The sequence below is a fragment of the Silene latifolia genome, chromosome 4, assembly GCF_048544455.1.
Source record: "Silene latifolia isolate original U9 population chromosome 4, ASM4854445v1, whole genome shotgun sequence".
NCBI lineage: Eukaryota > Viridiplantae > Streptophyta > Magnoliopsida > Caryophyllales > Caryophyllaceae > Silene > Silene latifolia.
The window spans coordinates 73,694,867-73,766,955 of record NC_133529.1 but is presented as its reverse complement, the minus strand read 5'-3'; the positions used below and the strand labels follow the sequence as shown (position 1 = coordinate 73,766,955).

Below are 72,089 nucleotides of genomic sequence, written 5' to 3'. Positions count from 1 at the left end.
TTTCGTTTTCTCTTCTTTTTTTTCGTTTTTTTCTTTTTTTGACACCTGCTTTTTGGTAAGTTTGGCTTATGGAGCGTCTTTGATTGATCGAGCCCCCAGTTAATGTTCCTGTCTATCATGCTCGCTCAATTGCTATGAGGACTAGGCTCTACATGGTGGACTTCACTCGAGTCTGCAATTATTGGGAAAATAAATTGAAGAGCAATGATGGTCCCTTGATTAGATGGATCGTACCATGGTGGCATCTCAAATATGTCACTGGAGTATCTTCCTTGGATCCTACCCGATCTGTGCGCATTCCTGGTTTGGAATTCATGGTATGCATCTTCCCAGAGAGGTTGATGAGACAGTTTGGACTAAAGCAGACAATCCCGAAGCTTGACACCGTCCCGCAGACTGCTGTGGCGCTTACTACTGAGGGTCGAAGGGAGTGGGCCATTAAATGGGCTCAAAGAAATATATGGTTCTTGAACTCTTCTGTTAGTGCTTTATGGGTGTCGGACTCCTATCTGCGGTGGAGGAAAGCTACTACTCCGGAGGAGCGTGAGAGATTGAGGAAGCGCGAGCCTGTTGACTACAAGGTGCGCGAGGTGGAAAAGGAGAAAGAGAAGCATCTGACTGAGAGAGAGGAAGAAGCCGGGTTTCGAGTTGTTCATCCTTCGAAGAAACCGAAGACCTCTTCTGCCGTGGACAAAATGATCGGCAAGAATGGGAAGGTTAGACCACGAGAAAGACCGTTGGTGATTAGGTCCGAAGTGGCGCAAGAGCGTCCGGCTCGAGGTCGTGACAAGAAATATGACAAAAATGACAAGGGCAAAGGGAAAATGGAGGAATAGCCCAAGTCTTTATTATTATTTATTATTATTATTGTAATAAGAAGGTGGAGTTTTTAGAATCCTAGCCTATTTTATTTTTTTGTTTTTTGCATTGTTATTATGTAACGTACTATTATTATTATTAGAAAATGAATGAAATAAAGGAGGTTAATTGGTTATGAAACCGTTGTGATTTTCTATTTATTATTCTTGTCGAATTCCAAATACAAATGCAAATGACCTTCTATTTATATTTTGAAATTAATGGGTTGTATCCTGCGAAGGATTGTCTACGTATTCATTAAAAAATGAAATCAAACCCTTGCGCGTAGTTCGAGTAAATGTAAAAGAATAATTGTTCTAAGCAAGAGCTTGTAATGAACTTAGAAAATAAGCATGAGCTTTTTACTTACTCTTAAGGTGCAATTTAGTTTATTTGATGATATGAGGATGACAAATTGTCAAAATGCAAGAGCATGGTGACATTAGCTTATTTCAGCTTGACCAGGGGCCGTTTATTTAGTGCCATAAGAGCGACAAGTGAGGTTAGGCGAGGCGTGTTTTTGTTCCTATTCTAGGCATAATACTGCTTTAGTTGGTCAAGGTTCGTCGGGTTGGCAAATTCATTCCCATCTAGGTCTGTCGCACCCCCTGGAAGTATGGACTTGACTAGAAATGGCCCAGCCCAATTAGGTTTGAATTTTCCTCGTGGGTCGACAGGTAGAAGAGCTCTAATCGACTTGAGTACTAAGTCTCCTTCCTTGATGTTCCTTAGCTTGACCCTTTTGTTGAAGGCTCGTTTGATACGTGCTTGATGTGTTTGTACATTATGTAATGCGCGTAGCCTACGTTCATCCAGGAGGATGAGTTCTTCATATCTGTCCCTCTTCCAATCGGCTTATGGGATTTGACTTTCGAGTAAGATACGCAATGATGGTATTTCTAACTCGACTGGATGTACAGCTTCCATGCCGTAGGTCAAATAGAAAGGGGTGGCCCCAGTGGGCGTCCTAACAGATGTACGATATCCCCACAAAGCAAAGGGTATCTTGTTTGGCCAATCTTGATAGTTGTCAATCATTTTCTTGAGAATTGTGACAACGTTCTTGTTTGCCGCCTCTACCGCGCCATTAGTGTGTGGTCTATATGGCGAAGAGTGGTGATGCCTAATTTTGTACTTGGCTAGCAATTGCTCAGTCTCAGCTTAGAAATGTGATCCAGTATCACTAATGATCTCATGTGGGCAACCGTATCGACAGATGATGTTGTTTTGTATGAACTTTGCTACATTTTTAGCCGTGAGACTAGTGTAGGAAGCCGCTTCTACCCATTTGGTGAAATAGTCAATTGCCACTAGGATGAAACAGTGACCTCCTGTTCCGGATGGAGTTATCTTCCCGATTATATCAATTCCCAGTGCGAAAATGGCCAAGGAGATGTCATCGTATAGAGCAATGAAGGAGGGACATGTTGTACATTCCCGAAGATTTGGCAGTTGTGGCAATGTCTTACGTATTTGATGCAATCGGATTCCATTGTGGTCCAATAATACCCCAAACGTGTGATTTTATTTGCCATCATGGGCCCACTCATGTGAGGACAGCATTCTCCATTATGGACTTCTTCCATCACTTTCCGCGCCTGTGAATGATCAAGGCAACGTAGGATTACACCAAGAGGTGTTCTTTTGTATAACTCTCCTTGCATGAGAACGTATTGGGAAGCTAGTAGGCGTATAGCACGTTGTCCCCTTTTGTCCATATCTGGTGGATAGGTACCATTGAGCTTGAAGTTTAGGATTGCTTGGAATGGTGGATAGGTACTGTTGTCCCCTTTTGTCCATATTAAATCACCGATGCATAAAGGCATTTCCACCATGTCATCTGGCATATTAATCAAAGATGCAAGTTTTGCAAGAGCATCTGCAAATTGATTTTCTTCCCGAGGTAGGTGTAGATAGGTCACGTGATCAAAGAATTGGGCAACTTGGTCTATTCTGGCTTGATAAGGCGCTCTTTCGCTTCGGATTTTCCAAGATCCCGTAACGTGATTGATGATCAGGGACGAATCCCCATGCACTCGGAGGTTTTTAATGCTTAAGCTCACTGCCGCTTGTAGTCCAATGAGATAAGATTCGTATTCTGCAGCATTGTTTGTCGCCTCGAAGTCGAGTTTGACAGAGATCCGTGTATGCTCGCCTTCAGGAGAAATGAGCAACACTCATATTCCAAATCCTCTTAAGTTTGATGCTCCATCAAAGTAAAGGTCCCAGGAATCTACATCGGCTTGGAGTATATCCTCGTCTGGAAATAACCAAGTATCTATTGTTTGTGCATCATTGATGGGATTTTCTGCAAAGAATTCAGCAAAGGCGCGCCCTTTTATGACTTTCAGAGGCACGTATTTGAGATCTAACTCTGAGAGCATCAAGGTCCATCTTGCTAGGCGTCTGTTGAGGACGGGTTTCTCGAAGAGGTATTTGACAGGATCCATTTTGGAGTATATTTTGACGGAGTAGCTAAGCATGTAATGACGTAGCTTCTTTGTTGCCCACACGAGAGCGAGGCATGTCTTTTCGAGTTCTGAATATTTGCACTCGTATTCTAGGAACTTCTTACTAAGGTAGTAGATAGCTCTTTCTTCCTTTCCTATGGTTTGAGCTAGCATGGCGCCCATGGCTGTTTCGGTTACTGTGAGATATAAACCAAGAGGTTGACTCGTTGAGGTGGCATGAGCACTGGTGGTTTAGCTAATATCTCCTTGATTCGGTCGAATGCCTTTTGACAGTCATCATCCCACATGGTGTGATCTGATTTCTTGAGCTTTTTGAAGATAGGTTCACAGATCATGGTGAGTTTCGATATGAATCGACTTATATATTGCACGTTTCCCAGGAATCCTCTGACTTCTTTTTCCGTTTGAGGTTGTGGCATTTCGATCAGAGCTTTGATCTTGGAAGGGTATATTTCTATACCTCGTTGGCTAACGACGTATCCCAGGAGTTTGCCAGATGTTACTCCGAATGCGCACTTCTGAGGATTGAGCCTCGTATTGTACTTTCGTAGCCTTGAGAATAATTTGCGAAGGTTCGCAATATGCCCCTCTCTATCCTTGGACTTGAAAATCATGTCGTCTACGTATACCTCAACTTATTTATGCATCATGTCATGTAGGAGTGTAGTTGCGGTGCGTTGATATGTAGCTCCGACGTTGATTAACCCAAACGGCATGACCGTATAGCAATAGGTTCCCCACTGAGTGACAAAGGCGGTCTTATGCATGTCTTCTATGGCCATCTTGATTTGGTTGTATCCCGCGTACCCATCCATGAAGGATAGTAACGCGTGATCTGCGGTATTGTCCACCAATATGTCGATATGTGGTAGAGGAAAGTCATCTTTAGGACTTGCTTTGTTTAAGTCTCTAAAATCAACACAAACACGGATTCTCCCATCCTTTTTGGGTGCGGGTACTATGTTGGCTACCCAGCCAGCTTTGAATTGCTTATCGACTTCTTCCTTAATCTTGAGAGCCCATTCTGTCCTCATTCGACGAAGCTTCTGTTTCACGGGCTTGAAACCTGGCTTAATTGGGATTCTATGTTCGGCGATATCCATGTCGATCCCTGGCATGTCTTTCTAGGACCAAGCGAAAACGTCTTTGAATTCGTTTAGGAGGTCTATGAAACTGGCCCTTTCGGCAGAGCTCAAGGTAGTCCCTATCCTAAGTTCTTGGGGTTCTAGTTCGGTTCCTACATTGATGGGTTTGGTGTTTTCTATTACTGGTCTCCCTTCCCCCTCTTGTAGTATTTCCTTGGCTATGTAGGGAGGTATCTCAATTGAGTCTGGGTTTGGGTCATCCTCAGTATCATCGTAAACAGAATTGCATTCAAGATAATACAAAGAGTAAGAAGAACCTGATTTATTCATATTAAATTTTGAGAAAAGTTGAAACAAGGATGCCATCTGATATGTGGTCAGCGGCGGTAAAGGGGCAGTTGTTGGGACATTTCCTGAACTAATGTTACTATTTGAGGCTAAGCTAAGAGAAACAAAGGGAGTGGGGACGACGACAGGAGGAGACTTCCTAGTAACTTCTCTAGACTCCGACTCTGACTCTGACTGACTCTGACTCGAATTCATCGTCTTATGGTTCTCCCTTGAACATCTCTCCTTCTCCAGTGGTGAGCTTGAAGAGTCTTCCTTGATTGTTGGTCCACTTGTTTCTGCTGGTTCGCGTTTGTTTCTGTGATTAACGCGGTAGGGTCGAATTGATCGTCTTGAAGTATCATGGTAATGATCTCATCCTGCGCGGCTCTAACAAATCGATCTTCTGCAAATATTAGACTAACAGCTTGTTTGTCTAAGCAAGGTGCTTGACGAGCCTTGACGGTAGGAACCGTTTCTGGAGGAATGAAGTAGCAATCGTGAAAGATCTCGATTCCGGCTAGCTTCCTTCCGAGATAGTGCTAAGGTTCTGAAAATCCGTGAAAGAGTTCTTGACTTCCTTCCCTAACGAAGTATCCATTTAGGGTAGGGATATATGGTCGCATTTGGACTCCTACGTGCTTACGGCTTTGAACTTGAGCGAGCATCTCGAGAACTTCCTCTTTAGTGGGTTTGTATCCTAGTCCAAGTGGTATTCTTTTTTAGTTGCCTTCCTTGTAGGGTGAAAAGGTGTTTCTTCGGGCAGGGTTCAAAGGCATTCCCGGGAAGTATCCCTGGGATTTGAGTATGTGTTTGACCACCAAATTGGAGTAGGGATCGTAGTATAGGGGCGCCAACTGACTTTCTATGACATTTATGCTTTGAAAGCCCCCAAGTTCATATACTGGATCCGCAAGGACTTGATATTTTGACTTCTTTTCGATTATTGCTTTGATGGGCGAAGTGATCGTCACCACTTTGCCATTTAGTGGAGTTTTGATCTTTTGGTGAAGGGTGGATGTTACTGCTTTGGAAGCGTGAATCCAAGGTCTTCCCAGAAGTATGTTGAAGGAAGCTTCAATGTCCACTATTTGGAAGTTAACCTTTCGTCGTGTACCATCATATGCGCGAACACCTTGATTGGTAGGGGTCCAATCCGACTCTTTCATGCCTAGTTTGTATGCTGTTTTCAAAGGTATGACGTTGATCATGGAGCCATCATCCACCAAGGTCATTGGCACATTCTTCTTTAAGCAAACGACAGTGATGTAAAGAGCCAAGTTGTGACTAGCGCCAAAGGGTGGCAAATCTTCATCTGAGAAAGTAATAGGATTACTTAGCTTCGATGATTCTTGGAAGACCAAGTTGACTACATCGTCGGGTGTGGAGTTATGTGCTACGTTTAGTTTGGCCAAAGCTTGCAGTAAAGCTTGGCGATGTGGGAATGAGCTTGCTACTAGTTGCCAGACTGAACGATCAGCCTTTGTCTTTTGTAATTGCTTTAGCAAATGGTCAGTAGAGTCATCTTCATTATCATTTGGTGTGATAACGTTGCTTGGACCATTTTGAGTAGTACTTTGATATGGACGCCCCGAACGAGTTAGGTGGTCCATATCTTGGTCTTCACCATTTTGGATTATTTCCTTGACTAGGGAGTGTTCAATGAGATACTCGTCCTTCATCGGCCCATACTCCATTGACTGTAGCTAGTTCCCTCATTCTCATGATCTCGTCCTCTAATTGTGTAATTTGGTCGATTAGTTTATCAACCACGGCGACTACTTCTTGCATAGTAGCATTTTGGGAGAAAATTAGTGGCGCATGTTCTTTAGGTGTTGTATTGGGGTCATGTAAGGTTGTCACCACATTTTCCAATTCCGAAACTTGCTTATCCACACTCCTTGCCCATGCGATGAAGTCGGTAATGGTAGGGGAAATGGTAGAGTAGAACCCTTTATTCTCGATCGCGTGGATCTCATCTTCGACTGGAGAAATGAGGTGTGAACAATCTAAGGTAGCTTCTTCACTTGTGATCACTAGAATTCCAAGAGGATTCTGAGTGTTGTTGAGCTTACCTCCCGGCGGTATTGGTAGTCGACCATCCTCAATCATGTCTTGAAGCACATTTTTCAATTTGTAGCATTTTTCTGTGTCATGTCCCTTACCCCTATGATATTCGCAGTATGAATTCTCGTCCCAGAACTTGGATTTCTTTTCTGGTTCGGGCGTAGGGCCTATGGGTTGGAGTTTGCCTTGTTTCATCAACCTTTTTAGAGCATTGGAGTAAGTGTCCCCAAGATTTGTAAATTTCCTCGGTGGGGTACTCTTCTTGGATAGCTCGAGGAGGTTAACTTCATCGGTCTTGCTAGTGGAGCCGTAAGAACGACTTGTTGAGCCTTGATATCCTCGGTCTATCGTTTTGGACAAGATCCCTTTACGGATGTCATCTTCAATCCTTGTCCCTAGTACGGTTAAATCTTTGAAAGTGTAATACTATGTATTTATGAGTCTTGGGGTACTCTATCGAGTAGGCCTTACTCTGTCGAGTAAGGGCGAGTTGTAAATTAAAATAGTTTCTGACCTATTGGGTACTCGATCGAGTAACATGGGTACTCGATCGAGTAACATGGGTACTCGATCGAGTAAGAGGGCACTCGATCGAGTACCTTAGCTACTCGATCGAGTAGCCGGTTTACGGGGGATGATTTCTCGGGTTTTGTTAATAATGCAATTAGAGTATATAATACTTCCGTCATTGTTCTTAAAACACTTTTCAAAACCTAATTACTGTCAAGAGAGAAAACAAAGTACGTTCTTCGCTTTAATCGCATTGTTGGCAAATCCCGGAGCTTGGAAGGTCGGATTTCACCTTTCTTTATACCGTTGTGATCCTTGCGTCGAGGGTAAGACCTATATACCGTTTTTATAATGTTTCTTTAAAGTTGGTTAAACCCTAATTTGGGGAATTGGGGGTTTTGTAGTATGTTATGCTTGGTAGTGATTATATGTTTGTATGTTAGGAGGAGGATTCGTAGAGGAAGCTTTTTGATATCAGCTGTGAGACCGTCTGATTGTTGTGCTTTCCAGGTAGGGTTTCCCTACTCAGTAGTATTTACATAATGTGTGGTGATTGTGCTGTAGTTAGTGATTGTTGATTGATTCAGACGGATGTTGCTGTTGTATTGTAATTGTGATTGTCTGTCTTTGGTTCTCGAGATGCGTTCTCGGCTGAGTGGAGTCACTTGCGGGAGTGGCTTCACGTCCTAGTTTCGCCCTTCGTGGAGCCCGCCACGGAAGGGGATGTGCACATTAATAGGACAGGGTTATCGCTCGGTATGATGAGCGGGGATTTGGTGGGTACGGCTGCGGTCCCCCACTGGCAGGGCTGGTCCAGTGGACAGTCGGTGATGGAGATTGATTGGAGTGGGTGATTGTGTGTGACTGTTTGAGCTATCTTGATTACTGTATCATTGGTTGTATATAATTGTGTGAATAGTACTGACCCCGATTTATTGTTTTAAAACCTGCGGTGATCCATTCGGGGATGGTGAGCAGATATTGAGCAGGTATGAGTTGAGTACTGGGATAGCAGGGATGTGCCACGATCTGATGATAGAAGTCTTCCGCTGTAGCTTAGTAGTTTTCATAAACATTTCAGTTAGTTAAGTAGACAGTCAGTTTGAGAACATGTATACGTATTTTGGTTTGGTTTTTGGATTGTAACCTTTCACTAAAGTATTTCTATTTAAACGTTGTTTCATTATTGTTTATTTGATTATCATTGCCTCGGGTAACCGAGATGGTAACATCCTTATACCTGGGTGATCCTAGTAAGGCACTTGGAGTATGGGGGTGTTATAAAATGGTATCAGAGCGACGATCCTGAAACCTGTAACCAATGAACCTAATGAATATAGGGAGTCAATTAAAATGAACCCGGGGTAAAGGTTGTAGGAGTTAATGCAAAGGCTTGGGAGATGTCCTAAAGTCGCGAACTCGCCTACAATTTTGAACCGGTCACATGGGGGGAATATATGTCAAGTAGTATGTGTTGTTTGTTCGTTTGTGTGTGGATGTGATGAAATATGTTGTAATTGTTGGATGTTTGGAGTAGAAATTTGAGAATATGAATGAAAGATTGATGAGACATATAGAACTATTGTTGGAGTGAGAAGCATGTTGGGTGTTTACTATGTGGCAATTAATAACATGATATAGTTGTTTGTTAATTATATGAAGAGTTGAGTAGCATAGTATGCTTAACTATGATATGATGTTGTGTTTATAAAGTTGTTTTACATGTTGGGATATGTCATAACATGCGGGTAGCATATTTGAGTTAGCATGACTCGATCGAGTGGGTCTGACTTGATCGAGTGGGTATTTGACGATTTTTTCAACCAGAATCGAGTTTTTGGGCACTCGATCGAGTAGGGGGTCACTCGATCGAGTAGCCTGGCTACTCGGTCGAGTATGTTAGAGATCGGAAGGTCTGTTTGGGGTCTGATGTAGAGGCACTCGATCGAGTATGGTGGGCACTCGATCGAGTAGCCTCTTACTCGATCGAGTAGGTTTGGGCACTCGATCGAGTGTGTTCTGGGCAGTCCACTTTCGTGTTTTGAGGTTTTAGTGTGTATGTTTATATCTACCCTTTCTTATATAGTTTCAAGATGCCGCCCAAGAGAAACGCTTACTATGCGAGAGCTGAGACCATGAACATAGATGATGTTGTTAAGATGTTGGAGCACCAAGATGCTCTCACTGAGGCTTTAAAGAAAGTGAATAAGGATAAGGATAAGGAGGTTGATCACTCTAAGATCAGTCTCTATATAGCGAGGTTTAACCCAAAAGAGTACACGGAACCGGGAACCAAACCTTCTTGACAACGGCATCGTGAGATAGAGAATATACTAGACCCGTTCACTTGTCCCGATGAGATGAGAGTAGAACAAGTTGCGTTCTACCTGAGGGAAGCAGCTGACAAGTGGTGGGATACGGTGAAGGTGAGTGCTAGGGAAATGTATGCGAACCAGGGCTTACCTGCTATACCTTGGGAAGAGTTTCGGAGGGCTATGAGGAAGGAGTTTGTATCGGAGCATGTGAGGAGTAAGCTGAGGGAGGAGTTTGATGGGTTTAAGATGACATCTGATATGTCGATTCTAAGTACTACAAGCGAGTTCAATGAGAAGTCTAGGTATCTTTGAGGATATGGGTCTGAGTGAGGAGAACCTGGCGCTGAGGTTTGAGAGAGGGTTGACACCCAAGATTATGGATAAGTTACCCGTGGGAGTCCTTACCGATGTTAAGGAAGCTTATGAGAGGGCTGGGAGAGCTGAGAGGTTGGTGGAGATGGCTCAGGAGAGAGTGAGTGAGAAAAGAAAGGCTGAGAGTGAGGGTGGTGGCCAATCTAGTCATAAGAAAGGCAACCACACCCAAGCTAGAGGGTTTTCTTCCGGGTCGGGATTCGATCTTTGGGGCTTCCTTTGGGCGTGGCCGTGTGAGTGGTAGTGGTAGTTGGGGGATGACCTGTTATGGCTGTGGTGGTGTCGGCCACAAGAGACATGAGTGCACGAGTGCACCGGGAGCTTTTCAGGGATTGGCTCGGGGGAGCTATTCTCAGGGACTTGCACAGAGTTATGCGAGTAACGGGCCATGTGGGTCATGGTCTAACCGGGGAAGTCAGAGCTATCAGGGTGGAGGTAACCGCAATGGCGGTAATTCCTATCAGAAACCAGCTACGAACAACAACACCAACCAAGGGTCGGGTGCTAAGCCGACCACATCGACCAAGATCTTGTCCGGGGAGGTGGACGAAGACCGATGGAAAGTCGATCATGATGGACAAGAAAGCGGTGAGGAGGATACACATGTTATCACTCATACTTTTCTTGTTAACGGTATTCATACTTTTGTTTTGTTTGATTCGGGGGCGTCTCAGTCGTTTGTATCTTCGAGTCATGTTAAACGGTTGGGTTTGAGGGTATATGAGTCTGTAAGTGAGAAAGTTTTTATACCTTCGGGTGAGTCTGTATCATGTGGGAGGTTGTTTAGAGATGTATCTATGATAGTTGGGCAAGTTGATCTACCTGTAGACTTGCTAGAGTTTCCTTTTGACGGTTTTGAGATGATAGTCGGGATGGACTGGTTAGGAAAGTATAAGGCTACGATAGACTGTCATCAAAAGAAAGTGTCTTTGAGAGGGCCTAAGAGTGTTAGTGTGTCTTATCGTGGGTTTCTAGTCAACCCCAAAGTTAAGTTGATTGCAGCTGTCACCTTGAAGTCTTATCTGAGGAAGGGATGTCCTTTGATCTTGTGCCATGTGAGAGATGACCGGATAGAGAGTCCGACAGTTGATCAGATACCAGTGGTGGGAGAGTTTGCAGATGTTTTTCCAGAGGAGATTCCGGGGTTGCCACCGAAGAGGGAGATAGATTTCACCGTTGAGTTGAAACCGGGGACGGGGCCAATCTCTAAGGCACCATACCGGATGGGTCCTAAAGAGATGGAGGAGCTCAGGAAACAGTTACATGATCTGATAGAGAAGGGATACATTAGACCTAGTGTATCGCCGTGGGGAGCACCATTCTTTTTTCGTGAAGAAGAAAGATGGGAGTTTGAGGTTGTGCATAGACTACAGGGAGCTGAACCGAGTGACGGTGAAGAACAAGTATCCTTTGCCAAGGATAGATGACATGTTTGATCAGTTGAGTGGTGCATCAGTCTTTTCCAAGATTGATTTGAGGTCGGGGTACCATCAGGTGAAGATTAGAGAGATGGACATACCAAAGACAGCCTTCACGTCGAGGTATGGTCATTATGAGTATGTGGTGATGCCGTTTGGGTTATCTAATGCACCGGCTGTGTTTATGGACTTGATGAACATAATCTTCAGACAGTTTTTAGACAAGTTTGTGGTGGTGTTTATCGATGACATCTTAGTCTACTCTAAGACTAAGGAGGAGCATGAGGAGCATCTGAGGATTGTGTTGCAGACTCTGAGGGAGCATGAGTTGTATGCTAAGCTTTCCAAGTGTGAGTTCTGGTTGGAGAAAGTTGCTTTTGTGGGGCATGTGATCTCTAAGGAGGGAGTAGTCAGTGGATCCCAAAAGATTGAGGCGGTAATAAAGTGGGAAGCACCAAATAATGTTGCTTGAGATCGGGAGTTTCTTGGGTTTAGCCGATACTCTTGCAGACGGTTCGTGAAAGATTTCTCCAAGATAGCTAGACCTATGACAGCTTTGATGAGGAAAGAGAACAGGTTTCGTTGGGATGAGAGTTGTGAGACGGCGTTCCAAACATTAAAGGAGCGTTTGACCACAGCTCCTATCTTAGCATTGCCTGAAGGGATCGAGAACTTTGAGGTTTATACATATGCCTTAAAGAATGGGTTGGGATGTGTGTTGATGCACAACGGTAAGGTGATTGCCTATGCTTCTAGGCAATTGAAGCCGTATAAGGAGAACTACCCTACACATGATCTAGAGTTGGGTGCAGTGGTGTTTGCTCTCAAGATATGGAGACATTACCTTTATGGGGCGACCTTTAAGGTATTTTCAGATCACAAGAGTCTCAAGTACATCTTCACTCAAAAGGAGTTGAACATGACACAGAGGAGGTGGATGGAGCTGATTGGCGATTATGACATGGATATTATCTACCATGAAGGGAAAGCCAATGTTGTTGCAGATGCTTTGAGTAGGAAGAGTGTACATTCCTTGTGTACAACTTTATCTTTGATGAGGTTGAGAGATGAGGTGGGGAAGTTTGGGATACATATGATGCAGAGAGGGGATGTTGTAGGAAATTTGACGGTGCAGCCTGATCTTTATGATGATATTCGAGGTAAACAGGCTTTGGATCCTAAGATGGTTGAGTGGAGAGCTGGAGTAGAGAAAGGGACAGTGTCTCGATTCTCTATTCATACAGATGGTAGTTTGAGGTTTGATGGTAGGTGGTGTGTCCCTAATGATGAGGAGCTAAAAAAGACAATCATGACAGAGGCACATTGTACACCATATTCAGTACATCCAGGTGGTGACAAGCTATACAAGGATTTGAAGAACACGTTTTGGTGGCCTGGGATGAAGAAAGAAACAGTTGAGTTTGTGGCCCGTTGTTTGACATGCCAGAGAGTTAAAGGGGAACAGCGACGACCACAAGGTAAGATTCAGTCTTTAGAGGTACCTGGGTGGAAGTGGGAATCCATTTCTATGGATTTTATCGTGGGTTTGCCAAAGAGTCAACAGGGTAATAATATGATATGGGTAATAGTGGATCGACTGACCAAGTCAGCTCACTTTGTGCCAATGAAAGATACATGGACTAAAGCACAATTAGCTATGGCTTATCGAAAGAATGTGCTAAAGTTACATGGAGTCCCTAAGGACATAGTGTCTGACAGAGATGCGAGATTTATCTCAAGGTTTTGGAAAGAGTTGCAGGAATATTTGGGAACAACTTTGAAGATGAGTACAGCTTTTCATCCTGCGACAGACGGTCAGACTGAGAGAACGATCAAGACTCTTGAGGATATGTTGCGAGCTTGTGTGATGGACTTTGGTGGTAGCTGGGAACAGAGGTTGGATTTGATAGAGTTTTCTTACAACAACAGCTATCACACTAGTATTGGCATGGCACCGTTTGAGGCTTTATATGGGAGGAGATGCAAGAGTCCGATTTGTTGGGACGACAGTGCTGAGGCAGTGGTTCTAGGACCAGAGATGGTACATGAGATGGTTGAACAGATAAAGATGATCAGGGAACGGATGAGAGCAGCTCAGGATAGGCAAAAGAGTTATGCGGATCTGCATCGCCGGGATATAGAGTTTCAGGTTGGGGACAAGGTTCTTCTGAAAGTGACTCCTATGCGTGGGGTTATGAGATTTGGGAAGAATGGCAAGCTGAGTCAGAAGTTCATCGGTCCTTATGAGATCTTAGAGCGAGTTGGGGAAGTTGCATATCGTCTGGCTTTACCGGCTGCGTTAGAGAGAGTGCATAATGTGTTTCATGTATCGCAGTTGCGGAAGTATGTGAGTGACCCATCACATGTGTTAGAGGCAGAGAGCTTAGAGCTAGATGAGTCCTTATCATATCTTGAGGTACCTAAGCAGATTCTTGACCGGAAGGTTAGGAAGACTAGGAGTGGTGAGACAGTTTTGGTTAAGATCCTTTGGTCTAACCACGAGATTGAGGAAGCTACATGGGAGGCAGAGGATGCCATGAGAGAGCGTTACCCTTTCCTTTTTGATCAGGTATGTATGGTTACGGGGACGTAACCTTGTTTCTTTTAGGGGGGTAGGAGATGATCGCAAAGAGTTTTTAAGAGTTTTTACACCCTTTTTATGTTATGTCAGTATAGTTGTTGTCGTTGAGTCGGGTTGAGTTTGGGTTAGTAACATGTTTTATGTTGAGTTTTGTTTTGGTTGTTGAGTCGGGAATGCGTAGTGTGAGTCTTTGTTTTGTTGTGGTTTGAACTTCGGGGACGAAGTTCTTTTTAAGGAGGGAAGACTGTAATACTACGTATTTATGAGTCTTGGGGTACTCTATCGAGTAGGCCTTACTCTGTCGAGTAAGGGCGAGTTGCAGATTAAAATAGTTTCTGACCTGTTGGGTACTCGATCGAGTAACATGGGTAATCGATCGAGTAAGGGGGCACTCGATCGAGTACCTTAGCTACTCAATCGAGTAGCCGGTTTACGGGGGATGATTTCTCGGGTTTTGTTAATAATGCGATTAGAGTATATAATACTTCCGTCATTGTTCTTAAAACACTTTTCAAAACCTAATTACTGTCAAGAGAGAAAACAAAGTACGTTCTTCGCTTTAATCGCATTGTTGGCAAATCCCGGAGCTTGGAAGGTCGGATTTCACCTTTCTTTATATCGTTGTGATCCTTGCGTCGAGGGTAAGACCTATATACCGTTTTTATAATGTTTCTTTAAAGTTGGTTAAACCCTAATTTGGGGAATTGGGGGTTTTGTAGTATGTTATGCTTGGTAGTGATTATATGTTTGTATGTTAGGAGGAGGATTCGTAGAGGAAGCTTTTTTATATCAGCTGTGAGACCGTCTGATTGTTGTGCTTTCCAGGTAGGGTTTCTCTACTCAGTAGTATTTACATAATGTGTGGTGATTGTGCTGTAGTTAGTGATTGTTGATTGATTCAGACGGATGTTGTTGTTGTATTGTAATTGTGATTGTCTGTCTCTGGTTCTCGAGATGCGTTCTCGGCTGAGTGGAGTCACTTGCGGGAGTGGCTTCACGCCTAGTTTTGCCCTTCGTGGAGCCCGCCACGGAAGGGGATGTGCACATTAATGGAACAGGGTTATCGCTCGGTATGATGAGCGGGGATTTGGTGGGTATGGCTGCGGTCCCCCACTGGCAGGGCTGGTCTAGTGGACAGTCGATGATGGAGATTGATTGGAGTGGGTGATTGTGTGTGACTGTTTGAGCTATCTTGATTACTGTATTGTTGGTTGTATATAATTGTGTGAATAGTCGACCCGGTTTATTGTTTTAAAACTGCGGTGATCCATTCGGGGATGGTGAGCGATATTGAGCAGGTATGAGTTGAGTACTGGGATAGCAGGGATGTGCCACGATCTGATGATAGAAGTCTTCCGCTGTAGCTTAGTAGTTTTCATAAACATTTCAGTTAGTTAAGTAGACAGCCAGTTTGAGAACATGTATACGTATTTTGGTTTGGTTTTTGGATTGTAACCTTTTACTAAAGTATTTCTATTTAAACGTTGTTTCATTATTGTTTATTTGATTATCATTACCTCGGGTAACCGAGATGGTAACATCCTTATACCTGGGTGGTCCTGGTAAGGCACTTGGAGTATGGGAGTGTTATAGAAAGTTTTGATGTTTTGGTACCTCAAATGATTCGCATAGATGGGTTTTAGGTTGTCCACGAACTTTTCCACAAGGGTAGCTTCGTCTGGGCGTTCAACTAGTTGGGTACTAGTCTTCCTCCACCTACTTAGGAAGTCGGTGAAACCTTCTTTGTCATTTTGGGTAAGAACCTCTAAAGTGCGCATGATAACTTGGATCTCAGCATTATCCGCATATTGCTTAGCAAACTCGATCGCGGCATCCTCCCAAGTAGCGATCTTCTTATGTTCTAGAGAGTAGAACCATTGCTTTGTGATGGTGTCAAGAGATGAAGGAAAGATCCTTAGAAACATCTCGGGTTTGATGCCTTTGATAGACATGTAGTCCTTGAAAGCACGGATGTGATTCAAAGGGTTTTTGTGCCCCTTGAATCTAGGGATATCCGTCATGTTGAAGTTGGTTGGCAACTTGGAACTCACGGCCTCATACTTATGGTTATTTTCCCTATAAATGTCATCCCCTTTGAGATACATCAATTGTTCCTCCAAATATTGGAGTCGTTTCTCAACTGCAGTCATTCCTATGGGAGGGTTTTCTTCCCCAAAGGTGTTCACAAAGCCATCATCTACTTCACTTTCCCGAGGAGCCAACCTCGTTTCTACGGTATAAATTCGGCCTTCGATTGTATCGAGGCGGTCATACACTTGGTCTTGAGTGACTTGGAGACGAGCTAGCGCGGTTAGGATTTGATCATTACCATCCTGGAGTTGGTTGAAGTTCGTGTCGCTTGTTTCAGGCATCTTGGAAACTGGATAAGAGATCGGCGACGAATCAAAACACGATCGACCACTCTAGCACACTTACTAAGAGAGAAATTTTTTGAGTTGGGAAGTGGGTGTGTGCCACTTGTGTCAAGTGAGTTTTGAAAAGATGACAAAGTTTGAAAATGTGTATCCTAGTCAACTATAGTGTAGTTGTAGGAGTGGACTCGAAGTGAGGTTTTGAAATGGGCTTGGGCCCGGAAATTTGACTCGACAAATGGACAGAGTTTTGACTCGGTTTTGCGCTAATTGTTGGCTTTTTCGAAATTCACATTTTAAAGGGATTTTGATTTTACAAAAATCGCCATGGTTTCGTTTAGAAATGGTGATCACGTAAGGTAAAACATTTATACAAGCATAATAACGGGATGCTGAGTGCATTTAAAAGGGTTTTGGTTTAAAGGGTGGGTTGCCATACCGAACAATCAAACCCAAAGTCTATGGAGAGGCTCGTACCAAACAAGAGTAAGGCCGATTCCTAGTCCATTTCCTCAAGTAGTGAAAGTCCTTGATAGAAACAAGAGTAAGTACCATGGTATGGATGACGTCAATCGCTATCCATTCTTAGGCCCAAATAAGAATTAGGACCGTTTAGATGGGACGATTGGTCGAATGGGTTGGGTTGGGCCTAGGAAGGCCGAATGAAACGATCTAGGAAGACCGAGTTATGAAAACCGACAATTGTCTCGTACAAACTATTCCCTAACCTTGTTCAAGTTTCACCCTTTTGGCTACACGTAAGTGTATTATCCCAGGAGTCGCCAAACGTGGACGCGGGCCACGGGGGCGCTTGGGAACAAGCGTTTGCATTTGTGGAGTCGCCACCAATTTATTGTGGAAAATTGGAAACCGTTCGAATACCTCGTGCCATGTCAAGACACAAAGTAGTGACATGAACACCAAGAACTCGTTACCCTTAGCATTCTATGTCTAGAATGACTCTCGTGGATGCCAATGAACACGGATGTTCACAGAGATCTGGAGTAAGGGGTGAGGATACGTATTAGGAAGCTCTTTTGATCGAACACCTAATCCCGCCCGCCTCGATAGCGGCCTCTACTAATGATTAGGTAAAATCGTATATACTCGATATATTGTCGATTATATGCATGCAATGCAACATCCAAGTTTTGATCCTAACATGTGAGAATTAGGCTAAGTCGGTGAACAATTAATTTAACATACAATTGAGTCGAAGTAGGGATTTAGATTAAATTACATGTGGAAGCATACAAACAATGCGATAAAAGAAATACAATAATAAATACAATAATGAAAAATACAACAATTACAACGGATTAATGATTTATGTCGAAAATACTTTTTAAAAGGGATAATTTGGGAAAAAGAAGAATAAATTAACGAACAGGAATTAGGCGATAATACGAATAATAGTAGATTAATACGTAAACTAATTAAACTAGGTCAAGGCGAACGGAGTTCGAGAGACAAATCAACCTGGGAACAGCAGCAGCAGAGCCGCGCCCTCTGAAGAGGCGCAGCAGATTCTTTGCGTCTGTTCAAGGCGAGTTCTGGCCGTAGTTTTGAACGCAAATCGTTAGTGTTCGTGGGTGAATTTAATGATTGATTATGATATTCGACTCGGATGAAAGTGATTTAATACATTAATTACATATGAATGAGTCATAAAAACGATAAAACATGGATGAAACGAATGTAAACGAATTAATTACATGAATGAAAGATTGATTAGTGACATGGGTGAACTAATTAGGTTAAATATAACGAATTAATGAAGAACTAATGACAAATATGATAATAGACAGATGGAAATATGCCAAAGATCGAATTCCAGAAACTCAATATGAAAGAATCGAATCTCTACAATCCGGATTGATTTTAATGACGAAAACCCACAAATATTGTTTATAAGGGATTAAAGTCGGGATTTAACGATGAATTAAACAATAATGAATTACTTATATGTTAAAATTGTTATACTTAAAATTATCGTGTCAAAGAAACAATGAACTATTGATAGCGAAACAAAACAGTCGAATTAACAAAAGACGAAGGAAGAAGAAAGGAAGCAGGAACTGCGGCAATCTCACGAAGAGGCGCAGCAGTTGCTGCATCCTTTCTCGACGTCTGTCTCCTGATAATCCGTAAAAAGGGTTTTAAACATGGTTTTACAAATCGTTTTTAGAAGTACTTTCGACATAAATCTTACATGATGATTACAAAAAGTAAATACAATAAATAAAGAAGGATTTACACCCTCAGACTTACATGTTTGACGAAACGAGATGAACTAAGTTTATGTTTTAGTGATGCTCGACTCGAATGTAACGAAAGTGCCCTCGTAAGAGGAAAACGGTTAAGATTAATTAAGTTGATTATGGTGGAGTTGGTCAAATTGGTCGGTCATGCAAAACGAGGCTGGTACTCAGAAAGATCCGAGCATACGTGGTCGAAAGTTCAAGCACGTAGACGCCAAAAAGTAAGAACGTGGTCTAGAATGCAAAGGGAGAAGAGAAGGGCGGACACTCGCGTGAGAAATATGAGGAGCGAAGGCTCCTATTTATACTAATCACGTGAAGGAATTAGGGTTTTCGGAGAGACTTTGGAAGTGAATCTCGATAAGATATGAAAATATACGAAAAAATACGCAGAAAAGGACTTGGGAAGAGGCGCAGCATGCACTGCGTCCCTTGAAAGAGGCGCAGCACCTGCTGCGTCTGTTCCCAAGTGGTTTCTTCCTGCGGAAGAAAGATTTCCGTGTTTAATTTATGGAATAACGGAATAATCTTATTTTCCTTAATATTTTGTGTGAATATTACGGAAAATTCTTTACCAAAGATTAAAAGATTGTGAAATATGGAATAGAAATATCCGGAACATTGCAGAACATTCTGATTCGGGATTTAGCGGTTATCAGAAAATGAAGACGGTTTTAGGCCCGGGCTCCAAATGTACTCTAATTACTGTCAAAACGACCGTATCGGCGCGTAGATGACAATTAAGAGGTATACATAAATGTTTGAGCAATCACTTGACAATAAACTTACGAACTGTCACAAATCGTTCCGCGTACCAAACATGCGGCCCAATCATCACCGGGTGGTTTGCGGGAGGTGCATAAATGAGGTATCTACACCACCTTGTTAGACATGTAACTATGTTTAAGAAATATACCAATATTATCAACATTTTAACATAATTGACTAAATATGGTGACATATTCGTATTTGTTGAAAATGTGACCATATTATTAATGATATGTACTTATGTTTAAGGGCTTTCACTTGAACTTAACTTGATAACATTTGTGCTTGATAATATGGTCACATTTTTTAACATCTTCAAAATGTAACTACTTTACGCTAACAATGTGACCATATTGGTTTACATATGTCACAACATTGTTCAGAATGTGACCTTAATTGTTCAATAGAAAAAGGACCACATTTATTTGTTCATACTTACAAAACAAGGAGTGTTTCACATCCTCCCTAACATCAAGAGGGACTAAAAAGTGTCACCCAAAATAACACATCCTTGATCAAACCAACAGTCTTAATTATTACAGACCGACATTTACATAAACGAACCGCACCCTGTTTCATTTTTTCTTGCTAGGCTTTGGAGGACGGTCAATGGTATATTAACCTTGTGACTCGATGGGTTAACAGTTGAATTTGTCTTGTCCACTTTTAGCGGCTTGGGTTGCATATTAATCTCTGAGGGATCAATATGAAAATGTTAGACATATGGTCATATTTCAGAACAAGATTATGATATTGCTAGAAAAACACTCATTGCACTATTTATAGATGTTGTCTCATTAAATCAACCACAACCTAAAATAGGTACATTAGCTAAATAAGATGGTCACATTTCTGGATTTAGCAGGTCACAAATGAAAAACTAACACATGTCCCCATCTTTTAATCAGATGTTATCAAGTTAAAGTAAGGTCAAAGCACTAAATATAGTTGCATATCTCAGATAAAGTGGTCACATTGACAATAATCATATAAATGTCACAATGTCTTGTCTAATATGATAACATGTTAAGAATTATTTCAATTTTTAACTATGGTAAATTAACTACATAAGATGGTTACATTTGACTACAATAAAACAGGTCACCATGTTTTACTAATAGAAGTGATCACATTAAGCTAAACTCGTTATCCCTACTATGATGGTCACATTTCTGAATTAAGCGGGTCACAATTCAAAAACATCCTAAAATATGGATATATCTATTTAATCAAACACATCCTAAATTGGGTACATTTCTGAATTAAGCTGGTCAGAAATGAAAAACTAACATGTCCCCATCTTTTAATCAGATGTTATCAGGTTAAGGTAAGGTCAAAGCACTAAAACATATCTACATATATCGAAAAAGTGGTTACATTGATAATAATCACATTTCCACTACTAGTAAATATGTCACCCTTGATTTCATAGATGTCACCAGATTAAGCGAGCTATGATGGCCACTTTTCCCACAACACATATGTCACACTGTTAAGCAAGATATGTCACCATGTTAAGATTTATGGAAACTCAGACAAAACTACATTTTCTACCAAAAAGTGGTCACATAATAAACATTTTATAACATGTCACTGTGTGTTATTATATATGTTATGTTGTTAAGTTCATGTCACATTTTCACTCTATTATGTAACCATATTAAGATATTCATAAAACTCAACACATACGTACATTTTCAAACTATGATGGTCACAATTTAAACAACAACACATATGTCACTATGTGTAACTATACATGTTATGATGTTAAGCTCATATCACAATATCTCTACTCTGTTATGTAACCATGTTCAGATATTTAGTCTACACTACAGTGGTCACATTTCATACTGTATACAAACAACAACACATATGCCACTATGTGTAAGTAAACATGTTATGATGTTAAGCTCATATCACAATATCTCTACTCTGTTATGTAACCATGTTCAGATATTTAGTCTACACTATAGTGCTCACATTTCATACTGTATACAAACCACAAGGATATGTTATATTATTCATTCAATTATGTAACCATGTTAAGATATTCACTGTACCATCAAGTGGTCACATTTCATCAGATAATTCATTAAACTCAACACATACGTACATTTTCAAGCTATGGTGGTCACATTTTAAACAACAACACATATGTCACTATGTGTAAGTAAACATGTTATGATGTTAAGCTCATGTCACAATATCTGAACACTGTTATGTAACCATGCTAAGATATTTAGTCTATAATAAAGTGGTCACATTTCAGACTATTTACAGACAACAACTATATGTTATATTCCCTCCTAGTTTGATTGTTGGTTCCTCTTTCCTTTTCGATGTTAGTCGGGTGTTGGTTCCCCTTTCCCTTTTTGGTAAGTTTTGGGTGGTCCAAATTTAATTCCATGTAGGGTAGGGTGTTTTGTGTGGTCCAAATTCATTTTCTTAATTTTGGTGCCCAAAATAAAGGGAACCAACAATTAGACTAGGAGGGAGTAGTATTTAGTTTAATTCAGCACAATAGATATGGAACATCTACTTCTCAAAGTAGTAACATTTCAAAAGTGACTAATATGTTACCATGTTTTAGCATATTTGTAACCCTGACAAAGTTTGGTAAAAAAAACCAAACAGAGGCCTATAACCCTGACTACGTCACATATTTCAGATTAACCAGTGACATTTATCGATAAAATGGTCACATTTCTCAGACAAATCACTAACAGCTTACCATCTGCATCGGCTCTCTAACAGCAATACCACCTTTCACCTTCTCTTTACCCTTCTGCATCGGTTGCTTTCCTTTTCTTTTCTTCTCATCTGCATATCCATGGACATTGGTATTAATCAATTTTATCAACCAAAACAATTTCTTTAACAAAATGTGACATCAACTGACATTATTTCAACCTAATCACCAGTTACAAAACCAATTCTAACCTCGTTATACCCATCTTAATTACAGAAATGTCACCACTCTTCTCTAAATAAAACTGACTCCATTTAACAGAATGAAATTTCACCTGACATTATTGCAACCTAAACAACAGTTACAAAACCAGATCTGCTAATGTCACCATTCTTTAGTAATAAAAAATCAACATTTTCTGTTAACTCCATTGATCACATCTACTCATGCATGCATGGTTAATCAACAACATTGAACAATAAAGACCATTTTTTTTTACCTAATCTGACCTCACACAGCATTGAACAATAAACAACATTCAACAAATGTAATAATATCATACCTTCCATATTTTTCTTCAGGGGTATTCTTCCCGCCATTTGTTTCTTGCCAATTGAAGTTCAAAAGTTGAAGAGATGAAGCTGATGACGGAGATGTCAAAGCTTAAAGACTGCAAAAATGTCGACTGAAATGGAGAAAGGACAATTATTGTAGATGATAAAGAAAGAGTGATGAGAGAGTGATAAAAAATATAAAAATGGATGTGAGAATGATGAGAGAGAGAGTGAGGTATAATAATATCACTGACACCAGACGAAATATTGGGTACTCCCCATTTCTTTTCTATTTTTTTTTTTTTTTTGCTTTCCCAAGACTTTAATATATTAATAATAGGTAGATATGTCCCACTAGTATCCATATCACTCAATATGGTATTGATTTGGCCCGTCTTCATCTTGTGACGGATATAGTCCGTCACAAGGGAGATTAATTGATCGTTGTAATAGGGACGTGAGTAAGGATGGCAATTGTGGTCCAAATCGAATCGAACTCAAATCGAACCGAATGCAAAAATCTGATCTAAACCCAACTTTAAAAATCCCATACTCGATCCACTATTTAAATACTCATATCCAAATCCACAAATGAAAAACCCGGACTATATCCAAATCCGATTCATTCATAGAACCCGATCCAATCAAATATTTTGTAATTATGAGCTTTATTAAACCTGAAATTTTGATTTTGTCATATAAGATAAAGTTTTTACATAGTCAAATCAAGTTTTAGATCGGGCTTTGGATTATATGGTGGATCGGATATGAATTTGGAGCAGATATAGATTTGGGAAAAAGTATAATGAACCGGGCTTGGATTTTAAAGTTTTGCATATGAATTCGGTATGAATATGGATTGATGATAACTAAGTAAGTGGATCGGGTTTGGATCTACTAGACATGAGTCATGATAAGAATAGTTAAATTCATTATGATCCACTAGACGTGAGTCATGATAAGAATAGTTAAATTCATTATGATGAGTATGCACAATGCTTTATTGATAAGATATGTTTGCAAGGGTAGAAATGTCAATTTATATATTTTTTTAATCTACTACTCGAGTATGTTGGGGTGTAGCATATCGTAAAATAGTAGATTACATCTTAATCTACTATTTCAATTTACTGGTTACCAAAGTAAGAAACAACATATTCATGAGTCACACATGTTAAACATCCTTAATATAAAAAATCATCAATTTTGCCAAACACCCATAGAGCAACTAATTTTTTCTATCAAAAAATATAAAATAATTAACGAGTAAAATTGAGTTATAGAGTATGTTTAATAAAGTGTGTAAAATTAAGAGATGAGATTTTACATTTAGAATGTTTTCTGGTTCAACGCACTTATGTCATCGGTGAGAATCGACCCCAAATTTCATAGTTGAAGTAAAAGAGTTCCCATCACTTGAGTTAACTCTTATTCTCATTCCACGGTTAAAATGTTAACATAATATCAACATTTTCATGGTTGTACACAAATAACACGGTCCTTATTTAATTTTATTTTCGGTTTAGGACATTACGTTATTTCGGAGGCAAGCCGAATAGCATTACTACTTAACCCTCGCTAATTGGTTGAATCATCCAACTAATGTTACAAACATAGTCTTAATTGGCATGGTATATTGATACTGGTACGTAAAGTGTATGCTAAACTTCACAATTTGGTGAACTAAATGCAATTTACTAAAACTCATTTATTTATTTATTTATTTAATAATTAATAATAACCCACAAAACGAGCGACCACATTGTAAGGATTTCTCGTCCGAAGATTGTTTAATAGATGCCTACCCAAAATGAAAATGACACCACATGGTTCAATCTATCTATAAATATTATTAAAAGGCTAGCCTAAAAATGCCACGTAGACAATGCCACATGAGATGAAAAAAAGCCACGTACACAATAACGATGTGACTTGGCAAACTAATATGACATGGATTATCCAATTTATTATTATATTGCATTAATTTAAAATACTTATTCCCTTTAAAAATCCATCCATATTCCATTAGCTTAAAATTTAATTAACTAAAAAATAAACTACAATAAAAAAATACGCATTAATTATAAGTTAATAATTTCAAGATATTTCATATGGAGTAGTATTATATGTGATCGAAATAAAAATAAAAAAAAACTGAATAGATAAGAAAGTAAGAACGAAGATGAATAAATTAAGTTGAAAAAAAAAATTGTATTGTCACTAATTCACTACTTTTTTTTAAAGACATTAATTCACTATTGTTGCTACTATAACTTTGTTGTATATAGAAGATGTTTTACAGAACTACTTAATCGACAAATGAAAATTAAAAATCATATAAAATATTTTTTTAGGAAAATATAAAATATATGGAAAATAAAATATTTATTTAATTTAAGTAATTTACAAAAAAAAAAAATCTATAAATACATAAGTGAAATTAAACACTAATAATAGAATTTTAAAAGGATAGTAATACCGTGTATTTAGTTCATGAAATTATTTCACGTAAAGGATAAGATTTTGGAAAATATAAGATATATGGAAAAGAAAATATTTATTTAATTTAAGTAATTTACAAACAAATTATGTAAATAGTTAAGTAAATTATACAATATAGTTAAAAAGGTTAGATTAAAGCATTTAATTTAATTTCATATGGCATTAGCATTTAATATTTTATACCCCAATTTCTATTAATTTTTATTGATTATTTAATTATTTATTAATTATTTAATTATTTATTATTTATTTAATTATTTAATTATTTATTAATTATTATTAGATTATTGGTTATTTGATATAATTCTTATAAAAAAATGAATGATTACTAAAAGTCCTTATAAAAATATCATTACATACTGTGTAACATACAAATAAAGAAAATTAAAAGACATCATTAATATTCTTAAATTAAATGTATATATGAAAGATTTGCTGAGCTAAAAAAACCAAAAAAATATGTAACTTACAAAAATTCACATAAAAGTTTCATAATTTACAATTATATTTCACATTTTAATTGAAATTTTTGGAAAAGAACATAGATGTTTGTGAATCGCTTTAATTTTTTCATATTAACACGGCTCACAAAATTAAAGTATACATTTATTTATTTATTTAAAATCTATATAATAAATAGTATAAAAAAGCTAACATTGACTACATTTTTAAATGACATGTGATATAACCACATGATTTCAAGAAGTCATATTACAAGTCTCATCATCATATTTATTTTCTTTTATTGTTTCTAATATTTATTCTTACAATTACAATATTAGAAAAAATTAAAGAAGACAAACTTTTTATCTTCTTCCACTTCAATACTTTATTCAATTCACCACAAGCATTTAACCATACTTTTCATCTTCTTTCTCCATAACTCATTTCTCAAGTTTCTTTATAATGATTCATATTTTTAGTTTACCTTAAAACTTTTGATGATATTATGACTTCTTAATTACTACTTTTTTTTTCTTGAGATGATAATGTTTATTCCATGAGCACAACAATAGACATGCATTTTTATTATAGTATTTTATCAACCTACAACTCATTCGTTTTTCTCATGTTCTCTTTTCAATTATAAGATTTTACTATATTGGTCAAACTCATTTGATAATATTTTAAATATACTCGGTATATCTTATGCAATTTTGTATTTCAGGTACAATTGATTTTGGCATAATACTAATTTGTACAATTGATTGAATTTTCAGGACCATGACATACTTGGAGATCAATACGTGCAAATGACAATCGACAAGTATGTGGAGTTCTTAAGAGGATGACGTTTCTCATTTTTTTTCCTTGGAATTTTTTTTGGGAGATTTTCCTATTTTAATTATTAATACAAAACTCATTTGATAATATTTTACATATACTCGGTATATCATATGCAATTTTGTATTTCGTGTACAATTGATTTTGGCATAATGCTAATTAGTACAATGATTGAATTTTCAGGAGCATGACATGCTTGGAGATCAATACGTGCAAATGACAATCGACAAATATGTGTATTTTTTAAGAGGTAACATGATGTTTTTCATTTTTTTTCTTGGAATTTCTTTTTTTGGGAGATATTCCTATTTTAATTATTAATACATGACAATCAGTGAGTACAAAACACAATTTAAGAATTATCAATTTTTTTATTTCAGATATTAGTTTAATATCAGTTAACACGATTATGAGGACGTATTTTTATGTCGATCATTTTAATTGATACTAGCCTATCTATTTTTGTTCCAATAATTATGCTAAGGTTTTTAACCTATTAGTTATTCTTGGCCTTTTAGTTGTAGTGATAGTAACGACACAATATTGACGGATAATTCTTACAAGAGAAAAAAAAACCATCGAATGATAATTAAATTTGAAATGGAGAGACACGTATTCAATGTATTCAATTGCTATATTAGTCTTACTTCATTCACTTTGTTAGGCTATTTTTCTTTTAGCTATTGAAGGACAAAAACTTGACCGCCTTTGGTAAATTGGCGGTTAAGAAACTCCTCAATCTCCGGAGCACCGATATCTTGAAGTTATATAATACATAACCCATGATAAGTATTAATCATTGATTTCTATATAAACAACTTATGTCTATATACATATAATTAGACTATTTAATTTGAGTATGATGAATTGAGAATGCAAATCATTACTGAATTTACGAGTTAGCATAAATCATGAATCATCAGAGCAATTAGCAACGTCATCCGTTCAACATATACATTCAAAAAAAACTCTCTATTAAATGCCTAAATCTCATTAATTTACTAGGGTGTTAATAGAGCAGAAGAAGAGTTACTCATGATTAGATTTTTTTTATATCTTTTACAAAGACCCACAATTTAACGACAAATACAATGCCTCTATTTCCCACTAATCTCATATTAATATTATTATTTATATTACCGTGTTATTATGTTCAATCTCATAATTTACTCCTATTTTATCATCTGCATACAATGTTTTCAAATCAAAATATATTTTATACAAGTAGTAATAATAAAAAAAGAAAATTTGTATAGGACCCGTGATTTTTCACGGGTTTCAAAACTAGTTCATAATTATACGAGAGGAGCTCTTGACTTTTATTTTAAACTAGGTAGTATTCCGCGCTTCGCGCGGCCTGTTTTAAAATTTTATGATTATAATTGAAAAAAAAATATAATTCATATATGACCTTCAATATTTTCTCTTATAAATAATTTTTTCTCAATTTTTTTTTTTAGGTTTAACTTCAATGTTTTAAAATAAAATACATAACAATTTTAACTAAAACTAATAAGTGATAATTAATTATTCATGATCAACGTTGTATAAATAAATTTGTGACTGGTGAAAAATATTAATCAAAATAAAATTTATTCGAATAATACAATAATCAACAATAAGTTCTCAAATTATATCATTTCAATATACTTTATGTTTCAAATTAATTAATATTTGTTCAAAATGATGTGAACATAATTTTATGTAATTTTTAATTTTTTATGTATAACATGTGACATTTATCTATCAAACATATAGGGTTCAAACTCAGCTTATTCAAGTGTTTTGATTGTGTTTTGCATGTGATATGTGCCAAACATATCTATGAGAAATTGTACCTTTTGTTTTTTTAAACAACTATATATACTGATGTTTAAGAGTTTACATGTAAACATAATAGGTTAAACTTTCTGAAATATTATTTTTTGATGTTTAACTTCAAAGTGTTTAAAAGATACATTAAAATATAAAATATTTAACAAAAAGTAATACGAAGTATTTGGTTAGTCATAATTAATATTTTATATTTGACTTATACATATTTAATTAAAGATAATTAAAGAAAAATGTAACATGTTTTCTACTTTTTCATGTCGTTTATAATACTATATTACTTAATAATCGTTACTTTTGTTTTGATTATTCAAATGCACTTGCGATTACAATGCACATACACACTCGTACACATACTCGTTATCACACTATTGAAACCTATCAAAATCTCATATCTATTCAATTTGTCCAATATAATTTTTTTCATTCCCAGACTATAAAAACTTATCGCTTAGTAGTTTTTTTAAAGTTGTGTTTTTAATACTCCCTCATATTCATAATAACTCTCCCCCTTTTCCTTTTCATCTATTCATATAACTCTTCCCCTTTTCTTATTTAGTAAAGTTTTATTCTTATTTTAATCACCTGACCCCACAACAATACCCCACAATACTGATACTTTATCTTATTTTAATCATCTTACCTCACAACAATACTTATTTTAATCATCTTACCCCACAATAATACCTTCCTTCTCTCCAATTACCTTACACCACCACAATACTTTACAATAAAATAACCATCCCCTTAATTTGCATGCCCTTTTGAAATAAAGAGTTATTATGAATAGGAGGGAGTATATACAATTATTCTTCCAAATATATTTTTCTTAATGGATCTAATAGTCTAAGTTTTATAACTTTCTCAAAATGTTTTTTTTACGTAAATGTAAAGTATTGTGAGACACTCACTTTAATCATCTCTATATATCAAAATAAATATTTCAATAAATATAATGAAAATTATACTCAATTGAAAGCATTTTTCACAATGAACGTAATTATTTATATTTTATATTTTTTATCAAAATAACTTTTTAGTAAATTTAAAATCAAATTACCGTAATTATTTAATATAATTTTATAATAAAATTTATTAAACTATAATTAATATTTTGCTGAGATTTATACAGCATTTATTATGTTTATATTTAATGTTCAGCTGTAATTAATATGTGTATTTAAGGCTGGGTTGACACGTGGCGCATCCACAACGTTTCAACCTATATATATATATATATATATATATATATATATATATACTAGGTAGTATCCCGCGCTTCACGCGGCCTATTTTAAAATTTTATTATTATAATTGAAGAAAAAATAACATAATTTATATATGACCTTTAATATTTTTAAATATAAATTTTTTCTCAAATTTAATTTTTTAGATTTAAATTCAATGTTTTAAAATAAAATACATATCATTTTAATTAAAACTAATAAGTGATAATTAATTATGCATGATCAACCTTTAAAATTATTTTGTGACTAATCAAATATCATATTAATTAAAATAAAATTTATTCGAATAATGCAACAATCAACATTAAGTTCACAAATTATATCATTTCACTATACGCTATGTTCCAAGCCAATTGATATTTGTTCAAAATGATGTGAATATAATTTTATGTAATTTTTAATATTTTATTTATAACGTGTGATATTTATGTATAAAACATATAGAGTTTAAACTCAACTTATTCAAATGTTTTGATTGTGTTATGTGTCAAATATATCTATAAGAATTGCACCTTTTGTATTTTTAAACAATTATATATAAATGATGTTTACTTTCTTAAATAATATATTTTGAGGTTTAACTTCAAAGTATTTAAAAGATAACATATCAAATATTTAACTAAAAGTCATATTTAGCTAGTCATAATCAATATTTATGCTTGACATATACATATTTTAATTGAAGATGTTAAAGAAAAAGGTAACGTTTTTTCTAATTTTTCATTTCGTTTATAATACTATATTATTTAATAATCATTACTTTTATTTTGATTTTTCAAATACACTCTCGATCACTGTGTACGTACATACTCGTTATTACACTATTTAAATCTATGAAAATTTCACATGTACTTAACTTTTCGCAATATTTTTTTTCATTACCACATAAAAACTTATCTTTCAGTAGTTTTCTTTAAGTTATATTTTTAAGAAATATAATGACTCTTACAAATATATAACTTATCTTTTAATAGTTTTCTTTAAGTTATGTTTTTAAGAAATACAATGACTCTTTCAAATATATTTTTCTTATGATTTAATGGTTTAAGTTTTATAACTTTCTCAAAATGTCTTTTTACGTAAACATAAAACATTATGAGACACTTACTATAATCATCTCTACAAATAAAAATATTTCAATAAATATAATGAAAATTATACTCAATTTGAAGCATTTTTCGCAATGAACGTAATTATTTACATTTTAGAATTTTTATCAAAATAATTTTTTAATTAAATTAGTTTCAAATCACCGTAATTATTTAATGTAATTGTATAATAAAATTTATTAAATTATAATTAATATTTTGCTGAGATTTATACAGCATTTATTATGTTTATATTTAATGTTAATCTGTAATTAATACTTATATTTATGGCTGGGTTGACACGTGGCGCATCCACAACGCTTCAACCCGGATATATATATATATATATATATATATATATATATATATATATATATATATATATATATATATATATATATATATATATATATATAAGATATGTTAATTTGTTGGCACAAAGTTTTGTTTTAGACCAAAACATGCGTCTTAAACTAACTATAAATGGATAATATAGAATAGTTCGGATAAAAGTAAAATACCAATGGCCTAGTAAAAAGTTTAGATATACTATTTAATCCGTTTTAGTTTTATAAGACGAATATTGGTGACAAGAGGCCAACTAATTTGTAGCTTTTGTGGGGGTAGACAGAGTAGACAGTAGATAGTAGACAGTAGACAGTACACTTTCGCATGAATCCTGATCCAAAAGAATGAATGTATGAATATCCATTCAGATCCCTTCCTTTTTCATACATATAAGGTCTCCCTCCAGACGCATTCATTGGTTTCAAGGTTTTAAATAAGTCATATGCATAGTACAATATACAATTTAAATGCTAACATAAAAAAGTGACCAAGTTTAAATGACCATATTTTACCATAAAAAAGGCCGTCCCAAGACTTCTGACTCAGAGAATTAGTGTTTTTTCATATTATAAATACATAGTACAGTATAGTACGTAGTATACTGTGGTTATAGTCACTGAATATATGAGAATAATGTGACACGCCATATACGACTCTAACCAACTCAAATCAATATATTAAATGATGCACAAATCTTATAATAATTGTAACAAAGTTTAAAACTTTTAATCTGGGCTCCTTCACCTTCATATTTTGTTACATATATGTTGTTGTTGTTGTTGTTGTTGTTGTTGTTGTTGTTGTTGTTGTTGTTGTTGTTGTTGATGAATTAATTATTATCAAAAGGAGGTCCAATTCCAATGTGGAAGATTATCAGATCAATTTTCATGATTAGTTTAAGCTTATTGTTGGCCTCTATCTTGGTTTCTGCTGACACAACATTCTTCATTTCTCAAAATTCAACTTTGATAGACAATTCACCTGTTTCTCATCTTCTTAATTTCTTGTGGCAGTCTGATCAATCTGGTTATCACCCTATTTGGCCGGTATTTACATTCTGCTTTTTATTTTATTTTATTTCTGATTCTTATTCATTCATTAGGCTGCATTCCTAATAATAATAATGGTACGTCCCAATCATTTGCTTACGCTTTTGTATTCTTTGTTAAGGGTATTTTAATCAAAGGTAAATAAATTATTAGAATGGTGGGTATAATTGTTACGCATTAGTTCTAGAGATGAAACTAAGCATAAGTTGACCAGACCATGCCCCTGAGAAAAAACCATTAACAACAATAGTTTGTTTTTGAAAAACAGTTAACTATAATTAGAATTATAGATAAGATTGAAGTTTTGGCCCTAGGCGGAATTTGAACCTAGCTTCGTTCACTGTCAAGGGGTATCTCCTGTCAAGTGAATCATGCAAAAAATGTATACTGTTTTACGTGGTTATGAGAGATTGAGAGGAGAAGCCGTGGCTGAACTAAGGGGGACTAGCAGGTGGCAGGGCACTCGTCTCTACTGGACAACAAACATTTTGACATTTTAAGTTAAAATTTTTGATCTTTAATTTTCTCTTTTACTTTATGGTGTAAGTAACCGGTTGAGATTTTTCGCCTCCTAACTTCATATCCTGGTTCCGCCATTGAGGAGTTGGTTGTTTCCATTTTGAATGGAGCCTGTCATTTGTTGTTGTTGTGGTGAAAGGAAAAGATTAAAAGGGAAGGTAGATAACATACTAACATTGTTCATTTAAATTAAATAATGGAGTATTGAGCAATTCTACAAAGTTATTATGTCTTGCTTTGTTGGTTTCAGAATGTCTGTTTTTTTTTTGTTTTTTTTTTTTTTTATTCAACTACAGATTTTTCTACTAAGCTTTGAGAAATCCATTCTAGTGGTTTTTAAAATTCCTGATGAGGAATAAGAATCAATTTTTTGAGTGTAAGGGAGTACAAGAGCGCACCATTACTGCCGACAGTTTTTTAAACCTAGATCATCAGTATCACCGCTGACTAACTTTATCTTAGCTAACATCTGCAATGTAGACGTGAGTTATAGGAGGATAAAACTCGGCATTCCTGAGATTTGCTTGTAAAGTTCAATTTTTCTTTATGAAGTGCCTGTGCTGACGGACTGTAGGCAGAACTCAGGAATCTCATTGGAGGCATTCAGATAGTAATTTGTAGCTGTAACTTGTAGAGTATGCTTGTGGTCAGTTATGTGCTATCTGATATTTCCAGATATTACCAATATATATATATATATATGATGATTAAGGTTACTGTTTACACATTTGTATGCCACTAATGAATGGTCTTAGTTAAACAGTCACAGTTGCTGTTAAATTTGACATAATTTTTGGTAAAACAGGAAATGAAATTTGGGTGGAAAATTATAATGGGTTCCTTCATTGGATTTTGTGGAGCGGCATTTGGAAGTGTTGGCGGTGTTGGAGGTGGTGGCATTTTTGTGCCCATGCTTAGTCTAATCATTGAGTTTGACCCCAAATCTACAACGGCTATATCAAAATGTAAGAGATTTGACGTATTATAATGCTTTCCTTGTACTGAGGTAGAAATATTCTACACTTTGAAAATAGTACACGTATAACATTATCTTCTTAGGCAGAAAATTGGCCACTATTGTGTGCTTGAGCATTGAAATGTAGCCATAGTGTGCCATAAGAGATATACTTCAAAATTGGTGCAAGATTCGTATCACATTGGTGTGAAGTTTGATTGTCCCATGGTCATAAATTCATATATTTTTACAGCAACAATTTTGCATTGTGCCTCTGGTAGGGTCAAGGGATCCGATGTATGCTAGATTACCCCTTTGTTAAAAACAGTAAAACACACGGAGGCTGTTGTTTCTGACTGACCCATACTTATGATTATGTGGAAATCGTATTGCTCGGCTGTTCCACAGTACAAGAAATGCAGCCGGTTTGATTGCTTATTTTGCTTTACTCCATCATGTTCCAAATCAAAAGAATAGCGATCCTTTCACTCCATCAGAAATGGACATGATGTATGCCATATTCTTCTACGCATCAAGGTCTTCAGCTTTCATGTAGTGGATGAATTTTGATCAATAAGACATATTGCGGATGTTGATTTTGGGTTGGTCTTAGTTAATCAATCAATAAGACTTTATTCTTTTGCACCACATTTGTATCATCTCATCAGCTGATAACTAGGTGATTTTTTTCATGATTAGGTATGATTATGGGCGCTGCAGGCTCAATTGTATACTACAATCTGAAACGGAGGCATCCAACTCTTGATATGCCAATCATAGATTACGACTTGGCTTTGCTATTCCAACCAATGCTCATGTTGGGAATTAGTATTGGAGTTGCATTTAATGTAATTTTTGCAGATTGGATGGTTACAGTTTTGCTTATTTTACTATTCGTAGGTAATTTTGAGTTCAGCTGCCTCTTGAGTGTATTTGTGCATTCGGATGGCATCACATCCCTCATCTGTGCATAATTTGCAGGTACTTCTGCAAAAGCATTCTTGAAAGGCGTTGAAACTTGGAAAAAAGAAACCATACTAAAGAAGGTCAGAACTCTTGAAATTATTATTTGTGCATATACCTGCAGTGTGAGATCTTAAATTGAATCCTATCTTGGACTGCCGTAGATTGTCTCCTAAATGGCGTAACAAAGGGTAACTAAACAAAAAGTCAAGCGTTAGTTACTTAGTCGCTTGACAGTCTGTCTACTATTAACGTAATGTGAGACGCAAGCACGCAACATATACTGAGTATAACGAAAAAGCATACCTCTATATACTCATAATTCACTAGGAATATAATGAAAGAATAACTACCCAATATATGGGTAAGTCTCATGATAGTCGTATCATACTATCATGAGGCTTTACATGTGAGATCTTTTAGCTCCAACTAAAATTGAATTCTGTTTTTGGTTCAGCAAGCTGCCAAGCGCATGGAGTCAAATGGTAAATGATCTACTCCTTAAAATTAATCATCATAAGACTTCAAAGTTGTTTGCCATCTGAGCACTTTTTATGAAAAATGAACATTATTTTGTACATTTTTCAGGCACTGCTAATGACGGAGTTGAATATAAGCTCCTTCCAGGAGGTCCAAACAAAGTGGGCAAAGAACCCGAGGTGAGTGGCTACAGAGAAGCTGATTTCATATAACCTTTTCAGTACACTTAACTGTTTGACTCAAGAAGTGATTTTAATAGGCTTCGATTAGTGAGAATGTTTGCTGGAAGGAACTTGCCCTGCTTTTCCTTGTTTGGATCACATTCCTTGCTATTCAGATTGTGAAGGTCTTCTCCAAATCCATCTTAACTGTCTTGACTCTCAACCGTTGGTCTTCAACATTTCTCTTACTATTTTTAAAATTTTGTTTCCAACAGGAAAAAACAGCTACTTGTTCAATATCGTACTGGGCGTTGAACTTGCTGCAGATAGGTACTAATCTGTCAGCACTAAAACTTATACGAATATGAAACAGTGTGACATGTGACACCATCAAATCAACCTTATTATTATTATTATTCATAATTACTCCGTAATGTGAAAATATATGGGTTGGTCTCAAGTGTGAGAATTTCATACAAGCTAAGATTCACCTGTCTATCAGTAATAATTGTTTATATGATGATTCTATTTTTCAGATACCTGTTTCTGTTGGTGTATCGTTATATGAAGCTGTAAGCCTATACAAGGGACGGAGAATAATCTCATCCAAAGGAGAAGCAACCACTCACTGGAAAGTGCATCAGCTCGTCTTGTATTGCGCTTGTGGCATTTTGGCTGGTATGGTTGGTGGTTTACTCGGCCTTGGCGGTGGATTTATTTTAGGTCCTCTATTTTTGGAACTAGGAGTTCCTCCGCAGGTGCGTCTCCGAATAGGCAAAATATCCTTTTTTTCCCTAGTTCTGCTTTTACTTTTTTTTGTACCACTTCACATCGATTGTTCCATATGATGTTCTTGTTAGCCTAACACTAATCATTTCTGAACTATGCGTACACGTAACTAACTTGGATAGCTTGCTTCAGGTGTCAAGTACCACAGCCACCTTTGCAATGACCTTCTCTTCATCTATGTCAGTCGTGGAGTACTATCTCCTAAACGTTTCCCGGTGCCTTATGGTGAGCAACCTTTCTCGTTTCAGCATGCTCTCACAACCAGTTCATGTACATGAAACTTTTATACATACGACCAAACCATTTAATATTTACATCCCTCATTTAATAACATAATAAATGTCTTAGTCATATGTGTACAACCATCTAGGAGAACAAATACACTCTATTTCCTAATAACGAAGATGCTGAGTCTTTATTTGAATGAAACGTCCAGCGCTGTACTTTGTAGCTGTGGCAACCGTTGCTGCCTTTGTCGGACAACATGCCGTCAGGAAGCTGATAATCATTTTGGGGAGGGCATCCCTCATCATCTTCATTCTAGCTTCCACAATCTTTGTGAGCGTTGTCACTCTAGGTAAGTTCAATTTGCTTATTGGGCAATTTCCAAATTTTCATCAGTTCTGAGCATTACCAAGTTTAGGCACTCAATTTATAATGCTGTTTTTTTTATTGCTTTATTCCATTTTGAGTCGCTACCAAAACAAGTTGAGTTGAGATTTTTGTGTCATGATTTGGATTTATCCTCCTGCTTGTTTATTGTCTCCATAATCAACCATTGAAATATATAAATCAACAGAGAACAGGAGCCATCATCTCTCACAATGTATTTGATATCATGTTATAGGTGGAGTTGGGGTAACCAACATTATACGAAAGATTGGACGACACGAGTACATGGGGTTCGAGAACCTTTGCAAGTACAACTCGTAAACTTTACAGCCTACTACTACTCAACATGATTTATTTTCGGAGGAAGAAGACGCCGCGCTCTTGACCGATATAAATAGTGAATATTGATGCCAATTGCCAAAGCATCTTAGTTGCTGTTCTATTGCCAAAACTCCATGTATTCTAGCCACCTCTTCGTCTCAGGTGAATAGTTTTCTAAGATAAATAATGTATGATCATACGACATAGCATATCAATGCAATTGTGACTTGCATGTACTACTTTAATCAAAGTTTTAACACAATTGTTACACATTTTTTTTGTGTATTTGAGTCTGATGATTGATGTAAGAATAAATGTATATTCGATTATTCAGCTTCATTTCACCAAAAAATAAAAAAAAATTATTCTGAATTATCCTTGCACAAAAGAGGGATGAGATGTCTAGGGATATGAAAAGATAATTCAAAAGAAAATTAGTTTTTTTTTCGCATGTAGATTATTGTACGAAAGAAATTAAGACATTACTTCCTCAATTGAATTATGATTAAAGTTATGTTTGCATTACTACTTTGTTGAAGTTTTAATTGTTAAGACTCGAGCTAATGTGACCCAATGGTACAAACTCCTTCAACCTATGATTAATGTCTAATGATGCTACATCTTTCAAATTCAAAATTATGTTATACTCTGTATTAGTTTGTCAAAATACTCTTAATTTAAAGGGTTATTTAATGGGAATACTCCAAACTATTGGGATGCTTCTTAAAATACTCCAAAATGTAATTTAACTACCAATATAACCAACTGTTACACCCATTCACTTTAAATAGAATTGGACTTTTATTAACCTATAATGACGGGTAACAAGATCCCCCTTTTCTCATTATACATGATCTTCATCTTCTTCCTCTTCCCTACACTTAAAAATCCAGAAAAATCAGAAAACCCAGTTTTAATTTCCGAAAAACCAATCAAAAATACACAAAAACCCTAAATTAATCACAGTACACCATAACTCTTCTTCCCGAATTAACCAGACCATATCCAATTAGCTCCACAAATAACTACACAAACTTTGAGCAAACCAACATAAAATATGGCCTTCGCTAAAATCTAACCAATCTCGCTTCAAGCTCGCTGGTACATGGTCACTCTCGCTTCAAAATCTGGGCAAATCTTGCATCTTTTTCCGAGGAGCTAAAATCGTCTCACGCTACCCAAATGACCAACATTTAGCCTAACAATTCATCAAAAACCCATCAAAATAATCCCCAAATATGGATATCAAACCAACTTATTATTCAAATAATCCATACTTTACCACACAAGTAGCAATCGATTTTAAAAAAAAATGGTGAAATTGCGCCCAGAAAAGGGTAACTAAGAGCTCTTTGATTGATTGACGGTGCTTCATTGATTTAACTTACTGTGCCTAAAAAAGATACAGATTTGACGAGTTTAGAGGCTAACAATTTGCCTAAATTTAGATTAATGAAGATTGATTTACAGTGGGAGTTGTTTGTTTATTTGCAAATGTGGAAACTTTGTTGGATTTTTAAAATTTGTGAATGAAAAAAGGAGTGATGTAAAAAAAGAAAAAAAAAATACAGGTGAATTGTAAACAGGTGATTGTGGTTGTGGTGGATGATGGTGAATTGGTGGTGGTTGTGGGAATGATGATCTGATGGATAAAGGTTATTAGGTGGGTAATTGTTATGTTTGTAAGGAGAGGGTGAGAGTGACTTGTTCAAGAGGTAGCCGGTTATCTTAGTGTATTATGAGAATTGGGTGTCAATTGTATGGTATATTGTGAGTTAAATTAAAGTTTAGAGTATTTTGAGAAGACCAGCAATATGTTAGAGTATTTTTATTAAATAATCCTAATTTAAATCCATCAAAATAACCTTGGTATGTTTGGTAACCTTGAATTGGTTGAATTCCGTAATTGAGACATTTCAAGTGTTTGGGAACCCCGTAGAATTTGGAATTGGAATTGACTCAATTCCTTATCAATTCCAAGTTAGTTAAAATTTGGGGTTCTCAAATACCTATCACTATCATATAGTAGTCATTTCAATTCCATCACTTTTTACGTTTTATTTTGTGATGTTAGGTTCATTACAATATTTTTATTTATGATATTTTTTCCGACCGTAAATATTTTCCGAGACAATATTTATTTTTTTCAAATATAAAACATCCAATGATCTCGACCCATATCCGTCTCGCCCAAGTTCAATTCCAATTCCAATTCCATGGGTTTCCCAAATGCAATTTTAGAATTGGATTTGGAATTGAATTCAAACATTTGAATTCCTACAATTGAAATGATGAAAATGAAATTAATGCCGTGTTTCCAAACACTATCTTACGAGATTTACCTCACGTATCACAATACACATGAGAGTTAGCTCGGTTGGTAAAAAAAATAAAGAATCGTTTCCTATAAGGCTGGGGCGCTAAATTCCATCAACATCAAATTCACCTATTATGACTCTGCACACACGAAACAAAAGACTTGCACCTAAAAATCTAATAATCTAATATGAGCTTTATTTAATTATCGCTACCAACTAGTAACGAGCCTCGATACCACCTTTTCACATATACTACCTAGACTCCACAAAAAAAACATATATACTCCGTATGTGAGAAAATAATAACGTAATTCTATAAAAACCCGACAACCTCCTAACATTGTCGATTCTCCACCCAACAACCATATGTCAATATATTTAGCAGTAAGTGGATTATACATCTGATGTAGTACATCAAATAGTATAGTTTTTGAGTTTTAATCTAAAATTTTTGAGTTTTATTATAAAGTTTTTGAGTTTATTTACTTAAACTTTAATCTCAAAAAGTTATATTATAACTCAAAAAAATTACATATAAGTTCAAAAAAATTTGATTTTTGACATCATAAAACTAAAATGTAATTTATAAACTCTATAATGCTCGTAAAAAATACACAAAAACTTTAAAAGTCATTAAGTACAGTATGATGTATTACATATGATGTACAATCTTTTTTCTCATATACTCCCTCATATCCACTCTTTTCTTCCCTATTTTCTAAAATGGATTATTCGGGTTTTCTTCCCCTTTCCTTTTTAAGAAAGTTTTTATTAATATTATACTCTTACCTCTTTCCACTCATCAAACCTCACTATATACTTTATTAATATTTAATTCTAATTATTCTTACCTCTCTCCAATAACCAAACCCCACCCATCTCCTTTATTAATATTTAATCATAATTATTCATACCTATTACCAAACCCCACTATATTTTATCAATCTTTTTCATATATTTAATAGGGTGGTTTGAAAATAACAACAATATTTGACACACTTTTTTTTTTTGAGAGTATTTGACTTTCGTGAGCAAAGTACTAATACTAGAACAACAGTCCCCCCCCTTCTCCTCTTCAATTTTGAATTGCATCACATCAGTTTTGCGGACCGTTTGTTTAGCCTTCACTCTTCTTCTTTCATCCCTTTTCCTTCTCTTTCTCCTTCTTCTCTCAAACACACACAATTAACACCATCATCAAACCCACATTCCTCCTTCTATTTTTATCAATCTTACTAACATCATCTGTCATACATTTGACTCACATTCATGCGGTTTTTGTAGATCTTTCTCTCTCTTTTTCACTCACAGATCTTTCATTTTTGTTGTTCACTAAATGCTCATTTGTTTTCTTCCATCATTCAAGATTACCCATAAGCTCAATTTCATTTTGGTAATTTCTTACTACTTTTTATCATCTGGGTTTCTCTTGTTTTGGCTAATTGGAGTCGATTTATGTGTTGTTTTTGATGATTTTGAGGTGGGGTCATTTGAATTTGAAGTTGGGTTTTTGAGATCTTACTGTTTGTAATTTTTCTGGGTTTTTTTTTTTTTTGTATTTTGATATTGATTTCTGTGGTTGTCAATTATTCACAAGGGTTTTAGGAATTACAGGTTTCTAGAATTTAGGGTTTATGATTCTAGATACTTGATGAAGTCTGACTCTATGTTGTTAATAAGAGCCTCTGGTTTCGGGATTTTTGGATTTGAATAAGTTGAAGTTGTAATCTTTGAGTTTTTGTTCAAGCTGGAATATATTTCATCTGGTTTTAGGCTTAATAATGTTGGTAACAAAAGAGGTCATGCCAAAATCAGTAACAAACCCCCTCCGTCCCAATCTTTTGTTTCCTATGATTAAAATACGGCTCACAAAGAATAAAAATGGGTAAAGAAACGATTAGGACGGAGGGGAGATTAATTTTTCGTTGAAGCGGCCTCCGCCTTAGAATAAAAAAGATGTTCCTTTTTTAGGATTATTAATGTTGTAAACAAAGATGTCATACTGAAATCAGTAACGTAATTACTTCATATACGGAGTATCACTTAGGTATGTTGGAACATGCAATCTTGTAATGGTGTATGATTGATTGTATAGGTTGCCTAATTGCTTTTGTTGTATTCTTATTGTAGTCATTGTCTCTGTGTTGCATAAAGGAAGCACCGGCCATTGTTTGCCAAGACGGATAATGCCTTGGGAAACATTCCCTAGAACAAATTGTCATCGAGTAGGAATTGGGGTGCTTAGTTTTTCCTGTTTACTAAGGAAGTATGGAAGGTGACAGGAAAATTGCAGCTTCACTTCCTCCTGCGCCTCCATCAGCTCCTCCCCCAACTCTGAGTGGATCCAGCAATGCTTTTACTCAACCCAGACCGATACACGGGTATTACTTTGTCGAGAGTATCATCTACTTTTGTGAATATCAATGGTGTTATTATTAACTATTAAGTAAATCTGCAGCTATACTGGCATTCTAAAACTGCAACTAGTGATGCCTTCATTTGTTTATTGGTTCAACTTGTTTATTCGACAGTATCTATAGCAGATACAATGAATTGTAATCTTTACTCTAATTCTTCTTTCTTCTTGTTTAGTTACTCAGGCGGAGATAAATGTTACTATTTGGGTTTTGACTACCGATGAATCAGTTATCACTGGGTTCATATTCTTAAAGCCACATTTTAATCCTCAAAATTTAACCACCTTAGTTTGTTGATATACTGAACTGACCTTTTGCCACTGTTGTTTGCATCATTTATGAGAAGAGTAGGACTTTGTTTGCATACCTTAAGAAGTTTAGTTTTTGTTTCTGCAATTTTATCGCCTCCACGCTGAAACCTATGCTGAACAAGATTTTCCCCTGATATAGGAGAACCAGCGGGCCTACTAGGCGATCAACAAGGGGTCAATGGACTCCTGAGGAGGTAATTCTGCATTTTATATTGATGTTTAATGTTTTCTTGAATTTTGTGTTCTAGCATGCACAATTTCGTGTTTGCATTTGCACCGAAATGTGTGTCAAGTTTTGATTGCTCTTTGTTATTTTGACCTTTAATTTTAAATGAAACCATTATGTTTCTTGCTATTTCAAATTATTACAAACTGACCAGGCCACCTTTTTTTCAATTTCTTTCGTGATCCTGAACTGGCTAGTCCTGTTAAATGTGATCTATATGCCTGTTAATAGTGGGCAGGAACACCTGCTTAGCTAAAGACAAGGTGGAAATTGTTCGATCTTTTATGATTTTTGCTTCTAATGTAAACCTTAGTTGTCTTATGTTTTTTTCTGGATGTTGGCCATTTGGAATGTTGAGGATGCTGACAGGTTACCAGAATGCCAAACTTATTTTTGTGTATATTATTCAGTTTAATTGGGTTTAGGAGTGCAACTAATTCAAGGGGGGTATCGATGTCTGTATCTTATTAGTCCTTCAATAAAGCACTCTCTCAGAGTGAGTATATAACTGGTATCTTCAGACGTTAAACTTACTCTGTTCTCTTTAGGTCTTAACAAATATGCTAACAAAGTAACGGTGCTTTACAAGACGATCCCTTGTTTTCTTGGGCTTGAACTGGCTAAAAAAACCATTGGAAAAAGATATCTTCAGAAGGGCTTTTGAAGATGTTATATGTAAAATTGTGATGTCATTTTAACTCTTCTTTCATGGAAGTGCTACAGTTAACCTCTGTATTATGTACTTATCTAATCATAGAAATTTATCTGACGTATAGGATGAGATTTTGCGTGCAGCAGTTCAACGTTTTAAAGGGAAAAATTGGAAAAAGATAGGTATGCCCGTCTTTTCGTACTTTGTTCTGCTTTGCTGCGTTTTATATTTGCCTCTTTGTAATATCGTGTTTCACATTTTAAAACCAAGATGACTGGATGAGAGTTTAAAATCGAATAATCACTAGCGGTAGCTACAACCACTGGTCACATTGCCTCAGTTTCCTGTCTTCCTGTGGGAATTCATAGTGCATTGGTATAGTATCACAAATCACATGTGATAATAAATAATATACAGAAGCTATCTACTGTTCAGATGATGTAAATTGAACATTTATATTGCTGTTTGCGTATAAATATGCTGTCTATATAAATAATCACAGTTGTGATCGTATATGTTCTTTTTCTCCATGGTAAGTCTCTTAACTTCAATCCAAACAGAATAGTCTAGAATTCTGTCATGTTATTTGGAGCGGTCTTCTGCTTTCTGATTTTCTTATTCTATTTGAAGTTAATAATTTCATTGCATAATTTACAGCTGAAAGTTTTAAAGATAGAACCGATGTGCAGTGCCTACATAGATGGCAGAAGGTCCTCAATCCAGATCTTATCAAGGGTCCTTGGTCAAAAGAGGTTTGTTATCAGCAATATCTTGGCTCATCTTGTTTGTAAACCCGCAGTCTTTGTTCTTTCAATTACCTGGGATTCTGGGAATTTATTATGAGGTATTCATTGATCATTTTTGTACAGGAGGATGAGATTATTGTTCAAATGGTGAAGAAATATGGACCAAAAAAATGGTCCACAATCGCCCAACATCTTCCAGGACGTATAGGTAAACAATGCCGAGAAAGGTACAAAATTTCTTTACCTGTCTAACCTTAACTCCTCATTTCCATTTTACTATCTCCAATAACCTACTTAAATTGCTTATAATCTTAAACTGGCGGCACATATAACCAGCATAATGTTATACCCCAATTTTTAGTCATCAGCACCGTATACTTCTTATTAATTTGACTGTTTGAGTTTCTGGCAATAGGTGAATTATCCTTCTTCTGGTTGTGTATCGTCACATATCTAACATTTTTTATTAAAATTCTGTGGAATGACTTGTGAGTTGTATGTGAAGTACCAAACCCAGTTAGAGATCCGTAATTTTTCAGTATTAATCTTGTATGGAGTATGCCTTTTTTTATCCTTTCCAAGATATGTCATGGTTTAAATAGGCATTACCGTCTATGTCAGTAATTTTTGCTTGTGCTTGTTTGACCTGCTCTATCACCAAATAGACTGTCCGCGGTTCTTAAAGTATCTTGTTTCACTCGGTAATAGAATTATCTATGACTGATACTTTTAATTGCAATGCTGATGTTCATATAATCCCTAGGTGGCATAACCATCTTAATCCTGGTATAAACAAGGAGGCATGGACTCAAGAAGAAGAGCTTGTCTTGATTCATGCTCATGAACTTCATGGGAATAAATGGGCTGAGCTAACAAAATATTTGCCTGGAAGGTTTGCACAATATTACCCCTGGCTCAACAATTCTTTAGTAGTCATTATGATAGTCTCGTTACAAATTTCTTGGACCTCATCATGTTTTTTGCATTTACGTCAACTCTATGGTATTATCTTTTGCTACCGTTTTGAACACGATGATTTGGATGTGTGTCTGTTTTTGTCACTGCATCATCACACCTAGACCTAGAAATCATTTGGTTGGGTTTATGTCGGGTGATCAGAGGGCCTTTTGGGTACATGTCAGTTCTAGTTGATTAGGATCAATAGATATGGGCCGGGTCAATCGGGGAACAATTGGTCGTGGCTACCAAGGTTTGTTCTGGTCATTTTAGGGCCAGTCAGTTGACATCCTGGACTAGATTGGATGGTTTCTCTCGGGTTTGGGTTGGGTTATTCAAATGGAGCCAGTTTGAGTTTACCTTCTCAAAATCTCAGCTTTAGTGATCTGAAAACTTACCCTGTTTGGTGATAATCAGGACAGACAATGCTATTAAAAATCACTGGAACAGCTCTGTGAAGAAGAAACTGGAGTCGTATAAGGCTTCAGGTCTGCTTGCACAACTCCAGGGTCTAACATTAATTGGCCATCAAAATCAGCCCGTGCCTGCAGAGGGAGAAGAAATTTCAGAATGCAGCCAGTTTGGTTGCTCACAAACTGCAAGTGAAATGTCAAATGCAGGTTGCCACACAAGAGAAGACTTCCTTGTGTCAGAAGGATCAGATCAGGGAATGATGCAGAATACCAGTCCAACAGCCTCATGTTCTGAGCAACATTATACTCCTCTTGACGACATGACTTTCACAATTCCTGATATACCTTGTGAATTCACCTGCTCCTCAAATTACGATGAAGCAAATTTTTCAAAAGATATGGAGTCTGGTCAAAGGGATGGCATCTTTGGTTCAATCAGCTTACCCATGAACTCCTCTTTGAACATGGCTCCAGATTCTTGTCTGCCAGGGAACTTCTTTCTTGGGCAAATGCCAAATGCTGAAGAAGGGTGTTCCCAAATCATACTGACCCAAGAAGAGGATGACGCCAATGTCGAAAGATGCTCTCCCATGATTGATTTGGAGAGATTCCAAGAATATATGAATTTCCAATCGATTTACGACTTCTCGGAAACAGGTGGAACTGCTGCCTTGTTGCCATATAATCACAGTTCCTCTGGGTTAGAAGCTTCAAACAGTGATAAAATTTCCTCTCCTTTAGATGTTCCCGGTGAAAATGGTCGTTTAACAATTGGTGACATGGAACACAATCTGATAAATGACGGTTTGTCTACATCACAAGGGCAGGAATCAACTGAACAAACACATTTGCCAGAGTCATCAAGATTAGTACCTGTAAATACATTTGTTTCAAAAATATCTGATGATCAGCAAACTACCCCTCCTAGACTTGAACGACCCATGCTTCCAAACTGTGAGCAGGAGGTGGGAACGCTGTGTTATGAACCTCCTCGTTTTCCGTCTTTGGACATTCCCTTCTTTAGTTGTGATCTTGCTCAATCTGGTAATGATGCTCAGCAAGATTTTAGTCCACTTGGGATCCGTCAGTTGATGTCGTCTGCAAGTAGTGTTACTCCTTTTAAGTTGTGGGATTCACCATCTTCAGATGATAGTCCAGAAGCTTTGTTGAAGAGTGCTGCTAAAACTTTTGCCCGCACACCATCAATCTTAAAGAAGCGACATCGTGACCTATTATCTCCGTTATCACCCTTTTCAGAGAGGCGATATGACAAGAAGACCGGAAGTGATGTAAATCAAGGCTTTCTGTGCACCTCTAGGTTGACAAGAGAATTTTCATGTCTAGATGTTATATTAGATGAGACAGTTAACCCGAAGGACCATGCAAAAGCTTCAACTGAAGATAAAGAAAATATCTGTCCTGGTAATGAAGGGTTTAGAGGGGAAGCTAATTATAACCAGGAATTTGAGGTCAGAATCTCAGAGGAAGATACTTGCATGAATGATGGCCACAGTAAGGAAAAGGAAAGGACTCCTGATGGAAATTCCAAGAAAAAGTTTTATGAAGACTGTGCTTCGGAAACAGTGAGACCCTTTCTTATCCTATCTGTGATTTTCTTTCATAAAGATCTGAAAACTGAAGTACAATCAAACTGAGGAATGGTGACTATTTTATGAAAAATTTCACGTAGTGTCTAAATTTCATACCCATATAGGAATGGTGACTGAGGGACACAATTACGCAAGGTAATATATAGTCCAAGTAAACAAAGAGTTTGATGTATATCTCACTACGTGAAATTTTTCCTAAAATAGTCACGTCCAACACTTGGACACGAACCCAATTTGGATACTTCTTTAACCTTCCAGTTGTCAATATGCCATGTTACTTGTACTTTAGTTTGTAATTCAAATATCTGGGTAGAAGTACTTTGTAACAGTGGAAGTCTAACGATACCTAATTGGTTGTCTCTGAATTTCGTTTGACAGCCAAGAGGAGCCTTAGTGGAACGTCACTTAAATGGGGTAGAATTATCTTCTCCGGTTGGTATTAGACCTCTCACGGGACTTCAGACAAGTGACAGATCTACAGAAGTCGCCAACTTTAAGAATACGTCAGAACAAGCAGCCATTGCAAAGTCACCATGCCTTAAAACAGGTTCTCTTATAAGCCCGCTCTCGTTTGATCATATGAAGAAATACAATGGTTCTGCAGTATCATCATCTGGTCAACCAGTTTCTGCAGTCACTACGGTTATGGTTGATAGCCTTGTCAATGAAGTTGGTGCGGAGAATCTAAACTTGTAAGATTCAGCTGCCTCCATCTGATTGATACACACACCTTTGCATATAATATAATACTCTACTATAAGAACTGATATTTTCCAATGCTTGTTGCATTCTTCCTTTTCTCAGCTTTGGTGGGACCCCTTTTAGGCGCAGTATGGAATCTCCTTCGGCGTGGAAGTCACCTTGGTATTTCAGCTCTCTTGTTTCTTGCCCGAGATTTGAACCAGATATAACAATTGAGGTATACTTGTTGGATATAATCCCATAGATTGGAAACTGGTACATGTTGCGGGCTTGTGGCCCCAACTCCACTAAACAAATTTTAAGATTATTTGAAAATTAGGTCCCTACTTACATCCGTTTTTCCTTGAACTCCATCCCAGAAGTAAATATATACGTGTTGGAACAAAGTGAATATCATCAAGAGGCTTAGGATCCTCTCCATTTCCTTTCTTTTAGGAAATGGAGAGGCCATTTCCTCTCTCAATCCCTTTTAATAATAATTTTCTCTTTCACCCCCATTTTTCCTTTATTTTTATGCGTAAATTTAGAACCGTTAGATGTTGTTACAATGCGATCCGAACCGTTGATGGGATATGACAACAATCAATGCTCAATAATGAACATGTTCTGGCCCCAATCCCTCTCGACAAACTCTCACACACACACACACACACACACACACACCTGAATTCGTTTTTCCTAAAACTCCATCCAAAGTAAAATGTATACAACGTGTTGGAGCAAAAGGGGTGCTCAATAATCTACATTGTTGTTTCCGACACGCAGGATATTGGAATATTCATGAGCCCGGGAGAGAGAAGCTTTGATGCAATAGGGTTGATGAAGCAGATAAACGAGCAGGGAGCTGATTCCTATGCAGATGCCAGGGAAGTTTTAGGGGGTGAAACTCCTGACAGTATACTTAAGCAACGATGCTCGAAAAAATTGAATATAGAGGGAGAGAGCAGTAATGTTCTCGACTGCCAACTTGATGGCCGTCTTCATATGACACCAAATATCTCGGTATGTATACCCTGCCTTGAGATAAATTCATGTTTTTAGTTAGACTGGTTTGGTACAAGATTTTTAGGCACCCTAAGACAGCGATATTACGAAAAACAATAGCTGAACCATCTCGAATGGGACAATCGTGATTTTATAGATGGACCTGCAACCTGTGCTCCTTGTCCTTAAAACTTGGTTACTCCAGGATATCATATGATCTAACTCCATTTTGTTGCCTGATATTGTGGACTTGCAGACGGAACGGCGAGTTCTTGATTTCAGTGAATGCGGTACACCGACGAAATCAATGGGGAAAATGAAACATGTTGGTGATGCGATGCAGGCTTGACAAGCCCTAGCTAAAAAGTTGTAGGTAGCACAAGTCATTGTACGTTGATTATGCTACTACCTGAGCAAAGCCTTAGTATATACAGATTATATTCTCTGTCCATTTATAATGTTTTTTTTTTTTTTTTTTTTTTTGAATGATGTAAATTTATTGATTCAAGATATTTTTCATTTATTTTTTCAGCTATCTTCCATTTAAATACAAGTAAAAATTGACGAGAACGTAGTAAAGCTTGCAAATTCATCAAGTCTGTCTTTAACATTTAATCTTGCGAACTAAACTAACTGGCAACTAAACTAGCTTGCAAATTGTGTAAGAATCACTGTCTACGCAGAGCACTCGATATATGGCACAACATCCCCATGAATGTAAAAATTGCGACACGTTTTCTAATTTTAATAGAATATCCGTAGTATATATTATATTATAGCTATAAACGTACAATATTATTTCAAATTGTACCGTTTTGTTGGTAATATGTAATAGTGTGTTATTTGGTTTTAATGAGCTAACTTTCACAAAAAAAAACACTGTTAGATTTATAGTAATAAGTTACTAAATATTCCGACGTATAAAAAATAAAGTTGTGTAATTAAGAGATAATCATGTTTTTATTATAAGAAATCTAAATTGTTAAATGTAAGGAGTGCTTTGTTAAATATCAGACACCTATATTTCTGAGTGTCATGTTAGTGTCTGTGTCTGATACGTTGATAACAAAATGTTTGTGCTTCATAGATCCACTATCTACAAATTGTTCTTTGTTCTATAAGAGGACAGTCTATAAGTTTTTTTTTTCCCAACCTTCTATAAGAGGACCAATGCATCTAATCTTTTTGGATAAAAGAGTAGACTGAAAGTCCGCGATTCTCAACCCACCTCAAAGAAGTGGGACACGAACGCCCCAAAGTGGCCGTAAAATCAACTACTTTATTGGACTGAAAAAGTATCTTACTCCCTTACCAAAGTGTCTGGTTCTAATATCAACAATTTTAGAAGTTTTCCAAGATAGAATTGATAAAGAGAGAGATTTTAGCTAAATAGTGAAAAACAAAGTTTAGAAGCTATAATGAGGGGTGTTAACTACTCTTGGCCTTGCTCGTCTCAAGAACAAAAATTCGATCTCGAGCCGATCTCGAGCTTACCCGAGCTTCCTTTCAAGCTTTTGAGCTTTAACGCGAGCTCGAGCCAAATTCGAGCTCAAATTGAGCCCATATATAATTGCTAATTTTTTATTTTTTTGCTTCCAATAAATAAAAGGCGCAAAAAGTTATATTAAGAATATTTGACAAATTGAATTTGATATGATGATCAAAAATATAATTATGATAAAATATTTTTACAACATATAAGGAATATCTTATCTAATCACACATGTTCGAAAAAGCTTTTTTCGAAATGAGCCGTTTTGCTCGAACTCGTTATGCTCTCGAGCCGAAAAAATGTCGAGCTCGCACGAAGCTTTGACCGAATTTGACCGAGCCGATCTCGAGTATAATAATAATTTATGGTCATGATCGATAATAATACTCGAACTTAGAGCTGCATCTTTTATTGGAGTATCTTGTTTGGATCCACCAAAATTAAATTAAATTTAATGGAACTTTCTATCTTGCGGCTTAATCCAAACAGTGTCATCATTATTACAATTATTTGAAACTATAATCGCTATGCTTTGGAAGAACATATTGAGCTAAATTAGCACTTTATTCAACAAGAGACTAATTCTCACAAATTACAATTATATTAGCCATCGTGTTCATGAGGCCGGCGAGTGCTAAACAGAATAGTCCCCACTCTACGAAAGGCGCGTCACAGCAGCGTGTATTGCATCTGCAAGATGAGGGATAGTCTTCAAGCTCAGTCCAGCCATGCTTATCCTCCTGGTTCAGAGCAGATTAAAAAAATAGTAATGAATCATAATCTAATACCATGGTGTTATTACACTAGTAATGTGAAACCACTCGTCAAATATAAAAGGGAAGTCATAAAAACTTGGTATTTACCCGTCAGATGTCATATAAATATGGTACTCTTTGGTCATGAAAGTCACTTGCTCCTTGTTTAGTCCCGTAAAAGTAAACATCCCAATTTGCTTGATTATGTGACTCCAGTCCCCAGGTGTACCTGGCCAAACCGCAGTAATAAGTGTGAGAAGAGACTTCATTGAGTGAGGAGTACTCATAATCCGGTTTCCAACAACGTCAGCGTCAAAATTACATTTGTGGCTTCCTGATATATATACTCGGTTCTTTGAAACATATACGGAGGATAAAGCAGGTTCGAGAACAAGTTCTTCCAAGCCTAATAATGTCTAAAAATAAGCTTTTTCTAACTTCATTGTTAGTTAACTTTGACATCGAAATGAGATTTACAACAAAGCATACACTTAGCAAGTCAAATATAGCTTAAAAAGGATTTAAAAATTCACCTTTAGTTCGCAAAGCCTCGAAGAGTTTCTTTCTCATAGTAATAATACGGTCAGCCATTGCCTTCAACTCGCCCGACCATTCGTTGAACATAGATCTATAACCATAAACAAACATTAAAATCCAATGCGGAGTATATGGCATTGACAAATAGATACATCTAGTATGTTGACACTATTTCTGCTACAATAACATTGGTGAGTCTTGCATAAGACGTTCTCACATGTGAGACCACACCAAATTCTTGTGATTCCTCATTTAATTATATGGTTAATAGTTGGTCTCACACTCTCACAAGTAAGACCATACCATACTCAGTATAAGTTTTTGAGTAACCCCATTACCCTTAGAGCTACCCTTAGAGCTGGCAGGTGTGACCCGACCCGAACCTAAGAAAACTCGACCCGACAGAACCCGAGAATATTACAACCCGAAACAGACGACCAACCCGACCCGATGACGACCCGTAACACGACATGACCTGAAACCAACACAACCCGATGACCCGATTTTCAGTGACCCGGCCCAGACCCGACCCGACCCGATACAATTGATGAATCGACAACTATTAAGCTTAATATTGATAAAAATGAAAGTGATTTTATATTTAGATTGATATGTTTGACTTAATAATGAAGTAATTAAACCAAATAATGGTTAAAAACTAAATTTAATGGTAAAAAATTGAAGTAATGTGATAAAGTAACCGGACCCGATAATGACACGACCCAAACCCGACCAGGTACATCATTTTACCCGAAATGACCCGACCCGATACAACATTTGACCCAGAATGACCCGACCCGATAATGACCTGAACCCAATATGACCCGACTCGACTTGACTCGACTTGACCCGACCCAGACCCAAATCCAAACCCGACCTGACTGTCCCGATTGCCACCTCTAATTACGCTAATGTCTTAAAGGCTCCTATCTATGGTGAGATGGCAGAGGGGGTTAGATATATGCAACCTTCACCATGTTCTCCATGATGGTTAAAGATAGTCTTAAAGATAACCAACATTGCTACTAGGTACAAATGGTTTTCTCTTGGCGTCTAATTGGAAAGCCCAAGTATTTAACAAGTCTTGAACAAGAATTACCTGTCTCGAAGAATTGTAGCCACAATTGATGCACCATGAAGAGGAGGATTGGAGTACATGGGCCTAATGACTAGTTTAAGCTGACTTTCCACCTTGTTGGCCACATCAGCAGTCTTGCACACCTGACAATATTAAACAAATCACGGGTCATCAAGCATAAAGCATAGGGTCTTGGTGAGCTACATGGACCTTATGGTGTCCGCACGTCCTTACAATGCTTAAGGCTCCAACACGTTCCCCGTAAAGACCCATGTTTTTGGCGTAACTCTGAGCCAGGAGACATTCACCACCGTCTGCCACAAACATTCTAACCGCCTGCGCATCTGCATTTAAGCTTCCACTTGCAAATCCCTACAACGAAGATTAGAATTAGCAGATGTATCACACGACTATTTATACTATTCTAGTCTGTTTATAAATAAGTGTCATTTAGTACACTTGCTCTTTCCTCAGTTAGATGTCATCCAGTACAATGAGACACAGAATTAACAGATTTAGCACACAACCATTTACAGTAATCTTCTGTTGATATATTAACTGTCAAGAAGTACATGTGCTCTTTCCCACAATTAATTAATACTCGGTATCAATTCTCATGCTCTTGTCCACAAAATAGTAGCCAAATTTCCGGCATTACGCTCAAAGAGATTAATTGAATCATCTTTATTCTCTCACAATATAGTACACCTATGTAAATACGTTCAAATATGCAGGTGGGAGTCGTGGGACGTACTGAGCTTTCCATTATGATTTCTTGCATAGTTGTGTCTTGGTAGTAAAATTATAGAAAACAATGAATGCCAAGTCCATGAAAGTAGATGTACCTGATAAGCACTATCAAAGAATGGTAGCAATCCTTTTGATCTGATCAATTGCCTGATTTTCTCCCACTGTTCAAGTGTTGGGTCAACACCAGTAGGATTATGAGCACATGCATGAAGGAGCACAATATCGCCAGCTGGAGCTGAACCAAGGTCTTCTGTGAGGCCTGATACCCCCAAAAACAAGGGCATGAGATAAGAAAAGAAGGGGAAAACGCACCAGATGACTAGATATTAATTCTCTTGATACCAGTACTATGATTAATCGAAAAGAGTTGTTACTTAAGCAGGTTTACAAAGTTATGGAGAGTAAGAGCATAATTATAAACCTTGAAAATGTAATCCACGTGTCGCGGGATCATAATAACGGTAAGTCTTGACAGTTAGGCCTGATAATGTGAAAATCTTTGGGTGGTTTCCCCATGTTGGTAGAGGAATGTATATCGTCTTCTGCAGCAGAGAGTACAATTCATTTACTTCGTATTGATATAAAAGCTAGTCTCTTGAAAGATGGTCTAATGTTAACATTACGTGCATCCAAGACCAACTCATTTGACTATAAAGCCCACCCGCCCCACCCATACACCCATCCCCCATCTACTGAAAGAATAGGTGAACTCACAAATTTTCCCTCCAAAACGAAATCGGAATTACTTTTTCACATACGGACTTTACTCTTTCACATACATTTTTTCATTAAATTTCCATATCATACCCGTATTTCTAACTTAAACAAATTAAGTTTTATATGTAACTTTTTCCCTAAAATTGAATCTAATTGTTCTAAAAACTTGAACAATGAATTATAATTCCCCCATTACTGAAATAATTTAGTCGATTAGCAATTATTAAAATGTTTTGTTGAAATTATTTGGGTTTACAATTAGTGAAATTAATCTATGTAATTATTTATTAATTAGGGTTTATGGTTATTGAAAGGAAGTAAGTAAAAGTGACGGCATTCATACTAGTGTGAACAGTGTCTACCGGCAATTTCTTCTTTGACAAAAGATCAGTACGTGGCCACATGAATGACATGATGCAATGAAGATTTGATTGGTGGGACGGTAAGACAGGAAGTTCTACTTTCCTGGACAAATATTAATCGCATCTCGCATATCAAATAATCGATTGGTGGTGCAGAAAATGGGTGGTCAAACCATCACACTGTCGTCGGGGCATGGTCGGCTGGGGTACGGGTCGCATGGAATGTGGTTGGACGAAGTGGGTTGTCGAAGGGAGGTGAAGGGAAAGGAGATGAAAAAGATCAAATGACTAAGGGAGAAAAAAAAATGACAAGGGTATAATTGTAAAAGACGTATGTGAAAAAGTACAACCCTTTTAAATAAGTAAGTTATTAATAATTTAATTGTATAACTAAATAAGGAAATTAATAAATAAAATGTATTTCATTATATAATTCTTTTCATTAAAATTAATCTTTTCATCAATTTATATAATTTTCACTAAACACTAAACTATAATATTTTAATTAAAATATAAATAAAGCCAAAAAAGAAACTATTAAATCTTTAACTGATGTTATTATTTGATAATGACTTGACTCATACTATATATAAACAAAACTATAAATCGTTCTGATTAATTTCATGACAAAAAAATATTTGAGAGAATTTATAAATTGGAATCATTAGCTTTGTGGTATAAAAATACTTCTTTTAAAAAAATATGTTTGAGTACATTACTCAATTCTCTTGGATTAATTCACTTTTTTTTTTTTCTCGAAACAAAATACAATAACGAGAAAAATGAACAATTATTGAGATACCACTATTATTTTAGTGGTTCAATTTTACTCAATTTTCTTGAATAATTTTACAGTTCAATTTTTTTTCCCTCATATCAAAATATAGTGACGTGAAATATGAAAAATTAATGAGGTGTTAATTTAACATGATTAAGTAATACAAAAAAATAAAAACTCTATAAATACCGCGCATCGCTTGATCTAAACTAGTATCTACACTACCTCAAAAGATACATACCCGATTTTATCAATCATATGGATTTGTCGGAATTGCCGCATACGGGAATTACGGTTTCAAATAAAATTGTGTTGATCCAAAAACTAGTTTGAGAAGGTTGTGCTCAACAGAAAAATACCTGATGATGATGTCTTGCTAAAAATTCACCTCCTACTCTCAATGAGCCCGTTCCAGATAAACACTGAACAGTAGCAACTCTATTTTCTCTAATGGCGGGACTATTATCATTTATACGCATCCAAGAAGGGAAAAGAACACTTATTAGGCTCATGAAAACAACCAACAAACATAATGAATGACGTAGACCAATAAAAAAGAACGTTGCAAATTCAACAGCTTTGAAATATCTATACATATTTTTATCAGTACCATTTCTGTATTAGTTATACGTGCATCAGTTATTCTGTTACTTTCAGCAGAAATTCAAGTGTTATCATGATAATTATCCAAGACGTGCTAGACTTAAGTAGTATTTCATCAATTTGACAATTTATAAAGAACAATTTATGCTTGTTCAATGCAATTTATAGTTCAATGCATCATTTGTTATCTTGGCACATTTATGATTGTCTGACTGTCCTATGGGCTATTAACAAAATCGGCTGCATTTGCTACTACTACTACCAATTGTGCTACATAGAACATATGCGAGCACAAAATTACACTTCTGATGACCTCTCAAGTAACTAACATAATAATCACGAGTTCATGATAACTTCAGCAACTCGTGTAAACACATCACACATCAGGTCAAAAACATATGTATATAGTAGGATTGCATTTTTTAATATATATTACGCACCCTCAAATATCTATAAGCGCACACTTATTCAGTAAAGTTATAGTCGCATTTACAGCCACAAATATTAAAACTAGAGATAGTGAGTTTACTAATAGTCATGAGTTACCTGTCATCACCAAACATGAGTTTTGCACTGAGCTTATTGAATTCTGCGAGCCCGGTAATAGGAAGGTATTCCTTCACTCTCGACCTACAAAAAAATGATCAAAATACCTGTAAATCGTCTTCCCTAAGTGAGGTGCAGAATTATATAGAATAATAACAACTGATTTACTTGCCTATCATTAGTAAGTATCTGTTCAGCTCTTCTCACCACATTTAAAACCAGAGGTTTACCTTCCTGAAATAGGCAATATGTAAGTAAGAGTGAAAAGGTCAACAAAAGTTTACAAGGCATTACTTTAAAACCTTAAAGCACGTCGTCATCAAGAAAACTAATGCAGCTTTTCTAATCAGTTGTTATCAGTAGAATTAAGTTTGTTGAGAGCCTCTGGCCAACCCACGGCTACTCCATAGTTTCAATAGTTGGTCTTGTATGAGACTGTCTCACATGTGAAACGACCCACAAATCATTATGTATTTCTCAATTAATTATAGTGGTAACAGGCTGCTCATAAATGCCTAAGTATTGTGTAGTTTCAATGTATATCCCTACACCATCTAAACTGAATTTTGTTTTTAATGTTTAAAATTAAATACAATAGCGAATTGGAGTTATGTTGAAACACCATAGAAAATGAGCCCGTCGGATCATAGAACAGAAATTGCTCCTAAAGTGAATTTTCAGTGTCGCAAATTTCTGTTCGTGAAGGCATACAGTTGAAATATGGGATCTGCTAATGAGAGGATAATGACTAATGAGCAATACAGAAAGATTACCTCTGTTCGGTAAGCACCAACTCCCAAATTCAATTTTACAGGACTTGGATCTTTGTTGTACGCAACAGTTACCTATTAACAAAGGCATTGAGAAGCAGTTTAAAAGCTATTGACCAAAAATAACATTTTGCTCTCGGGTTAACACTTAACAGTTAACACCCTGAAAAGTTAAAAATAACTACTCCCTCGTTGCAGTACTTGGTATATAAGTCCTATAGGTAGCTATTGCAGGAAAAACAGCATTATGATTTATGATTGAGAACAACAACAACATTACCCCAGTGCCTCAATGGCTCCTGCAGATTACGGTGTAAGGGGGGGTCGGATGTACACGGTCTTACCCTTGTGTTAGCAACACAAAGAGACTGTTCAAGACTGAGCACAGAAAAATAAAGATTATATGTTTTACAATTGACTGAGAAAAAGGCACAAATGAAAAACAAATAAAGATTATATGTTTTATATGATTTCTTTTTCTTATCTGTTTTTCTGAATTCATAAGTCTATCTTACAGATTCTTACTTCCAACATATTCTGTTGCCATTGCAAACTAGACAGTCGTAACCAAAAACATACTCCCTCCTTCTCAATCATTTATTTACCTTTTGTATTCTTTGTGGGGGGTATTTTAATGAAAAGTAAATAAATGATTGAAACGCAGGGAGTGTTACATACATACCATTAAAACATACGGAGTAGATTATTTAAATAGTCCAAATGACAAAAGGAAACGGAAAGAAACGAAGAGGATCCTCGTAAACAAAAGCCATCCCATGCAAAATCAAATAAATATAGAGATCAACACAAATCATAAACATTAAATAAGATTAAACAGAAGAAGAAGAAAAAGCAAACCCAGAAATCATTTCCATAAAGATCCAACATAAGAAGATGATGATAAAGGAAAGGAATAATAATACCCCAAGAATAGGATCTTCAGGAGCTTTAACAAGATGGGCAAATGCAGAATTAGCATGAAACCCAGAAGTAATTGACGGGTATACCCCTTGATTATCAGAAGACTCCATTGTTGAGACTTCCAAATGTCGTGCTAACGTACTCAATCTTCTACCTGCTGTAGCTGAGCTATCAGATGATAACATTGATGCCTCCTGTTTATCATCATCCATTTTTTTTTTGAATGAAAATTGTAACCACTTTTGTATATATAATCTGTGTTTCTTGTTTCGTAATTTTTCGAGTCGTGGCAGAAATGGGAAATGTTGCGTGCGAAAACAAAGAGGAGATCGGGAATGGGACCCGCTTTGGAAATGGGCTGTCAACTTTCTACTTTGTCAACCTGACATTTGGAACTTTTTTCGAGGTAAAATGACACTGTAACCCTTATCCACTAAGTCTTTCTTAAATACGGAATATCCACCTTAAATCTTAAAAAGGTCAAATATTATCACACGGTGGTAATTAAAATAAATTTCTTGGCATATCTCAAGCAAATTGCCCTGTGATTTGGTATGTATTTAGGCTCCGTTTGACAAAGCATTTTAGGTATCTGATTTGGTCAGAGTAACTTATTTGACCAAAATTTCAAGTATCTTATTTTTTTTTTTGTAAGCGTTTGGCAAGTAGCTTATTTAATCTAATAAGTTACCTGAAATGAAATGCCACCTAGAGTAGCATTTGAAATTTAAGGTATCTGATTTGGTTTGATTTTCCGTTTTTACCCTTTAAATCTTTACTATTAAATAATTATCATATCTTTTATGTCATTTCATCAAAATCAGTTACCTTTTCAGTTAATTTGCCAAAAAATTTTTTTAATATAATCAACTATCTTATCAGTTCCTAATTTTCAGTTCAGCTACCTTATCAGTTACCTTTTCAGTTTTAGTTAGTTTTTTAGTTTTCAGCTAGTTTTACCAAACAGAGTCTTAATCTTTCTTAAGCTTAACACGCGTGTCCATCTTAAAAGAGAATTTGTGAACCCTTTTGGTTAACTTACATGCCACGGTTCAACTATCTCAAATAGCTTGTTTCTTTTCGGGAAAAAAATGTGAGGGCAAACTATTTGTAGTCAAATGGATGGACGTAAGATCATGAACAAAGTCGTTATCAAACGTAGCAGGTTTGCTATGTACCACAAAGAAACAGAAATTGGTAAACGAAAATATGTAAAAGACAAAGCCGCTACTTGACGGATTGCCTTTGCTTAATGGGTGACTTTTATCCTTGTAAAATCGTATTTTGTTTTGGATCAGGGAAAAGTCTCAATGAGAGATAGCGTCAATACAAAAGAATGCGATAATCTTTATCGTTTGATGACTTGGGTACGTAATTGTTTGTTTTATGGAAAGTGGGTACGTAATTGTTGCATTGTTGGTATAAGGATAGACATTGATCTACTCCATAGCTAAAGGTTTTTATTCCCGTCTTTTTTGTGAGAGTAAAGGTTTTTTTGGATTCCCGTTGAGACTTTTCATACCCATTTGTGAGAGTATTTGATACATTGAGATATTAAAAAGTGATAAAAAAAATTGTAAAAAAAATATTTTTATATTTTTATTTGATTAAATTTTATCTACATGATTTAATAGTATAAAAATTATTATTAAAAAAAATTGTATTTTGAAGATTTTTTTAGCTTTGATTGATTTCTAACCCCATACCCCCAAAATTGAACCAAACACAAGGTGTGAAGTATCAAGATTCCAACCCGATACCACCTGGTCTGAACCAAACACCCCCTTAGTTGAGTTTTGGGGTTAAAGTTCAAAATTTGTCAATGTGTTCTTTGTGGCTTTAACTAGCATTTTATACGGTCACTTCTAGGAGTATTATTGATTGCCTTGCTTTAACTTGGAACTTGATCACTCTCAATGACCGGAGAAAAAAAAAAAAAAACATAAATGAATAGAAAAAATCAATGATGTCTCTCCGGTTTTTCAACTTCTATTAACCCTAAACAAGAAGCAATGTATTAGAATGGGAAACGCTTGCCTAATCTTAATTCAGTTCCGTCTTGTTTCAGACCGCCTTATTTCAGACCGCAATAAGACCTCTCACAAGTGAGAAGCACATGGGTGGTGGGACACCCCCATGTGCTTTCCCACTCACACCTTAAATGGGTTTTTTGTGAGAGGAAATGATATCGTCTGACCATTTCAGACGGATAGGGCGGTCTGAAATAAGAATTTGTGATCTTAATTAAGCAACCAGTATGTGTTTTGTGTTTGCAATGATCTTAGTACAATCAAGAGCCCTAAACCATGTTGTCATTCCAAGTTTAAATGTTCCGTTTTCCATCTCATATTCTCACTCCATAAATACATATCTTATCAATATCTCAACCCATCAAACCTATTACTCCCTCCATTCAACTCCACATTACAAGTTTGTTTTTTCACATTTGTCAAATAAGATCCCACATGAATATATTTTCACTTATGTATCGAGAGAAAATCAAAATTGAATGTTCACTTGTGAATAGTGTACAAAATAAAAACTTGTAATGTGGAGTTGAAAGGAGGGTCAGGGAGTATTAGACAAGGAACGTATAATGACTTTGGTCGATCACATCATTCACGTGTAAAACCATCTTGTTCTGCGCATTCAATGCACATTACCAGCAAACAAAAGTCAGCCGAGCGTGGGAAGAGAGAGGTGGTGGTGCTATCATAGCTTATGGAGCAATTAACATAATACGGAGTAAAACCCAGGAGTATGATTGACATAATTATTCAGTCGAGCAAAGTTTTCCGCATATCTCAACATTAGATTTCTCCAGCACAAAAAAAAACACGCTTCCCATCTCACCACATTCTACTGTTGTAAAAGCTATTGGTGAGAAGGGAAATAATAATACATCTAAGATTGAAAAGAAAAAAAGTGCAAGTTAAATAGAGGGGCGAGAAAAGAAGGTGGTGGTTGGTTCAAACAAAATTGTTATCAAGTAATCTACTCCAACTTTATCCTGTCCATCTCATTCATCACACCTTCAAGCTGCAGTTGCAAACATTTGAATGTCAGTATCGACAGTAATTGCTAAAGCCTAACTACAACTTAGAAACTGCAACCAAGAGACTAATGTGCAAGTGATCTTCCTACCTTGGCAATTTGACGGAGAAAGTAATCGCCATATCGCTTGGATGGCTTAGATTCAACAAGGTGGATCATATCCTGCACCAACAAAGAAAAAAAAAAAAACATGACGAGGTAACAGTCTAAACTCCAAATCACAAATTCCAGCAGATATCAATCTAAAAACATGACTAGGTAACACCTAACAGTTCATGATTTTGTCATCGTGTCACGTCATTCCTTTTCACCATTTTTCAGCCCTTCCCCTCATCATTTCCACAACTTCTCAATTCTAATCAAAAAACCGTCACTCATGATATTACTGTTGTATCATCTTACTATCTATACAAAAAAAAGACACCAGAATTACGGAATTCAAGAGAGTTAGGAAACTAGACATACATCATCAAGATAGAAATCAATGTCTGCATTGGAGATAATTTTTCCCTCGGCACCAACAGTATGTGTTTTGTGTTTGTATGTCATCAAGATTGTCCTGACGTGAAGAAGCAACCAACTAGTTAATTACCTCCAAAAAATTGAAACCGAAAGATGAACTGCAGTACTAGAAAACTCCAACCTCAAAGTAGCTTCGTCCACTTCCATGTGAGTAGCAAGCTTCCCAAGAGAGATGGTAGAGTAAACCTTCAAGAAGGTTCTAACACCAGCCAACAATTGTTGCTGCTTTACTTCATAAAGGAACAGCTTCAGCTGTAGTCTGTAAGCATCCTGTGTAGGACAGATTTACTAGATAAGCACAAGGAAAGCACCCGAGACCGGCAAATCACAATCGAAAGATATTTTACACTGAATGAACATAAGGCCCATCCATAGAGTTGCGAAAATGAACAGATATTTTACAGAGAACGAACAGATAATCTGTAGACAATGAACACGGAATTTACAGATAGGTTATAAAATCAACCAATATAGTGTTACGACAGGCATAAGTAGAAAAGCACAAGTAAATAGTGATCACTGATTTGATCACCATATCTACTGCATGCTTTACAAGAAAAATGACCAAGTAAAGGAAGCACTGACTTTCATCATCATGAAACTATAAGGCCTGTCCATCCATAGCCTAATATTATTGATAATATATAGAACCTATGTTGCCCGGACTCGGTCACAAGTATCCGACACGGGTACTTGTCTAAGTGTCGGATTCATCTATTTTATTAAAAAAAATCATGTTTTTGGTCTAAAATGAAGTGTCCGAGTGTGCAGTGTCCAACACGGATACGTGAGGTAATAATGAAGAGTCCGAGCAACATATAGAACATTTTAAGACTAAACACACCAACTCATGCAGATAGGACGGGAAAACTTCTCCATCTCAAAGCATTGATTTTAAAAATTTTGGTAATGTCCAAGCATCAGAAAGCGAAAAACGCTTGAAAATCATGTGTCATCCACTATAGATAAAAGGCAGATGGCAAAATAAAAGCAACGGTCATAACATGTTCCATTAGAAGTGCTATTGCCTCCTCCAAAGATTAAAGGTAAAAACTAATCAGTTTCAAAATTAGACCACTACTTCACTTGCACGACTACAAGGTTCATAAAGAAGTAAAAGGTCCGTCTTAAGTTAATTACTCCCTTTGTTCCAACGAATAGTCCACGTATTCCATTTAGTTCGGCTCACAAATAGTTTATGCTTCCTTTTATGTTTGCATTGTGTTGCGGAGAGTGGTCTTGTACTCCCTACAATACTTGCATGTGCTTACATGAAAAACCAATCTAAAGGCACATGTAAACTATTCACAGGGATAACAAGATGAATTAACAGCACACCTGATTGTAATTGACAAGAGGTTCAATATAGTTTGGAGCTGATGGAGTGATAAATTTGGGGCATGCGTACGAAAATAGCTCGTCGTACAAGGCAAATGCCTCATCGTCATATCTTTGCATCCTATTCATCTTCTCTCCATACTTCTCCCTCAACTGAGAATTCACAGTTTCCTCTACAAGCTTCGTCTGAGGACAAAGAGAAATACAAACTGCCAGCAAAGCATACATCTGCTCATTTTTCTTCAGTATTTGCTCATACTGTGGCGATTTTTGATGATACTGTTTTGTCTTATAAATATAAGACAGAACTTTGTTGAATTCACGAATCGCAACAACGTATCTGCCAAAAGAAGAGCATCAACAGGTTAGTTTACATTCATTAGCTTCAATAACAAAACCCAGAAGAAGGAAAGCATGCAAACCTTCGTAGCATGAGGTTTGCAAAGCCATAATGATAGATAGTGGAGATGTGGCTTCCTATGACGGTGGTGTATACACCTTGCTGACTTATGTCAATCGGCTTTAGACACTTCAATCCAGTGTGGTAATCCCCCAGCAGACAGTGGACCCTAAGCAAGCCGACCATGCTGAAATACCCCAATACCCGCAATACATTACTTCCTCCACTATAATCATACCCATCGTTTGCAGTAAATTGTTCCAGGCCAACTTTTTCCTGCTCCAAAATCTCGATGATCATGGACTTGTCAACCAGTGCTTGCAGATAGTTTAGCACACCATACACACTCCAAGCCTGAAGAAGAACATATAACAAAATATGAGTACAATCTTCAATATCAAACTTAAAGGAAGAGTTCACGTTCGATTACTCAAATTGACCAACAAATAAAACTCCCCCGGTGATAACACAACCAATTGGAAGTAACTTCCTACAACTTAACTACATAAAAAAGACTCCAGAAGCACAATATCAACAATGAAATATCACAACAGTACACCAAGTAGAAGGAAAAAACATGTAACGTTACTACGACATCATGTAATGTCCTTGCAACCGAGTCAGATTAATACTTGTGTTCAAATGTCGCCATGATAACACAGACAGCTGCAAACTTTTGCTAGTCAACCATGTGAAAAGGTTTATACCATTAAATGTCAGCCATGTTGCGCCATATAACCATTAACAAGACACAAACTTTAACCATCCAATTTCAAACAAGATATCAGCCATAACATCAAACTATCTAAAACTTAACTGACTCAAAGAAGACTCCTGCACACCATTAACAATGCATATCACATCTTTTACATTAACAATGCAAATTTCACTTGAAATCAACACAGAAAAACAAAAAGCCTAACATAAAATAAACTCAAATAACACAAATTTACCTCGAAATAAACATAAAATCGGCGCAAAATTAACAAATAGGCTAACATTAAGCGAATTTAACTTGAAATAAACACGAAACAACAAAATAACTTAGTCGAAAAATGATTTAACATATCAATCAATCAAATTAAACACAAGAAAACACGAAATCGAACGGAGCCAAACGGATCAAACCAAAATTCGACCTGATCAAACTGCCTCAATAAAGCAATCTCCTGATCAGTTTTACTCTTCATCTTAGCCCTAAACTGACAAAAACTCTGAAACTGATAAACAAACTCATCAACCATATCCCAAAGCCACTGATTTGGAAGCTGCATATTCACAACACCATGCAACACAACCTGAAACAAATTACAGTAATTATCCCATGAATCAATACGATGTTTCAGCGAAGGCGAAAGCCGAGCAAACAAATGTCGAAACCACATCTCGCGATACAATAGGCAGAACACATGGTCATTATCGACGTAAGGTGCGACAGCGTCGACGGAAGGCCATGGCGTATCTTTGAAGAGACGATCGGATAAACTTTGGAAAGAAGTTTCGTACATCTGGTGGATTTCATATACGTTTTTGTCGCGGATGTGGCGATAGAGGTGTACTACGAAGGTTTTGACTGAGTCTGGGACGAAGTTTGGATCGTATGCATCAATGGCGGTTGTGTTGGAGGATGGTGGGAGGTGGTCATCGAGTGTCGCCGCCATTGGAGAGGTGAAGGGGGGGTAAGGGGATTTTTTAGGGTTTATAGTATAAGGGATTCGGATAGATGAGTGAGAGAGTGTCAAGAGATTGGGAATTTTGTATAATAGACCTGGGAAGCGGGTGTGATATATTCTCCGCCTCCGTTTCGGGTTTTGGTTTGGTTAAGATAAACTAATTACAAAAACTAGCTATATAAGGGTATAGGCAGGATTATGCTTCTACATTAGCATTCTTAAGCATTCTTACTACGACCTAAAATTTAATCTTCCTAACTATCATTGAGATGCGTTGTTGCTTGTCTTGAAAGATCCTGAAATTACGATCAAAGCAGATATGATGAACCACGGCCGCAAGAGTGACTCTAAACTAGACCTGATAATGGGCCAGGCTGAGCGGGGTTCGGGCAATAAAACAGCCAGATATATGGGCCGAGCTGGGTCGGGCCTAGATTCTGGGTTGGCTTGATGATGATAGTAGCAAAGGTTTTGTGATAGACAGATAATCGAAACTAAAGAGACATTAATTTATGTGATGAAAGGAAGAAGAAAATGGTTGAAATGAATGAAGAACATGGAAAAATGCAATGTGGAAAGATGGAAGATAGTTAGGACTAAAGTGTGTTAATGCGTATTTTGAAATAATATAAGGCCTTGTTTGGTAAATAACGGATTAATTTCAGTATAAGCAGATCAGATTTTATCAGAAGGTTTGACTAGCGTATTATAATTAGCAGAATTAATTTGAGTGTTTGGTAATTGACGGATTACGATTAGTAAATTATTAATTTTCTTTGTAAAATGGAATAAAATTTCCTATTTTATAATATGCTAACCAATCTGCTGGGGTAAGCAGCATATTGTAAAACAGCATATTGATCCCAAATATATTGTTTTAATATGGTGTTTACCAAACACTAAAATTAGCATATTATTGGTCAAACATGCTAAAACCCTTAAATATGCTAAAAATCGCCCAATATACTGTTTACCAAACACACCCTAAGAAGGACATCCATAAAATAGATTATTACCATTAATTAGTCTTAAATCATATTAGAAGGTCTAATTTAAGCAAAGTTTTAATCTTTTAATAACTAGTTTTCAAATACAATTCTTTCAAACTTCAATTTGTTTATTTTGATACAATTCTAGGTCCTAGTAATCAATATTAGGCGGTTTAGGGATGATTAGTAAGACATTAAATTTTACGTTTTCTAATTTTTTTAGTTGTTTTTGTCTTTGTCATTAAAACATCAATCAAAATCGATTTCATAAATTAAAACATAAATCAACAAGCCACATCTGACTTCTACAGTCAGAACCACCCTAATAATAGACGAATGAATGTGTGCGCCTCTTCAAAGAGACGCATAGGCAGCTGCGCATATTCTTAGTGTGGCTCTGTCTCTAGTCTATCCGTCCAAGTGTAGGCTATTTTAGTTAATATTAATCGACTAATAACCGCATTATCGCATGGTCAATACGTATATTAGCCATGTTAATAATATTTTGCATTTTTTTCTTTTATTCTTTTCCAAGTCTTTTAGTCCTTTCAAATCATTTTTTATTTCGTTCATTTACATCTAATGCATTGTATATTATTGCTTGTTTATGTTATTTCACATGCAGTTAATGTAAACTCTCACTTAAACGTTTAATTCTATTTATCTAAATTTCACCGATTTATTCTATTTCATATATTAGGTTTAAAACACTGAATGTTCCGTTGCATGCATTTACCGATCAATTACAAACTATAAAACCCCAATCGATTAGTAAAGGTCGCTATAGAGCGGGTGTGATTGAGTGTTCGATTAAATAACTTCCCAATACGTACCCTCATCCCCTTGCTCATATCTGTGAACATTCGTGTTTGCAGGTATATGAGAGTTGTTCTAGACATTGAATACTAAGGGAAATGAATCTTTATCTTTAGCGTTCATGTCATTTTCTACTTTGTGCTTAATTTCACATATCATAAATTATATTCGAACGATTTCCAAATTTTCCACAATAATTTGACGACAACTCCTAGTTGCAGGCTCGTTCAAATTTTTCATTGGTATCAAACCCATTATGTGCCTCCTGGGGGGGCTCCGCGGGCGAGTGTTGTTGCTTCACGGTTGCGCACGCGGATGACGTTGGTCAACTGATGCAAGATTCTCCTTTGGAGAATAAGCAACGTATCTAATTGTTATATTATTATGATTACAGAATAATTACCACTTAATGTTGACATTAAACATCATCAGAGGGTATTTTGAATTCCGACTCGAGTTTTACGTTTAGAACTCGGTTTTCTGTCCCGGAGTATCGCGAAGCTTGTGACATGTAGAAAAAAATTTTGATATTAAAAATCTTTTCCGAGTACCGCGAAGAATCGTTTCATGAATTGTCAACATCATACCTTTATCGAAGACATGTTGTAATCCGATTATCATCGGGTGTTTTTCGAAAGTCACAGACATTGGGCATGTACAATAATATATGATTGTGTATGTGTATTTAGTGAGATAAAGGAGGTAGAGAGAGAGAGTGTGTGTACGTGTGTGTGGAGGTTGACATCTTTAGTGCACCTCCTTTACCTTTACCCAAATGAGGGTATGTACATCATTAGGTTGACATCATTGCATTGCATCACTAGATGGTATCACTAATATAACTTGTATGAGCCGCCAGATGCTGGTTATTGGACCTTTATGGCCACTCGAGCCCAAGTGGCCCATTAGGAGTCTAGCCAATATGTATCTGAGGATTTATCCCCCATCAATGTTGCTTCGGGAAATTAAGGTACTAAGTCAGTTACTTAACATATTATTTGGAGATGCTCTAAACTCACTTCAAATACTTGGTGATTTAAGTATCAAAATGGGACTACGGAAAACGCAAAAATGGCAATTAGCCCCCATAACGTTAGCTAATTGTGAGATTAGGCTCCATAACTTACAAATGTAGTAATTAGGCCCCATAACTTTGGCAAAAAGTGAAATCTAACTCAATTTCTCTTTCCATCTTAAATCATATCATTAAATAATTTTATATATAATTTCATTGTACACTAAATAATTATTAACATTTTAAACTAGTTTTGTAACCCGTGAAAAATCACGAGCCTTGTTAACGTCTTTTTTCGCTTGTCGTGAGTATTTGTTTGTTTATGTTACTATTATAAAGTTGTGTTCATAAAGAATTATTTTGTATAGGTTAGATAACGATGACATATGGCGTGTCATCATAGATAAAATTATCCAATAGCTCTTTCATATATATACTAAACTGATATAATTAAATTAAAATTATTTTTTGTTAATTTTTCAAGAGAAAAAATGAATTTGTAAATTTCAACTTTGGGTAATGTGGTAAGATGTATTTGTAGCTCTACCCTTATTAGTAGAATACTACTTTTGGTACCCGGGCAATATGCACGGCCTAGCTCAAATTTCATGTGATTAAACACATATAATTTTCTTTTGTTTTTTTTATAAAATAAATAAACTTATGAAAATTGATTCCTATAAAGCCTATTTTTAGGACTCGTAAACTCATGCGATGTTTTGGACGGTCGAATAAGTCTCTTGGAAAAAAAATAAAGACAATAGGGAAAATTTAATTAGTTATACCATTTTATCCGTAATTGGTCACTCTTTCATTAAAAAAATGTCGACGTTTTCTCGTCTTAAGTTAAGACCGTCCTAAGAAAGACTTACTGAAAGTTTAAATAAGATTTGTGACACCAATAACAGCGAGACCATTTTTTTTTGGGTTTTGTGTTAGGATTTATAATTCGTAATAATTTAAATCTATTTTAACCATGGCAATTGATGTGTCCATTTTATATATGATTTTACCCCTAATCCCCTATATTAGCTCGATTTTACTTGTTATTGCACTATTATTAGTGTATTTGTGAGCTAAATTCTGTGTTCTAGTGTCTTTGTGTGTTTTCATCGTATTTTGTAGGAATGGAGCTTTTAGTAGCTTTTCCCGTCAAATTAACAAGCACTAGAGTTCACGAGGCTAGAAGAAACAAGACTTAACCATGTAGGGGCGTTTTGGAAAATTCTGAGCATACACTACAAGGATAACACGGCATAGTGACGGACGAACCCGTCACTATTTAGCCTTTCACGTCACAAAAAGCGGGTTTGTGACGGATTGCCCGTCACAAACAGGCGTCAATGCAAATGGTCACAAAAAGCGGGTTTGTGACGGCAATTCCGTGACAAATGTCTTTGGGACAGATTTGTGACGGATATTCCGTCGCATACTCTCTTCCAAATGCCACCTGTCTCCCGTCACAAAATTAAAGCATGTAACGGATAATCTGTCACATGCACAGTAATTTGTGACGGATTATCCGTCACAAATTACTGTGCATGTGACGAATTATCCGTCACATAAGCTGGGTACTATTCACATTTGTGACGGATTAGCCGTCACAAATTACTGTGCTTGTGACGGATTATCCGTCATAAATGGTTGTACTTGCGACAGACTTGTGACGGCTATTCCGTCACATACCAGTGCAGCATTTTTTAAAAAAACCAGCAGATTTGTTGCTGGCCACAATGCACGTAGCATTGTTTCAGTAAAATCTGCAATATATCACACAAATTCGTCGACCGCAAAGCAGGAATCTATTTCAAAGTCGACTGCAAAGCGGGAACCAATCAACAATACGTTTCATACCAACACCAACACTGAATCATAGAGATAAAGGTTGTCTTTTATATATAAAATCTAATATAAGTTAGTGGTTTACATAAACTTCATCAAATCTAATTTATCAAGTTTTAAAATTTGATTTTTATTTAAGAAACTAATAATTTACCTAATCAGGGTGATGTGCTGACCACCAAATAGACGACCATCATCCGTGAAGTCGTCTCTACCAAATGGAGTCGGGCCACCTGAGCACGTGGTGGGGGGTCCATCCATACTTCTCAGCCAAGAACGCCTCCATGCTATCTCCTTTGTGCTTCTGGGTCATCATTTCCATATCCATCCTACCTATTTTCTTTCGCAATTGACTATTTTCCATTGTAACTCGAGAAAGCAAACTAGGTGAGTAATAAGAAATTGAGTGACGACCAATCTTATTAGCGGGAGGATCGTACAACTCCGGTGCCGCTTACCCAGTACCCCACACGCGCAACTTCTGATCAAAGCCTCCAGCGGCATTATAGTACGACTCGTACGAATCTGGTCGTACTCCCCGGGGCATTGGCTGGTTCATTAGTTAATGGCACCCAGCCTGAAAAAGTAATAAGTAAGGAAAAAGTGTTAGTTAGAATTTAAATTGAATAATACCTTACTAATTTATAAAATAACATAAGAAGGCTAATTTAGCCTCTATTGACATGACAAGTAGCCGTACAAATCATTTTTTCTAATTAAATCGATTAAAGAAACTTAAGTCAGTTTGTTCTGCTCGAGGGTTAATCCAGTTGCCATGCTTATCTTTCTTGGACTTCTCCATGAGCTGGTACGGTGTGGCTTTAGGACCCTGAAAAAAGTATATGAAAAAAATATTATTAAAGATCTACAATCGTTAATTCTTTGTTATGAGAAAACTAAGTTATGAAATACACTAAGAATAAATTTTGAAATGAAATAAGAAATTTTATAAATTTGGAAATTCAAATGCACTTACCAATTCCTTAAAAACCAAAACTGCATTCTTCCTTCCGAGAGCGTGAGTTGCTAATGCTTTCCCATCTTTCGATCCCGACTTCTATTTGCCTTATTTGTTTGAGAACTTTTAGCAAATTCGGGATTCTCTTTTGGCCTTTTCTTCAATCTCTCCCAATGTGTGACGCAAAGCCAATCTGACTTATTCTTTGCGATGACGGCATTGCCGATACACTGGGTAATCCGCCTCTAAACCCGTCTCTCCCACTCAGCCCTAAGGGGATATCCTTCTTTGTCGGCCCGAACACTATCCTGAAATTGCAAAAAATGAATTGTTATTAGTAGATAAATAAAAATTATTATTTAAGAATAAAAATATTATTAAAGAATGAACTTATTATTAAATCAAATAATTATTTTTCAGCAAAATACATATTAACGAAACCTGAAAATATTGCCACATCCCCTCTTGATGCTCATGAGTCGCCTCAGACCAATTGGTGACGTACTCCACGTACGTATGAGTGAATGACTTGGTCAAATAATCGCGGATCAGCTTGTCCTCCCACCTTGAAATGATATATATTAGATCAGATCATTTAAAATGAAATTATTTAAAGGAAAACTTGCAAAATACTACCTATTATAGTTGATATTTTTCAAAATATCACATATTATACTTATATTTTCAAAGTATAATATTTACTATTTTGAAAAATCTTATAATGGGTAGTATTTTGAAATGCACCATTATTTAAATAATATACAAGAAAGTCAACAAAAAATAAAATTAAAAACATTACTTACCAATGACCTATGGCAGGGTCCTCTGATAGAACTAATCGCATGTCCTCTGCCTCTGGCCGTGACTGCGGCTGTGGCTGTACCTCCTCCTCCTCCTCCCGATCACGTCGTCCACAACTACCACCTCATAGCATCCGTCTAATTATGCCTCTACCTACCATAATTACTAACTATAAACATTCCAAATTGTTAGTTAAATATGTGATATATAAATAATGCAATACATGTCTAAATTACACAAGAAAGTCAACAAAAATAAATCACACAATGAATTGTATTAAAATTAACCTTACTTCAAAATAAACATCATAGTTTTTACACAAATGGATTAACATTATGTTAACCAAAAAACTGAATAAAATTACAACTAATCTCCCTCACTATCACTATCACTATCTCTACGAATTAAAAGAGGTTCATCGTCCGAAAAAAGCATTCCGACTTCGTGCTCTTTTTCCTCATTTTCCCACTCTTCCCCCTCTTCATTTTCATCATTATCTTCATCCTCTTCACCGCTTTCTATAACCACTTCGTATTCATCTTCACTCCCGATGTCTTCCACCAAAATTGGTGAAATTGAATGATCATTGACAACATCTTCTTGAAAGTCAATTTCTTTAACAGGAGCGTCGACATGTGATCTTGCCTTGATTTTTAAAACCGCAGACCATTGCTGATTACCTTTCTTAGTGGTTGGATAAGGAGAATAACAAACTTTATCGACTTGATATGCTAACACAAAAGGATTATGTCCGCGAAATCTCCTTGCTTGGTTTACATCTAAAAGTCCGTATACCTTATGGATATTGAGTCCTTGTGGAGAATTATCAAACCAATCACATTTAAACAATATGACCCTATAAATCCTTTGACCGATATAATAAGCAAGCTCAGTTACTTCATTTAGGATTCCATAGTAGTCCAACCCTTTTGTGGAACTTACACAAACCCCATTGCTACTTAAGGTAGCTTTCGGAACATCAACCTTCTCCTTAAAAGCATGAAATTTATAACCATTGATAGAATATCGTCTCCAGGTCCTCACCCTGTTACTAGGACCCATTGCTAGAGTCTTAATTAAAGGATCCTTTAATCTATAAGCCTATTCAAAAAGAAATGTTTTAAAGTGTTATAATTTTCTCATTCTTAAATAAGTAATGTGTTAGTTGTCTATTTTAAATAAAATGTATCACTTACTTTATTTCTGAACCATTTTGTAAAACTTTTGTCATGTTTGC

The 72,089-nt window shown here is 36.3% G+C and overlaps 3 protein-coding genes and 1 pseudogene across 4 annotated transcripts; 2 read left to right on the top strand and 2 right to left on the bottom strand.

The window, feature by feature from the left end:
- The first annotated feature begins 31,582 nt into the window (after window positions 1-31,582).
- Window positions 31,583-37,171, top strand: LOC141653583 (sulfite exporter TauE/SafE family protein 3-like; annotated as a pseudogene).
- Window positions 37,172-40,185: 3,014 nt separating this feature from the next.
- LOC141653582 (transcription factor MYB3R-1-like) lies at window positions 40,186-48,731 on the top strand. Of its 2 annotated transcripts, none has more exons than XM_074461403.1 (12): window positions 40,186-40,510; window positions 41,248-41,498; window positions 41,985-42,039; window positions 42,848-42,905; window positions 43,381-43,475; window positions 43,593-43,696; window positions 44,233-44,361; window positions 44,844-46,422; window positions 46,828-47,141; window positions 47,254-47,368; window positions 47,917-48,153; window positions 48,392-48,731. In XM_074461403.1, exons 2-12 carry the CDS (start codon window positions 41,386-41,388, stop codon window positions 48,482-48,484), a joined length of 2,892 nt encoding a protein of 963 aa, XP_074317504.1. In that variant the 5' UTR covers window positions 40,186-40,510; window positions 41,248-41,385; the 3' UTR covers window positions 48,485-48,731. The 2 variants fall into 2 exon arrangements, with proteins under 2 accessions (XP_074317504.1, XP_074317505.1); XM_074461404.1 differs by having other exon boundaries at window positions 40,188-40,510; window positions 41,272-41,498.
- Window positions 48,732-50,011: 1,280 nt separating this feature from the next.
- Window positions 50,012-57,860, bottom strand: LOC141653581 (aspartate aminotransferase, cytoplasmic). Its single transcript, XM_074461402.1, has 12 exons — window positions 57,447-57,860; window positions 56,527-56,598; window positions 55,926-55,987; window positions 55,754-55,837; window positions 54,964-55,063; window positions 53,169-53,289; window positions 52,843-53,006; window positions 52,232-52,369; window positions 52,019-52,140; window positions 50,916-51,010; window positions 50,491-50,611; window positions 50,012-50,367 (listed from the first exon to the last, which is right to left on the bottom strand). The coding sequence occupies exons 1-12, from the start codon at window positions 57,654-57,656 to the stop codon at window positions 50,283-50,285; spliced, it is 1,374 nt and encodes a 457-aa protein (XP_074317503.1). The 5' UTR covers window positions 57,657-57,860; the 3' UTR covers window positions 50,012-50,282.
- Window positions 57,861-60,187: 2,327 nt separating this feature from the next.
- On the bottom strand, window positions 60,188-64,702 carry LOC141653580 (uncharacterized). The gene is made up of 7 exons (XM_074461401.1): window positions 63,898-64,702; window positions 62,781-63,112; window positions 62,359-62,698; window positions 61,142-61,290; window positions 60,964-61,057; window positions 60,589-60,660; window positions 60,188-60,483 (listed from the first exon to the last, which is right to left on the bottom strand). The coding sequence occupies exons 1-7, from the start codon at window positions 64,417-64,419 to the stop codon at window positions 60,439-60,441; spliced, it is 1,554 nt and encodes a 517-aa protein (XP_074317502.1). The 5' UTR covers window positions 64,420-64,702; the 3' UTR covers window positions 60,188-60,438.
- Between the last annotated feature and the right edge of the window lie 7,387 nt (window positions 64,703-72,089).

Excerpts from the sequence above, each read along its gene's own strand:
- LOC141653582 (XM_074461403.1), top strand. The coding sequence starts at position 41,386 with ATGGAAGGTGACAGGAAAATTGCAGCTTCACTTCCTCCTGCGCCTCCA. Across the intron at positions 43,476-43,592 it reads AGGGTCCTTGGTCAAAAGAG|GAGGATGAGATTATTGTTCA; the intron begins GTTTGTTATCAG and ends ATTTTTGTACAG. Across the intron at positions 47,142-47,253 it reads GGTGCGGAGAATCTAAACTT|CTTTGGTGGGACCCCTTTTA; the intron begins GTAAGATTCAGC and ends TCCTTTTCTCAG.
- LOC141653580 (XM_074461401.1), bottom strand. The coding sequence starts at position 64,419 with ATGGCGGCGACACTCGATGACCACCTCCCACCATCCTCCAACACAACC. Across the intron at positions 61,291-62,358 it reads CTCTTGTCAATTACAATCAG|GATGCTTACAGACTACAGCT; the intron begins GTGTGCTGTTAA and ends TGTCCTACACAG. Across the intron at positions 61,058-61,141 it reads GTGGACGAAGCTACTTTGAG|GACAATCTTGATGACATACA; the intron begins GTTGGAGTTTTC and ends TCTTCACGTCAG.
- LOC141653581 (XM_074461402.1), bottom strand. The coding sequence starts at position 57,656 with ATGGATGATGATAAACAGGAGGCATCAATGTTATCATCTGATAGCTCA. Across the intron at positions 56,599-57,446 it reads CTGAAGATCCTATTCTTGGG|GTAACTGTTGCGTACAACAA; the intron begins GTATTATTATTC and ends CTTTGTTAATAG. Across the intron at positions 52,141-52,231 it reads GTGTTGGAGCCTTAAGCATT|GTGTGCAAGACTGCTGATGT; the intron begins GTAAGGACGTGC and ends TAATATTGTCAG.